Source organism: Dipodomys ordii, unplaced genomic scaffold, assembly GCF_000151885.1.
Source record: "Dipodomys ordii isolate 6190 unplaced genomic scaffold, Dord_2.0 Scaffold12, whole genome shotgun sequence".
Classification (NCBI taxonomy): Eukaryota; Metazoa; Chordata; class Mammalia; order Rodentia; family Heteromyidae; genus Dipodomys; species Dipodomys ordii.
Window position 1 is genome coordinate 10,871,508 of NW_012267228.1, and position 72,089 is coordinate 10,943,596.

Below are 72,089 nucleotides of genomic sequence, written 5' to 3' on the forward strand. Positions count from 1 at the left end.
AGGTGTCATGCCTTAGATGCTCTATTTCTCCTCTTTTCACTCCTAAAATTCCCCTTTATAAAGTTTCCTCATTTTTCCATCTTTTCCTTGTTTTTTAATCATTAGAAATATACAAAATGCCTTTTAAGTTTCAGGATAAAATATTAAAAGTACATTATGTTGGTTAACCCATGTTTTATTATTAATATTTTTAAATGATCATTTTAAAAGTTTTCACACCAGTGTAATTAGGTTTCCAGATTTCTAAATAGATACATTTGTTAATAAATATGAAAATAGAATTGTATTTAGTACATTGACATACATGGTTTAAGTTAAATTACTTTTAATTACAATACTTTTAGACCCACTCAATAAGTCAAAAAAGTTTCCTAGGATTGCTGGATTCATAGCCAACACATTTTTAACGCATTATTTTCCATCCAATTATTTCCCAGAAGTTAGTGGAGAATAGATCTATTGATGAGCTTTAAAATGAACGTATCCTACTGTATTGCTGAAATTCTGATCTATGAACAGGGAATAGATCCAGTGAATGAGAAATGAACTGCAGAACTATCCATTATTCTTGGCAAACTAAATTATAGTCTCCACTTGCTACTCAAGAATAAGTGGCTTCCTCTGGTTTCTGAAGCAATCAGTAAGAGTGACAGGAAAGAGAGAGAGAGAGAGAGAGAGAGAGAGAGAGAGAGGAAAAAAACATGAAGATATCCTGGGCTAATACCTTTGTCTCACTAATGCCAACAAGTCAGCAAGCCACAGAAAACATTGTACAAACCTCAGAATTATTTTCAGATGGGTGGCATTTTTACAAAGTCAGGGGCATCTGAACTTCGGAAGCTCTGATCTGAGGAAGTAAAGTGCATCAACTCATATACCTCACACTGACAGCTGACAGCTCTTTCCAAGTGTTATGTTTATTGAAAGTAAGTTCTTAATTTGCAGAAGAAGCTCTGCTCATATGCTCACTAATTAAATTACTAATCATGTAATAATCCCTAATGTGACATTACCTGGAAAATCAAATGACAAGGTCATACCTATCCAAAATATTCCTGATAAAGACTTGGGGAGAAAAACTAAGTAAGCTGTGGATGGCTGAAGAGGGGAGGTGTTAGCAGGATGCTCAAGTGAGCATAGTTCATTAAACCCCTTCCTGTGCTACTCAGATCATTGTGCTCAACCCTAGCCAGTTCATTTAGTACCTGGAGAGTACCGTTCACATGGTTAAACAAATGAGATTCTTACAAGCCTCGTCACCCCGTAATTCACATCTCATTTGCTCTTTCCTTTGTGCTAACATCTGCTGCATCATTCTTACTATCTGGAGAACTCTTGTAAATGGTCCTGCCGGAAACTCCGAGGCAGCGTTCAGATCCATTGATGTGATCTATGTTCTGCCATCTCTTCGAAGTAGAATGTAAGTACCTTTAAAGGGCTATGGAGCACTTAGACTTTAGGGAACATCTTTGCAATTAGAAAAAAAATAAACAAGGAGAAGCCAAATGCAGTCTTCCTGAGTCTAAAGACATGTTCCCCAAATCACAATTTATAGAAGTCAAATTCAGCAGAACATTTCCTGCTCCACTCCACCTCCCCCCCTCCCCCCCCAACACCTTCATAGGGAGGGAACATCTGATATTTCTGATAACCCTATGTTCTGACTTAAGTTGAAATGAATCCTGTGAAAATATCAAGCCTTTCCATTGCTGACACCCAAATGCAGCTGATGCTTAGCCTTTTACTGCCATCCTAGATGTACATGGATATCTCTGATAAGCTACCATATCTCACAAACTAGTAAAGCAGACAGACAGTATGGATCTGTTCTTGCAAATTGGACTTAAACACTTTCCTTTGTACAAGCAAGAGTTTTAAGACCAAGGGTCTGTTGAACTGCACTGTAAAGAAGGAGGTGAAAATTTCTTTAAAGATAGATTTATGTAGTCACAGCAATTCTCCCAAGGGCTCAAAGGTATTCAGAATTAGAAAGGCCTACAGAGAAATGATCAGAGCATCTATCTCTGAGGCCGTTTGGTTGACCATCATTGTTTGATTCAGATTACAGTATTTTGTTGAAAGCTACTTCAAGATTCATTTCAAATACCAATAACAAGTTTCAGCTAATTCTCAATAATCATGATCATCTCTATTGGACAAATAATGTATGCTTTTGTCTGAATTATTTAAGGCCTATTTTAAGGATGAGAATAAAGCAATTATTAATAAAACATTGTCATTTACTTAAGGGAGCCAATAGCCTATTTACAGTGGTAGATACATAACCGCATTTTTCTATAAGGTACTAAATTTTTGATGTTACAATGACAAGAATCCCATTGCATTATATTCTCCTCAGCATTCCCAATCCTCGTTATGATGCCCATGTGTGGATAGTAGTTGCTCTAACCATTTGCAGAAGGGAATAAGGTAGAAGGATAAATGTGAGATTGTAGAATACAAAAAAATGGGCATTGTATCCAAACTGATATTCAAAAACTGCTTCCTAGAAGGCATTCTTCCTAATAAAGTTTCAAACCTAGAATAAGACTTAATTTGGTAAAATAAAAGAGAAAGGGAATTTAGCCTTCCAATGGAAAGAAATAACATAGGCCGGGAGTCATGAAATAGAATGCTGTATCTGGAAACTAGATGCAGAAGAAAAGAAGAGTCCAGGTGTGCCTTGAAAAAGGCAGGCATAGAGCCATAGAGTGCCTGTAAAGATGGTAATTTCGTCAGTTAGTTGACTCGATGGTAGCTTTAGGGGGAATAAATCAGTAGGTAAAACGTGGAAGAAGAAAGATCTTGAAACCAATAATTATCCTGAGAGACTCAAGAACAACAACAACAAGAGTGAGAGTAGTAATTATAGGTGTGAAGGGTCAGAGAATGAATGGATATTTAGGTGGTATACACTTAACTGAGTAATACATAAAGAATGAGTACAAAGCAAAATGAAAAGGGTATATCTAATATGGATACTACTCAGAGAACAGAGAAGGGGTAGATTCCGCCGTCTTCAGTCTTTGGAATCTGTGGAATAGCCCTCTGGATACAGTCTACAGATATATTGAATATGTGATGATCTTGGAAGAGGTCCCAGAGGGAAATATTTCTTCTGCATTCCTCAGCATGTCAGTGGTAGCATAAGCAATGACAGTGGATAATACCACTCTAGCATACTGGCTAAAGTGACAACACATAAGCTGTAGGATCCTCACTGTTTAAGGGTTTATGTGAGATGATGAACTCCATAGAAAAGAGGGAGGGGGGACAGAGAGACAAGAAGAAGACCTGGAGTAAAAATCATTTCTTTTATACTTTATCTACTTCATCAGAATCATCCAGGAAATTTGTTAAGATTCCAAATCTAGACTCTGGTCCAGGAATATTCATTTAAGCCAGCTCTAAATCATGCTCGTCCATGCTAGAATTAGAAAATCAGTGATGTCAAGATCTCACAAAACGAAAAGAACAGTCTGATTACCAATTGCCCCGGAAAGTGATGGATGTAAATTTGTTCAGCTCCTTTGGGAAACATTGGCATTAACTGTGAAAAATTGTGTTCCTTTGGCTGAATTCCAATTCTCAGGGACCCATTCATAAACCTACCTGAGCCCAGAGAGAACCTAGAAATAGAACTGTCCTCTTAGTAGCAGTGGTTTTCTTCTGGCAAACAAGGAATGGGCATGTTTTTAGGTATAGAGATGCTTAAAGTATTTGTTGTTTGCATAGCATCAGTGAAAGCATGTGAGAAAATCCAGACAGAAACCGCACACTTTATATAGAGTATAGATCGTCCTTTCCAGAGGCTCACAGGGGAGGAAAAGGAATAGGGAAGAACAGGAATTAGATGAGCTTGTATGATCACCGCCGGGTTTTATTTGGCACAGGAGAAGTTGAGTATTGTGTCAACAGAGCAGAACAGGAGAAGAAAAAGGATGAAGGGAAGGTAAATGAAGAGTGATGAGCCATTCCCCCTTATCCCCATCTATATCTAACAATGGTAATAAGAATGGATATATATAGTATGGCTCCCAATGGTGTGTTTTATCATGGTGATACATGTAGGTTCTATTTTATAAATGACCTTATTCTTACATTAGACTTCACAGAGCTCCTCTGTTATTTTTGTAGTCATAGTTCAAGAAAGACTAGCAAATGGCTGGATTATCTAGGTTCTTTATTGACAACTTTAAGGTGCAAATCTGTTAATTTTTTTTAGTACAACTGTGGCAATATTTACACTGAATAATGATAAAACATGTTAACTACTGCTGAATGAATCACCCAAGAAACCCTCCATACATTAGAGGAAGAGTTTCCCTGTCCCCCTGCATGACTGTTTCCCAAACTAGCAAATCCTGAAAGTAGTCAGCCCTGTTCTTCCCCAAAGCACATTGCTAGAAAATGTTGTCTAGTTTATGAGTCATGGCTATGGATTAGATCTTATTTCCCATAAAAATAATTATATAGCAATAAATTGCTTTTCTGATCATAAACAAGTTACTATAAAAGGGAGTGTACAAAATTACATCTCTCCTGTAGTCACTCAAATATATTAATCTTTTATAGTATTATAAAATCACATCTATATTATGATGAATAATATAGTAGTATAAAATCACATCTATGCCATGATGAAAATATAGAATTATACTATATGTGACTAGCCACATTTGCCTTTATTGGCCCCTTTCTCTATTAAAAAAATAATAAAAATTATATGTTAAAACATTTTTTCAACATAAAAGTTCTTTTTTTGAATTCCAAAAGAAGTTAAAATATCTTTGTGGACCCCAAAAATGTTTTGAGTGCTTGGAACCATCTTACTTTGCATGAGGAAGTCAGAACTATGTAAAATGAGCAGAAATAGAGAAATAAATGTATACAATAAAAATGCAAAAAGAACCACAGTAAACTTTGCATTGCAATTTCTAGACGATGCAATATTTGGCAATTTTTCCTTTTTCTTTCTTATTTTTTAATGAATGAATTAATAATTCACACCACTTAGTTTCTGGTACCCAAAAGATTTAACCAAGATTACTTCTTTCTCATAGAGTTGAATGAAAGTGATTCATTGAATATAATCTTTACTGTTTCTTTATTAATTCTTCTCTGCCTGCTAATCTCTTGACATCAAGGGTATTTTTAGAAAGAAAATATATCATAAAGAAAATGCAGATTAAACCAGATAAAAATGATAGATATGATTGCATAATCTATAAATGTGGCAAAATTTTAAAGTTGTGTACTATGTCATATTACTGAGAGGATAAGAGAGAAGAGTCTGCATTTAGTGAAATCTATTTGGCAGTGCTGGCTAGATCTAATCACATATTTAAATTTCATTAGGAACACAAGTTGTCTGTTTCCCTGACCCACAGCTGACCTATGCTATGGTGCTCAGTGCTTCACCTTATGCATGCAGAGAGATCAAGATGACTTCAAAGCCATTATTAGAGTTAGAGAGAGAGAAATATGTGCATCGCATAGCAGGCTCTTCAGCAGTCATAACTAATGAATTTCACACCTGATTGTAAGAACCTGGAAAACAATTCTGCATAAAAACATCACAATGAAGATTGTGATATACATGCTATTATTCATACATTTAATGTACAGAGTAATACACATTGTCAAAAACTTGCATGTCTAAATATATGTTTCTAAGGATCCATATAGCAAAATGAATCTCTCTAATTATAGTTTGGAAGGCCATTTTAAAATATATTATTAGAAGGGATGTCTGTGGTGCTAGAGTGCTTGCCTTGCATGCATGAGGCCCTGGGTTCCATTCCTCAGCAGAAGCAGAAGCCAGAAGTGGCTCTGTGGCTCAAGTGGTAAATCACTAGCCTTGAGCTGAAGAGTGGAGAGACAGTGCCTAGGTCCGGAGTTCAGGCCCCACGACCGACAAAAAGAAAAAGAAAAAGAAAGAAAAAGAAAGAAAGGATGCGTGTGGCTGTGATTACTGGAGAAACCTATATACGCAATGATGAACGTTGTCATGGATTAATGAACAAAACCACCTCTATTCTGAACACCCAAAAGCCAAAGAGTTTACTTTGAAAATATTTTAGCACAGAGCCATTTTTAATCTGTGTAAAAAGTAAGATTTACTTCCTTCAGGTTCTAGTTCATTGGGCTAGAACTTATGATCCCATTAAGAAATGTTAAGCCTCTATTGTCTGAACTTCTAATTTTTCAAGAGAAAATGCTATACTTGATTTTAGGTGTTATCTTCCAACATTAACTATCGATTAATATGAAAGTATATTTTTTTTGCCAGTCCTAGAGCTTGAACTCAGGGCTTGGGCACTGTCTCTGAGTTTCTTTTGCTCGAGGCTAGCACTCTACCACTTGAGCCACAGAACTGCTTTTGGCTTTTTCTACTTATTACTGAGGAATGGAACCCAAGGCTTCATGCATGCTAGGCAAGCACTGTACCACAAAGCCATATCATGAGCTCCAAAGTATCATTTTTTAAAAGAGAATATAAGCATGTATTCTATACAAATCTGAAATGAATATTTGCCATCTATTCTTCTAAACTCAATTATTGAGGAACTGTAAAATGGAGGTTACAAGAAGTTAGCTCTCTTCGGAGATTCCCAAAGAGCAAATGTGTATATAATCAATGAGGATTACTGAGATGCATTTCCCTACTACCTGTAAATTTACCCAGTATCTCTAGGACAGTCATAATCAAGCTATATCTCCAGTGGATAATTTGCATTTCTATGGAGCAGTATCATTTGCATTGTTATCAGTATTCTACAGCTTACAGAGTTCTGGGATTGTTTAGACAATGAAATTCTCTGAGATCCCATAGAAAGAGATAAGTCAATCAAAGTCTAGTTTTCCATGAGGGGAAGAAACAACAACAATAACAACAACATAACGGTTTTTTGGTGAATTTCTAACTGCTTCATTTTTCCCCCTCTACAATGAAGTCAATGGAAAAGGCAGAGCAGCTACTGTGCTGTATCACAACTGAATTCTATCAGATATTCCTTGACCAAACCTCTAATATATTTCTCCTAGCCCATGAAGAAAGAACGAGTAACACATGATTTTAGCCAGGAGGAGAACTTTGTTTAACCTCTGTTTCTCTCCTCCTTAAGCTCCCTCTTTTCCCTCCTTTGCCATTGTCCTGTACTTCTGGCACTTGCTTTGTTGCAGTAGCAACTGTGAGATAAATGGGAAACAAAAATACAAGTGTTCTTCACACTGTGTTAAAGAAGGGAAATGTGATGCCTAGGAACACATGAATTCATGCATCTTAAAGTATCCAATTCCATTAAACAAACAAAACCTCGCTGATAAAATTCAAGGCAGGGGCATAGCTTGTAAGGGACAAGAGAAGGTCGAGATAGATAACTGGGACAAGAGAAATTGAGTAGAAGAAGGGCTAAGGTGAGGAAACCAGAATTCTGCTTCTTGTTGAGGGAGTAGTTTGAAACATTTGCCAGTCATTACATTCTGATTTCCCATTTCTTATGTTCACCGCAGGGAGAATCTATAAGTTGAACTACATTGGGTGAGGGTACAAGCAGAGGGCTTCTTTGTCTTCTCAGAATACCTAGCCTCCTATAGCGGGGTTAAAATGCAGTCTACAATGGGAGCTCAGCCTCTTCCAGAAACCTGTGTTGATATAAATCCTGAAACATTAACTTGAACTAAGTTAATTGCAGTGTTGAATTTAAAATACCTACTTCATAAGCTTTCTCTCTATAGGGCAGTAATTCCTGAAGGCTCCAAACCATTTTGCCAACGACTTAGGTAAGATAGGTAGATATATGATCCAAGTACCTATTTCCACAAAATCTTTTTCCTTGCTGTTGAAATTATTTAATACTTGCATATCTGTGTTAATTCAAATGGCCTGACCTGTGGCAGCAGACATATATAATCACCAATACAGAATTTGCTATGGAAGGAAATAAATTCGTTCTGACTTAATGTTTGTCGTGAACTATGTGCCATCAATTTCCCTTAGTGTTTTTGTTTAAGTCAGATCTGTCTCTGTTCTGGAGGAGGCATCGTGTGCAGATAACATAGTGGCCTTTTTCAGTAATATTTTTATTTGATTCCTATTCAAGGACCCTTTCTGCTCTGACTTTGCACATTCTGTCTCTTATATATGATGTCTTCAAGGCTACTTGAGGTCCTCCCTGGGGTCATTGTGAGAAATTCTTCCCTGATCTTGGGTTTAGCCTAGGATTGCCAATGCTCCTGACTTTGTCTGGGATAGCTATTAAAAAAGACTATGGAACAAATGCCTTTAGTGAAAAAACAGGCTTTCCTGGCAGATTGCTTGATGCCTCCTGGGATTGAGGACTCCAATTTAAAAGAGACATGTGTTCTAAACAGCAAAGTGGAGAGTTTTACCGTGATCTCACAGGCTCCCTAGCATGGGTGTTTATTTCTCTTAGAACAAAAATTCATGCTGCTGAAGAACTGAAGTTCCTTGTTAACTAACTACACTAGCTTTGGTGACCAATGAAACAGCTGTAATTGTAGCTATTAAGGATTGCGATTCTAAGTTAACCCAGACGGACAAATCCAAAAGGTACTTTAAAAATATTTTATTTATTGTTCTTTAAGTAGTTGTACAAAGGGGTTTTAATTCAACATGTCAGTTTGTGAGTAAAATATATTTTTATCAGTGTCACCCCTTTTAGCATTCTCTGCCAAAAGATTCTTATCTCCAATTAACGGGCACAAAGCTAGAAATGAAGGCATGGTTCAAGAAGTAGAACCACAGCTGTTGACCAAAAAGCGAAGTGAGAAAGTAAGGTGAGTTCAAGCCCCACTACAGCTCGCACAGGCGCGCACAAGCGCGCGCGCGCGCGCACACACACACACACACACACACACACACACACAATATTTAGTTACTTAATCATTTAGATTTAGTGTTGGGTAAATGTTTTTAAAAGATCTGTGTGTCTATTTACAATATAATTGTAATCACAAAATATATTTGGGGAATTGAATTACTCTCTTCTTAACAACAGACTAAAGTCAGATGGGTTAACAACTTTAATTTCTGTTTTCTTTTTTCTTTGTTATTGGTCAAGGGGCTTGAGGGCCTGGGTGCTGCTCCAGAGTTTCTTTTGCTCAAAGCTAGTGTTCTACCACTTTGAGCCACAGAACCACTCCTGGTTTTCTGGTGGTTAAGTAGATTTAAGAGTCTAATAGACTTTCCTTCATGGGCTGGCTTCAAACTGTGATCCTCAGTTCTCAGCCTCCTGATAGCTATGATGATAAATGTGAGTGGCTACATCTTTAATTTCTTTAAATTTGAGCAGTGTCTAGTGGTGCACAGAAGCAGATGAATCATTGTAACAGCACTAGTGAGAATATATTCATTTATTTCTTTTTGAAAGATCAGGATTTATTTGGAGTAAGCATAAAGCTCATAACCCAAAGGATGGGATTTTACATCTCAAGACATCTCTCAGATAGCAAATGTAGAGATTACAAATCATTTTCATAGAAGATCTTTTTGTACACATTTTACATGTTTTAAAATATGAGACAGAAGTCAACCCCAGCTTTTACAGGAAACAAAGTAGGAATGTGGGGAAAAACCAGCTCTTTGGTTTTGGATAAAACTATTTGGAGAATAGACATGAACTGGGAAATTTATGCATTGTCTACAACCTTTTTTAAATGAATGCACACACACACACACATATACACACAGACACATCCAACTATGGCTATCCTGTAACAGCCCACTTTCTAGCTACTTGACAATCCTGATAATTTATTAAGGTTACTTTATTTAGTGTACCGTTTTTCTACTGAAGAACTGATTTTCCAAGCCTACTGATGAAGAACACATACACCAAACCTCCTGCATGGCTGGACAGGATCTAATAGGACTTACAAACAATAGACAAGTTTTCTTTGGTGTATGGGTACCAGTACTGCCCTCATGACCTCTACAAAGGTACATGTCAAGCTAGACAGACCAATTAAGTTACTGTATGGAAAAAGAAACCAGAACCAGCTGGCTGCTAATGGTTCATGCCACCATATCTGAAGATTAGGCTCAAAGCCAACCTGGGCAAGAAAAGCCGTGAGACTCTTATCTCCAATTAACCACTAGATAAACAGCAGTGGAACTCTGGCTCAAAGTAGTAGACTATTAGTCTTGAGCAAAAAAAAAAAAAAAACAGGTTTAAGACAGTACTCAGCTCCTGGGTTCAAGACCCATGACTGACAAAAAGAAAAGAAAATAAACCAGAGCCTTGTTCAAAAATGCTTCCCACTATCATTTCGAGAATATCTTCTGTTTTTGTTCTTTTTTATTGTGAAAATACTGTACAGAGGGGTTACAATTACATGGGCAAGATAAAGAGTACATTTCTTATCAAGCATTGTAGCCTCCTCCTTTGTTTCCCCTTTCCATCCCTTCCCATCCTCCCCCCACCTCCCCACCCAGTCCCCCCCCACCAAAGTTGTAAAGTTCATTTTCAACATAATAACTTGTACATCTCTTTGTTGCAATGGGTCCACCTGTATCCCTATTTAAACAATAACATCAATTTTATACAAAACACCAAGTCCTGACATCTGTCATGCAAGGATGCTTCAGATGGTTTCAAGCCACTCTCAGCTTATTCTCATTGTGGGATGTGTGTGTGTGTGTGTGTGTGTGTGTGTGTGTGTGTGTGTGTGTGTGTATAGGTTCTTTTCTGATTGTATAATTTGATTTTATTCTCAGCACAAATTTTCTAAGTCTATTCCATGGTTGAGAGAAATCCTTTGAGAACAATAACTAACTGATTTTGTCTGTGTCTCTCTTCTTTTTCCCCTCCATTACAAAATTGAATAGAATCCTTTATGAAAAGGACACAGTTGTGAATTCTGTGTCAAATAACGGAGCTGGGCTATGTGTATGAAATAATACAGCCCCTTATTAGATTTGCCAATTAGTCTAAATTCTTCCTTATTATAGAAGATTTCAAGGGTATAAACATTTTCCCCCAGTTAAAACCCAAAAAAATGTCAAGCTGAGCCTTCACCATGCCTTTTTGCAAATAATGCAGCCACAGTGGCAACTTGAACAGCTTTTATGTGGCTCACCACCTCAGAATACAGAATATGTTTGTTTAAATATGGTATGTAACTTCAACTTTACATCTGTACCAAGGAAGAAGCCATAGACTTAAAGATGATTAAAAATATGAGTCTGATTTATGCCGTGTCTGGTGGTAGGTGGTTCCTGGTCCATAGAGGACCTTGAGTTAATGGTACTTTTATCTTTCTCAATTAAATCCAATTTGTTAAGAAAAGTAAAGATGGTAAATTATAATAGTAACATTCAGAACCTTAACCTTTGTAGGATTCTAAGCTTCTCTGAAGCCAGACTCAAAGCACCCTCAATTTCCTTTGCTATTTAAAAGAGAGAAAGAACGACTCTTTGTAGTCACCAACACCTCACACAGGAAGTGATATCTGTGTTCTCTTTTTCCCACTGAAGCCTCAAGTTTGAAAACCACAGTCTCCTGATTCCAGGCCAAAAGAAAGGTCTGATGAATTTGAAAGGACTTTCAAAAAAGGAATATTGTGATAGTTAATGGGGAAATGCAATTCTGTTTCAGGCTGCTCTAACCTTCTCAATCAGTGGTCTTTTCTAACCTAATTATACAATTCTAAGAAAAATCTAATGAGGTGCTGTCAGATTTGTATTGGAATTACTTTAAATGTTATCACAGTAGCTATGGTGATTTTATATAAATGGATAAAATGCCAAGGATCTAGAGAAACACCAGAGTGACATCTACAGTTGCTCTTATTTCTTAAGGCATTAAGTCAGTCCGTGTGTTTTAAGCTTTTGGGGTCCTTAAGAAAATGAAATTCTTAAGTTGGAGATAAAGAAGCAAAATGAGATGGAAACAGTTTAAGTCATGCTATAAAAATGAGCTGTATGTATATTTTTAAGTGTATACTCTAACAGTATTAATTGAACATTACATCACTGCATCATTAAGAGGTGGAGCCTGGTGGAAAGAACTTAGGTTGTTGGGGTCTACCCTCGAAGGAGACATTAGGACCTTAGCCTTCTCCCTCTCTCTTTCTCTCTCTCTGTTTCTTTCTCTCTCTCCCCCTCTCTCTCTGTCTTTTGTCCTGCGGTGAGATGAGCAGTTTTGCCTACCCTGTGTTTCTGTGCCCAAAGCAACAGAATTGGGGGACCAGGGACTGAAACCTCAGCAATTGAACCAAAAGATACTTATCTTTGCTTTCAATGTATCACCTTACATAATCGTTCACAGTAATGGAAGCCAGCTACCATGGGGGTCATTCGATAGGCTGGTTGGTACCATCTGCTCATGTGGCAAAGGAGGTGGATGAATTCTGGGAACCTCATTTATAATGATGCTAATACCATACGTGAGACTTGCAGCTCCATGGCGTAATTACCTCCCTTCCAACTGCACCTTCCAACACCCTCCCCAGAGGTCATGTGGTTTCAACACGTGAATTGCTGCAAGCACATGAGCATTCTCACCAGAGCAATTTCTACCACCGATAAAACTGTGGCAGATATTGCTTGTGTATTTATTTTTATCATATTTATGCACTCATCTATTGTTTCAATGTCACCTTCCACAAAACCTCTAACTCTGCAACAGTCAAGGTGTCAAAAAAAAAAAAAAGCAGAGACTCTACCCCAAGTGCATAGAATGATCCATATGTAAAAATAGGGTTGCCATTTTAAAACACACTTAACTAAAATTAAATCTTTATTTTCTAAGTGATTTTAGAATCACTGCGTTGCACCCCTCCCCCATCTTGCGTTATGTCCATTGTATTCTCTGGAGTCCTGCAATAAATCATCTCTCTGCTCTTTTATTAATATAGTTCTGCCTGGATTAAATTATAAGGGGAGCCCCTGGGGACTTTAATCCACATCCACTTACCTCATTTTAGACACAATTTTGTTGAGTTACCAATTTAGCTAAATTTAGTTCATAAATGGTAAAGCTAATAGTATTGCAAAGACAAATTGGTAACAGACTCATATCCAAGGAAGTGTTAGAAAACTACTTTCAATGGACTCCAGACTCCGACCTATTTAGTACAAGTTACCAAGTATTCCCTGAATTTAAATTATGAAGATTTGATAACAAGTCCATGTTCATGGTGATTTATTAAGACAATGTGGATTACGTGTGTTCTGTTTAAAGATGCAATATAATCTTTTCAGGTTTTCATCTAAACGACATCTATCATCTATCTATCATCTATCTATTTCTCTGTCTTCCCAATTTTGTTTTACCCATCGAGCACTTTGAATCGTAACTGGTCTCCTCTAGTTCTCCGCATGTATAGATGCTCCGACGGCTTCAGTTGTCCTTGCTCTCCTACTACCGACAAAGATCGTGTAGAAGAACCAGGCTCAACGAGAACACCAGCTCTCCACATTCAAAATGAGAACCTGGGTGAAGCACTCTGAGGTTGAGCAATCTTGATTCATGGGGGCAGGTTCCCCCTCTTACAAATAAAGTACGTGATTTGAGGCACATTATTTAATATCCTTGCTTCTCAGTTTTCCTGGGTGTAAAAAGATGGAATAAAAATGTGTCGGAATTGCTGTGACAATTAAAAATACAGCACCAGCATAGTGCCAGAGTCCACACAACCAAGTGTAAGAAATATTACCTGTGCTCTATTTGTGATTATTATTGTTGCCTCCGGTAAAAAGAATTAAAGTTAGCCTTTGAACCAGTAACCCTATGAAGAGAGGGGCTGTGTCTTCCTTATTCAGCCTGGTGCAGTCAGCTCTCTGTATTTTCAGGTTCTACATCTGTGAAATCCACTAACCATAGATAGAAAATAATTGAAGAAAAGAGTTACTGCTTCTGTACTGAACACATACAGATGTTCTTCTTGTCGTTATTCCCCAAACAATACAACATAACAACTATTTACATAACATTTGCATTGCATTTGATACTATAAGTAAAGTAGATATAATTTTGAATGTGCGAGAGGATGTCTGTAGGTTATATGCAAATACTGTGCCATTTTATGTTAAGGGACTTGAACATCCACAATTCTGGCATCAGTAGGGAGTCCTGAAACCAGTACTCCGTAGATAACAGGGGATGACTGCATTCATATTTATGAATAAATAAATATAAAGAAGAATGACAAAGGAAAGTCATGAATAATAATCAGACTTAAAGAAGTACCTAGGATGAATTTATCAACTTGTGAATTTCTGTATTGGCCCAGATTCAACTCCAAGCCTTAAAAGTACTTTATGCTGACTCTTTAATCATACATAGCAGTTATCCAAGCATATTGTATAATAGTATTTACTTAAAGGTTGTTAGTTTCCCGGGGAAGAAATGCAAGGAGAAGGAATGGGTCATACAGTCCTTAGAAAGGCTATTTACTGGCTAAAATAAGGCATAAATGGTTGCACTGAAAATTGTTTATTAACTTCATCCACAGAAGTTGGAATTATGCCATTTAAATCTGAGCCTTCCTAAATTTGCTTTCTCTAGCCTCTGAGAGCTATCCATAGTGGTTTGAAAAGCAGCACAAGAAGGCAGAAGGCACAGTGTCAGTGGCACTGCATGATTTCCTGTTCTCTGGGTGAAGGTTCTGCAGGTATGCATGTCCGCAGAGGGGAGGATCAGCCTGTGTGCTGGGAATTAAACAAGGTCATCTGGACAAGGATACCGTAAAATGAGTTCAGGTAATTACACTGAGCTAAGAGTCTGATTACTCGATCTGATCCGTTTACCTTTCCTGTAATTCACAGACATGCCTGAGAGGGCAAGACTGACATCAACTTGAGCAATAAGTGATAAACATGATGTGTGACATGGACCCGTAATAAACCTGCTGGGAATAGAATGTGAAACCCATTTCGTAAGAGTGTCACAGGGGCCCTTCTTTTATTTGTCTCGGTGCCTTTTTCCTTCATTGGACTGATGGCTGATAAGGATTTACAAACTAGAGCAAACGTGTCTGTCACCAAAAAGTCACAGCTGCTTGGCAATGATATCCAAATCAATATCTTAACAGATTTTTTTATCTTGTTCAAAAGAGAGGAAAGTTATGAGAAAGGTATCCTGAGTGTAGTCATAAAGTTAGAGAATGAAAACGAAGTATGTGTGTGTGTTTGCATGTGTGTGAGAGAAATAGAGAGAACATGGATGATGAGGATGGAGATCAGAGTTGAAGAGCAAAAGAAAAATGCAATCAACAGCTTCATGTGTCACTGGAAAGGTTATGAACAGCAAAGTGAAAGCTGTAGTACAATATAGCTAACTAGAAGCAAGTAACTAATAGAATGGTCTTACCACTAGTAATTTTTAGACTTGACAAGAAATTACTTGATTTGTTTTCTGCCTCTCCTACCATAAATTCACCTGTTCCCACCTGCTGCAGTCTTATTTGTATGTGTGTGTGTGTGTGTGTGAGAGAGAGAGAGAGAGACAGAGACAGAGACAGAGACAGAGACAGAGCACTGCAGAGCTCTAAATCAGAATTGCTTCCTCAAAATGACACAACCTGGAGTGGTTTTCCAAAAATCACTACTTTTCATAAATGCCCTGTGAATGTTCCTGAAATTCTGATACAGTTGAATCTTAGGGTTTTGGTGTGTTTGAAAGAGCTACAAAGGGGAAGTGCCCAGATGGTCTTCAGGTTCCTTTCAAGGATTGCAACCCAACAGCAAGAACTATCTGCTGCCATTGGCTTGGTCTAGCTGGGAGAGTGACTCTTCCAAATTTCTCCTACAGAATGCAGTGACTTACATAGACACAAGTTAACAGGCAATCCTCGGGCTCCTTGAAGTATTGCGGTGACTGTCTTAATCCTCATGCCTCTCCCATGAGAGGATCAAATTCTCTCTAATTTAGATTACACATGATTACAGCACAATGAATTTTGACGGTTTGGAGGAATCAAGTATAAAGTTCAGTCCATTCTTCATCTCAAATGCTGATGAATGAATGAATAGTAAATGATGTAATCACAATAATGGGTAGAATGGTGATTGTACTGAACATACAGAACTGAGCTGGACTCCTGGGCTCATGTCTGCAATCCTAGCTGCTTCAGAGGCTGAGATCTGAGCATTGTGGTTCAAAGCCAGCCCAGGCAGCAAAGTCCATAAAATGCTTACTTCCAATTAACTACTAGAAAACTGGAAGTGGTGCTGTGGCTCAAAGTGGTACAGTGCTAACCTTGAGTGAAAAAGCTCAGAGACAGTGCTCAGACCTTGAGTTCAAGTGGCTTAGTGGTAGAGTGCTTGCCCATTATGCATGAAGCCCTGGGTTCGATACCTTAGCTTGCCCATCATGCATGAAGCCCTGGGTTCGATACCTTAGTACCACATACACAGAAAAAGCTGGAAGTGGCACTGTGGCTGAAGTGGTAGAGTGCTAGCCTTGAGCAAAAGAAGCTCAAGGGCAGTACCCTGGCCCAGAGTTCAAGCCCCAGAACTGGCAGAAAACAAAAAAAAAGGAAGAAAGAAAAAATATTGAAATGAATTAGAAAAGAAGTTTGAAAATCAACATTAGAGATTTATGTTTACAAAGAACTCATTGATTGTCTCCAACAGAGCACTTTCCACAACCTTCAGCACACATCAATACTCTCTTTATCTTACTTTTTTTCCTCCCTTAAGCTTATCTTCTCCCTTCCCTTCTCCTTCTCAGGAGCACAGTTTTGTTTTCTCCATTCAGAAAGTGTGATGCGACAGTCTCTATGTATGCCTTGGCTTACGGGAAAGCAAAATGTGTACTTACATACATTGGAATATTATTCTGTCTTAGCAAGAAATGAAATTCTGATGTACATAGCAACATGGCTGAATCATAAAAAGTAGTTTTTTAAAAAAATTTTACTGTAAAGGTGATATACAGAGAAGTACAGTTATAGGATTCAGGTAATGAGAATATTTCCTTTTGAACAGTGTTACCCCCCTCCCTCATTCTCTCCCAGATTTTCCCCTCCGACTTCCCTGTCCCCAAACTTGTACAGCTCATTTCCAGCCTAGTGTCTAGCGAGTGTCACTGCTGAATTGGTTCACCCTTTGTCCCACTGTTTTGTGCCTCCCCTTCCCCTCCCCAAATTAGATAAACTTATATACACGTCAAAGGGTACAGAAATAAAAAATAAGGACAGAAGGGAATAAACCAAAGAAAAAAAAGGAAAGAAGAAAGAAAAAATGCAGCTTAATGAGAAAAAAAACCTCTTCCATTTTGTGGAGTTCGTTTTGATAAGCGTAATTTTATATGATTTTATGCACACACTATTGATTCTTTGCGATCCTCTCCTAAGAATATCCTCCTTTGTTTTCACTGTGGGAATGTTTAGATTGCAGTTTAATTAATCATGTCCAGGTAAAATATTATGGTGGTAAAATAAACCAGATATGAAGCCACAATTGGTATGTTATTTCACTTATTCGAAGAACCTAGAGTAGGCAATTTCTTATGGACAGAAAATAATACTGAGATTACTTGTGGCTGGGAGGGAAAGTCAATGGGCAATTACTGTTTCATAGATATAGAGCTATTTGGGGGATGAAGAAAAATTCTGGAAATGGCTGTAGTCTTGCTTATACTTAATGCTAGTGGGTTTAAAATGGTCATTTTTATGTTTTATTTTACTAGAACAACATAATTATGAATCCGTATACTATAAAAAGGTTATACTCAACTATTCAGCAAAGAAATTGAAATCATTCTGACATGTTGAATTAAAACACCTTTGTACAACTACTTAAGGCAATAAAAATGCATTTTAAAAAGGAAAAAACATAAATTATTCAATTGATGATAGACAAAGACTTTTAAAAGTTGTAATGCTTAATACTAATGAAGGCAAATAGACACAAATTGTGGAAGGATTACACGCACACACACACAGTGCATACTGTCATGAGAATTAAAAAACTTGTTTTTGATTCAACAGTTTCTCATATGAAAAAATCAAAGTGAAGCAAAGATTAATGTATAACTTATTCACCAAAGATTGTCATTGTTGCGTGCTGTTGTGAATGTTTCTCATAAAGTGGCAGGGTGTCCTGTGTCAACATTTTGAAGGATTGGTTTTCAGTTCTCTAAAACTTCCTGCTAAAAGGCAGGGAAATATAGTCAGTAAGACTCTATTTGCCTCATATTGGATATGTTTGTATTTCTTTATGTTTTCTTTTTTTTTCTTTTTCTGTTTTTGATCATGGGGCTTGAATGTGGGACCTGAGCTCTTTTGCTCAAGGCTAGTGCTCTACCACTTTGAGCCATAGAACCACACCAGTGATACACAGACTATGTACCTGTAGTTCTTCAACAGAAATCTTATAACTGTATTACTTAGCACACCAGGTAAAAATGATGAAATGACACTTTGCAGAAATGACACTTTGCAGTAACGTACACGCACACACACGTACACATACGCGTGCACACACACACACACACACACACACACACACACACACACACACAAGCTCTCATGGGCCATTCCAGGTCTTCACTGTTCATATTAACAATTTCCTCAAAACTTTTAATCATTTCACAGCCATCAGTTTAAAATCTGACCCTTTACTTCAAACTCTGACCCTCTCCATGGGTGGAACTAAAAAACTGAAGTCACAGAGATCACACGCACAGAGAAAATAACCTTTTCTTTCCTGTTTAATAACCTTGCTTGGTAGGTTGTTTTTGAAGATTTGAAGCTTAGAGTTGAGAAATTTGAAGTCAGAGTATAAAATTAACTACACTGGCTTACATCAACCTTTAAATATGCTTATATACTACTTTAGCACCTTCCTTAGGCTTTCTAGGATGTTGTACTATGCAGAATTGTGTCCCTGAGTTTCACACTTATCACCCCAAGCTACTGGTTGTGATTTGGGTTCTGATAGCATCAAGTTTCATGCTATAAAACAATAAATATTTTATAAATTCAGTTGCAATTTTCATTTCTTTAGTAAGTTCACAGTGATTCCATTCATTAGGCTCTTGAGAGCTTAGGCCTAACAGTATTTCAAAACTCATCAAGTTTCTTTAGGAGAAGAAAAACCTTATCTGTGTTTGAGTCTCCTGGAATTGAAGTGATAGAAAAATTAATATGAAATAAAATCTCATCTCTGATATTTCTGTTAATGGAAAAGTTTAAGATGGTATTCTTTTACACAAACCAAATATTTAATGCAAATCACATAAACAATCTAATAAGTACTCTGAAATAAGTCATCTGAAGTAAATAGGTGAATGACTTAGTTTCTTATTATTCTGTAAGAATTAGAATAAATATTTTGTATAATGTACCTTTCACACATTCTACATTGCATTACTGCATGTTAAAACATTCTACATCCTCAACAGTGAACCAACCCAAACTCAATTTTTCCATAGCAGGATTTATCCTACCAGTAAAGAAAAGCAAGAATAAATGATCAGGTAAATGGATATGCTTGGAAAAATGTAAAACAAGGTAAACAAATGACTTAAGGGGAGGCTGATATTTTATTTATTTAATTATTTTATCTTTAGTTGTACAAAAGGGTGGCCATTTAACAAAGTGGCTTATAAACATACTGTATCATGATCAGTGTAACCCCTTTCAAAGTTTGATATTTTACATGAGATGGCATGAAAATATTCCCTTCATTATTGATATTTATTGTCACTAATACATTTTCTGCCTCTCTGAGTTATCCGATCTTAGAAATCAAATTTTCCTTAAGTTTGATACATTCCAATAATACATATTGTTACCAACAGAGGAAACTGGAAGGTTTAGACTGCTATCATCCAAATCTCACTCACTCATGCATTTGGGCCCTGAGGTCCAGAAGCTAAAGTATCAGCTATGACTCCTCAGGCATCTCTCTACCTTCTTGCATTTCTCCACACAGCTATTTCACTATGAAAATTTGAGGTTAGCTCATTATCTTACATGTCAGCCAGAAAGAAGTTGTGACTTAATGGTGGAAATCACATAGCATCAGTTCTGCCATACTGTATGGGTCGGACAGTCACAGGCACGCTCAGGTTCCAGAGGAAGCAAAATAAACAACCCAGAAGGTTCCTCTACCAAGAGGAAAAATAGTACTATTTGGGGTCATGGTTGTGTTCATTGCTTGATGCAATTATTTCAAATAGTATTGCATCTATCATACACACATATATGAATAAGTATACATACATATATAATTTGTCAATGCTTGAAAATCTTTTTTTGTGAGGGCTTACAATTACATGAGCATGGTAATGAGTACATTTCTTATCAAGCATTGTTGCCTCTAAGGAAATGACAAATGTGCAGATTAATGCATGCCATCTCCAGAAATTCAGATCCAGGAAGATTCAGCTGAGATTTAAGGATTTTAATTTCTAACTGGGCATTGGTGGTTCAGTCCTGTAATTCTAGCTGCTCAGTAGACTGAGACCTGAAGATAAGGATTTGAATCCGGCCTAAGCAGAAAAGTTTGAAAGATTACATCTTCAATTAACCAGAAAAATGCTGGACAGGGAGTGTAGTATCAGTGGAAGAGCATAAGTTGAGGGTAAGAAAGAATAATGAAAGCAAAGCCCTGAGTTCACGCCCTGGTGCTGACAAAATTGTTAACAGTTATTTATAGAAAATTTCTAAATAATGCGGATGTTGCTGGAAAATCATTGCTATAAGGAACTTTCATTCAACTCTTTCTTAAAAATTATTTTTATGTGAAAATGCTAAAAAACAGGGGTTACAGTTACATAAGTCGGGCAAAGAGGACATTTCCTTTTGGACAATTTCACCCTTTATTAACTCTGTAGCAGAACTTTGGTCCCATCAGCACAATGACACTGAATGAGAGAGGTGAAAAACATGATAGTTTATTATTATTATTAAGCAGTAGTGGGGATTGAACTCAGGGCTTTAAAGTTGCTAGGCAAGAGCTCTACCCTTTAGCCTCTTCTTGCATTGATTATTTTTGAGGTAGTATCAAATTCTATCCCCTGTGCTGGTCTGTGCTGTAATCCCCCTACTTTTGCCTCCCTTTTGCCCTGAGGATAATAGACCTGCACCTTAAGCCCAAACATTGTACTTTCCCCATAGCTAGAATAGCTACTACCACGTCCAGCCATTGTTTGAGATGGAACTTGAAGAACTTTTGGCCTTGACTAGCAGCCTCTAACCTCCATACCTGAGCTTCCCCCTCGGAAGAAGCTAGTAGGACTGGCCTGAGCCACCACACCAATTCGCCTTTCATCATTGTATCAATGTGCTTTTTCCTCAACCACACCCAAAACAAAATAGCACCTTCCTTTTCTGAATTGTTAATGAGAATCTGGTCAACTGATATTTTGAAACAGATAAATAATTCTCACCATCATATAATCTTCTGGGCACCTATGACATTGCAGGAGATCATAAGACACAATTGAATAAGCAGCATTTTTTTTCCTACTGTGGATTTCAGACTTTGATTCTGATTTCTGCTTCAAGAAACGTTGTTCATGACTTTGACATGGGCCATTATATCTTCACTCTGTCAACTTGCTCTTCATCTGGGCAAAACGCCCTGATGAAGCCAGGGAACAGACTTGATTGCTGTCAAGAAAGCCTCACCCTCCTTGTTCCAGTAATCAGGGTGGAAGCAGTAGCTGGAAACGTCTTCCTTCTCACAGAGGCAGAATAGTCAATGTTGCATCTGAAGCATGATTCATTTGAAACCAATGGGTATCCAGCCATAGTCACTAGCAGTGTATCTGAATCTCAGTAATATTTGTCCAGCATTGCCCTCTAGTGCTTGTGGGTTTGTTTCTGATGGTGCCTCACATCCAATTAGGGCATTTCAAATTAGATTAGTTAGTAAATGATGTCTTCCCGGACCTCAGCTTCACAGCAGCGACAGAAAAACCCACCTAATATAATAAGAGAATCTTTTGTGAATGTTTCTTACTTGGGTGAAATGCATGTATTTATTCACAGTTGTTCACTCATATTCTCCATTGTGACAGAAAAGGTCTGTCTGCCTTTGACCTTCCTGAGAAGAAACACAATCCAGGATGCATGATTATTTCAATAACTTTTTAAAGCAATGCTCCCTCTTCCCCCCGCCCCTTTGTGCTACAAATCCCTTTGACTCTGTAGACTTGCTCTGCCATGGGTGGTCTACATGTAGAATAAGGCAAGAGGCAACTTTGGGAGACACTGAATATTTTCCAAGGTTAGCTATACATTTCTGGGTGGTTATTCCGGTTGGGGTTGGAGAGATTGTTCCTAATTTTAGAAATTTCAGGAGCTGCACACTGAAGCTTTTCCTTTCTGCTTTGACAAACAAAGCAACAGGAAGATAAAGAAACTGCAATCATAAAGAAGAGGAAAGGCAACAACCTTTGTGTTTCATGTTGGACCTCTTTCTTCCTAGACTACCCAGGAAGCTTGTGTGCATAGTGGTCACTAAAGGTCTCAGACAAGGGGCTGCCAATCTGGTCCCTGTGTGACAGGAAAAGTATCCTCTACATTATGGCCTGAAAAACTAAAATGCAAGTGTCTGACCTCTCTGATCGCCTGAGTTGTTGTTGTTTTTTTCCCCCAGCAGATAGCCTTAGTGTTTGTAATTGGGGAGAATTACAGCTGTGGCTTGGCTTTTCTGTGGATCCTTTGACCAGTAATGGATTCCACCTGTCAAACACATCCTTGGGTACTAGTATGAGGTGCTATAAGGGATGTTTGGTTCTGTAAATAGAATTCCCAGGAGTTAAATCCTAACAAGTGGATGCTTGAAATGAATGTACTTCAAGTGAGAAAATAAATTTATTTGCAATCTACCCTAAATTAAAATTTTAAATCAATAGGAAATAATAAAGTTGTGAAAGAAACAGCCATATGCATTTTTAACTGGCAGAATTATCAGTCATTAGTTGTCTCCCTTGTGTTTTACTTCATAATCTAAATTCCATACCCAAAGCACCTTGAATGGTTTTATTGAAGTATAAATCAGATGCCGCAACATTCATTTATGTTATGAAGACAATGGAATTTTTTTAGTAAGTCAACAAAATGATGCTATCACCCCCATAATTCAATTTAGAAAATTTCTGTCATCAACGAAAATGAGTCTTATGCATGTTTGTAGTGACTACAGCTCCAACACCTGGGAACCAGTAACCTATTTCTCTTTCTGTCTTTTTTGTGAGGGCGGTAGTTCAGACAAATATAATCATACAGCATTAGGACTTACGTGTCTACTTTCTTTCAAATCCATGTTTAAATTTCCAGGTATTTGCCATAATGTATTGTATAACACTTCTTTCTTTTGTGGCGAGATCATATTTTAGGAATAGACCACACTTTGTATATTGGCTCATCCGATGATGGACATTTTGGTTGTTTCCATTCTGGTTGTTGTAAATAATATTCTATGAACATATCCCAGCATCTTTCTGGAGCAGGTGATTAGAAGTCAAATTGCTAGGTCGTAGCTTTACATTTAGGCTTACGCTTGTAATTAATGATTCATTTTTCCATTCTTACCAATAATGTATGAGCTACGTGGTTTCTACCTCCTGTCATATCCTGGCTTTCTCAATGGAAGAATATTCCACTCTTTCTAGAAAGGTCCCTTCCTCTCCTTTCTCCCTTTCCAGCTCCTTTTCTCACATGTGTTTCTTGAGATATTCATTAGCATTTTCTGTATCAAAGTAAAAGTTTCTTATCTATCCTCTGGGAGATTCTGTATAGGAGGAGTGGGGAGAGCAGGGAATAGGAAGGTTCCATTTTCTAATTATTTGTTATTTTCATTGCAAATTATTACCAGTAACTAATGGAAATATTGAAGTGAAACCCACTTAGAAAGACATTGAACGTCAGAAACAGTTTCAGCTAGTTCCAACTTTCCTACCCAGAGTCTGTAGTACTGCACCAAATCAATATGTAATAAACTAGAACATTTCAAATGTACCGTGATGAAAGGAACTTTCCGTCAGTATATGCAAAAATGTTGTCCAAAAATAAGGATGAGGGAGGTGGCCATCCACTCTAAGACAGAGCAGGATGCAGATTCTTCTCAATATTAAGCACACTAGAATATTTAAATGTTCAATAATAAAGTCTCACTCAATTTTTTTTAGGAAAAAATGATTCTCTAGAATGAAAATTACCTGAACTAGGAATGCTTTATTTTAAACATTCAGTATGTAATGTATTGTGCTGATGTTGAAACTAACTCAAGCAGCTTCAGACTTTCTGATGTGTGTGTGTGTGTGTGTGTGTGTGTGTGTGTGTGTGTGTGTTCCAATACTGGTATTTAAACTCAGGGACTTGATTGTTGTGTGTGTGTGTGTGTTCCAATACTGGTATTTAAACTCAGGGACTTGATTCTTGATTCTACTTCTAGTTAATTGAAGATAAAAGTCTCCTAGAGTAGAATTATCTATGGATCATTCCTGTAATCCTACCTACAAAGGAGGCTGAAGTCTGAAGATCATGGTTCAAAGCCAGCCCAGACAGGAAATTCCACGAGGCTCTCATCTCTAATTCACCACTAAATAGCCAGAACCGGAGCTGTGGCTCATGTAGTAGAGCTCTAGATTTGAGCAAAATGCTCTGGGACATCATAAAGGTCCTGTGTTCATGCCCCAAGACTAGAAAAACAAAAAGAAAACTCTCCTAGGTTGTTCTACCTGGCTGACTTTGAACCCTGATTTTCAGATCTCAGCCTCCTGAGTAGCTAGGCTAAGAGACGTGAGCCACTGGCACATAACTAGCCTTTCCAACTTGCTAGAATGAAATCATTACCACTGAGTTCTTATCCTATGATGGTCAGTGGACTCATTGTGAGAGGAAGGACCACTGAGGGTGCTAATTTGTTGATGGTCAGCTATGTACAATGGAAAACCACAAGCTTGAAATCCCCATTTAAACACTAGAAGATTGATGGACAGATTGGAGAGGCAAAAGGGAGAGAACATGGTGGGGAAACAGAGGTAAGGGTCCATAGGGGCAAGGCTAAGCAGTCCAACAGTGGTGGAATGCAATTGAAAGTAGCTTGGGCATGCAGTGAGTAGAAATCATATCCAATGCTTGATAATGATTGACCCTCCCAGAACCCCTTTCTTATTAATTTCTAAAATATCTCCATAAATTCTTCTCCATTTCTAAAATGAGAATGGCATTACTTTGGGGGGATAATAAGACAGCTATGATACTATGCAATGGAAAAGACCAGAAACTTAAGCACAGATGATTGATTGGCATCTACTTCTGTCCTTTAGACGACTAATAGCCCAACTTGGATGGTCATTCAAATCACATGTTAAAAGGCCTGGACATGGAAGAACAATTCAGTGGTAGAATGTACTTTATGCAGCACTTAGTTCGATCCTCAGCACTGGGTTAAATAAAATAAAATTTCTAAGCTTCGAAAGTTTAATTGGATGTGGTGTAGCCTTTAATGGTATCTAACTATAGTCATAGCTTCTGGGGAGGTTGAAATAAGTTACTGGCTTGATTCTTAGTATTCAAGTCCAACCTGGGCAATATGACAAGATATTGCCTATAAAATAGATGAATGAACCAGCAAATAAACAAATAAGTAAATGCCTGAGCCCTACTCACGTGTATTTTTCTTCATTGGGCCTACGATGGAAGGTAAGGATCTTCATGAACGCAAGAAGGTTACTTTTTTTATTTTTAATCCAGAGCTTGATTGGTTGATTCCCTCTGCTTTCTATTTTCCTACTTGCTTCTAGTGTTTCTATAGTGTTGATAGTCATGTTTTATAGACCTTAATTCTCTCAAATCTTTGCTGACTTTGGTGTGTTCGTCATTGGCTCTCAGAATTGAGTTAGTGTCTTCTAATATGATGTGTTTTTTTATCCTTCCTTTTCTTCCAGTGTATGTTTATTTCTTTTTGTTGTTTCAGTCTGAAAAATCATAATGAGTAGTTATATGGATGCTCTCCATGGAAACAACATAGGTGGTAAAAATCATTAACAATCATTTCCAAAGTCATTTAAATTTTAGGAAATTGTTTCAAAGTCATGCAGCAAATAAAGAAAGAAAAACCTAGACAATCTACTAAATCTTTGTAAACAAAAAAAATGAAATCAGAGGTATTCAAAATAGAGCAGGGCTTGCATAATGACAGAGCAATATGATAAAATGGAAGGTACAGAAATTAAGTCTTCACATTTTCCTTGTAAAATGACTTCCAGAAGATGTAAAGGTATTTGAGTAAAGGAAAGACAGATCACTTAACCAATGGGGTTAGGACAACTAGCTATCCATATGCCAAAAAAGTTAGATTATTTCCTCACACCCTAAGAATATTAATTAAAAGTAAATAATAGGCCTAAGTACAAAATCCAAAATCATAAAACTCTTACAAGAAAATGTAGGATGAAATAGGTGGTTCTTGTACTGAGCTTCTGACTTGTGAGATCAAAAACTGGAGCCTTTCTTTTTTGTGCCAAAATTAAAACCTTTTGTGTTTCAAAGGGCACTATCAAAAAGTCTAAAATAACTCAGCAAGTGAGAGAAAATATTTGCAAAGGTCATTTGCTCAGTCTTGTTGACTGCTTTGAAGTAAAATTGCAAACTTTCTGAAAGGTCTTTGATAAGTCTTAAAAATGGCCCCTGATATGTTGCCAGATTCTCTAGCCAGATTCCCTTGACTTGTTGTATATTGGAATTCGTAGAAGAATGGAACACACCCCTGGCTGGAACTTTGGTTTACTTCATGGTGCTCTTTCAAGTAAGTCATCATAGACCAGGTTTTTCCATGGCTGCCTTGTGTCTGTGCACCTCGGTTTCTGTGTGTTGTATTGAGTCCTTTCTAGTCCAACACATTTACCTCTTCATTGAGAATCCAAGAAAACCTCATAATTGAAAAAGGAAGTCTTTCATGTTTCAAGAAAGATGAGATATGGTGAGAAAAAGCAAATCCTATGGGGAAGAGACAGAAAGAAAGGAATAAAGGATGAAGCAATTCGTAGGACATGTTCAAAGTGCCAGATAAACTTATAGACTGATTGTTATTTTTTAATGTCTTTCTAGCTTGTACCAGATAACCATACCATACAAAGTAATCAACCTAAACAAGGGACTCTGACTTCCAGATGGAGGTGGATTCCATGTCCTTTACTCATTCCATTCAGACAAATGGGGACTCTAGAAGTAATTTTACTTTTCTTTGTGCAAATTTCCACTCATGAAGTTAAAGAAGAGTTAGGTCATGCGAAGGAACAGATTTTGTGTTCCTGTGTGTGTGTGTGTGTGTGTGTGTGTGTTTATTTATGTATGTGCATGTGTTTGTGTTTTTATGTGTATGAGAGATCAAAACTTCCTTTCAAAGACCAGTTCCTGCAAAACCTAAATGTTCCCCCATCCCATTTCTGCCCCAAAGACAATAACCAACAATCTCAAACAGAAAGAATTTAGCCACAAGCTTACTGAGCACCACAGGGAACACTACACTGCTACTACCTTAAAACCACAATTATTAAGAAAAAGCAGGAGCTTCGAAACTCACTTCTAGCCAAGAAAGCATTCCAGTGCCACAATGGTCATTCATGTTTGAATCCCTGGTACTGCTCTCATTCATATGAAGAGTTCTTTCCGAGAGGTTTTTCAAAATAATAACTCAAGGCTAATGGACAAAAATGCTGAAGTTCAGATGATAGAAGGTAGTGCTCTTTAAAAAATAAATAAAAACCTTCTCTCTGTGGATGTGAACCCAGTTGCTCTCCAGAGTAAACAAGGATTAATTAGCATTAGAGCATGACCATTTTGCTCCAAGGGCCAGAAGAGTTGGAGTTTTATCCCGGCTCACAAATGTTCACTTACATCTCTTGGCACTCCCTGGATCTTGTGCTAAAAGAAGATCACATCCTAGGCTTGATTTTATTTTATTTTTCCAGTAATGCCTCATTAAATTTAATATCAGCCCATGGCTCCTTTCTGAAAATGGCAGGAAATAGCTTTTTTTAAAAGAGAAATAAACCATCCCTCCTTCTTTTGTCTTTTTCTTTTCTCCTTCCATGATCCTCTTTTGTCCCTTGCCCACCTATTCTTTTTCTCCTTTTCTCCTCTCTTGTATATATAGATGACATTTTGTAGATAACATCTATTGAGCTGAGTGACAAATATAAGCACTTTAAAAAGATTTTCTACCAGGTGATGTTAGTTTGTGCCTGTAACCTTACCTGCTTGCGAGACTAAGATTTGGAGGATTGTGGTTCAAGGTCAGCCTAGACACAGTGTGTGAGCTTCCATCTAATAGAAAAGGCTGGATGTGATAGCAGCTAATGTGGATCTAGCTAGAATGGGAAGGGAGAAACTGGATGATTGTGGACTGGGCACATTCCAGGCAGGAAGTAAGAGTCTATTCCCAAATGACCAGTACAAAAAGGGCTGGAGAGATGGCTCAGTGGTACAGCACCTGTCTAATAAGCATAAAGCTCTGAGTTCAAACCCCAGTAGAAAGAGAAAAAGAGAGGATGAAAAAGAAAAAGAAAGCAGGCAAAGGCAAAGAATTTAGGTACTTTATCAACCACTTCTTTCATGGGCTGAAGTCTACACATATCTAACCTCAATTTGTCCTATATTTACTCCACTTCCAAACTGAGTTATGACTCGACTTAGCTATATGATATCTGAAATGAACAAACAATGGATTAGGCTATTGTTTATGTAATCCTGTCTCTGCCTGTTTTTTTTTGTATCTGTAACTGAATACTACAAACTAATCAGTTATACAGGATAAAGGTTTATTCCCACTTCTCAGAGTCTGTTTTGGGGTACTAGAAAGTTCTTGGTTGGGACACCACATCTTGTGGGGTACTTTTGTTAGTGGAAACTCTTTTTGGGGGGGGAGGGAGGGTGGGTTGTGGGGCTTGAACTCTGAGCCTCGGCCCCGTCCCTGTGCTTTTCAGCTCAAGGCTATCGCTCTACCACTTGAGCCACAGCACCACTTCCAGTTTTTTGGTAGTTTATTGGAGATAAGAGGCTCACAGACTTTCCTGCCCATGCTGGCTTTGAACCAGGATCCTAAGATCTCAGCCTCCTGAGTAGCTAGGATTGTTGGCATGAGCTTCTGGTGAAAACTCTTTAGAGCACCAAGGCATCACAGGACATCACAGGGATAGATGGAGCATACAAGACACAAGACCAAAGTAGCATTTTTGCCAGACCTGCCACTGAGGTGATCCATTAACCCACCATTAACCAGTGAAAGGTCACTGGTGAGGAGGTTTCTGTTTCATTATTCCTCAAATGACATGAAGGGGCATAGACAGTTCATAATGTAGAAAGAGAAGAAACGGGAGGAAAAGAACTAGAGGTGGGAAAAGACAAAGTGTTTCAAGTTGTACTTTTGTACTTTAAGCCTCTATTACCTACAATGGAACTAAACCTTCATTTTGTGTCTTTTTGATAAGTAGCTCACACTTTGTTGCTTACTAGGTCCTTAGCACGTTTCACCAGGACTAGTTTCTGAAAATTATATTAGATTTTTCTCCCTCCACTTATTTCCATTTGTTGAATATGATTGTTTATTTTTGCTTTAATTGGATTGTATGTATTAAATAAGCAGAGAAGACACAGAATGTTCTACATTGTTTTATTTAAGTTGGTTCCTACTTGGCCCCAGCGTTATATTTAAAACACTTAGTAAAGTGCATTGCCTAGATTAGATTTAAAAAACAATTCCTGAATAAATTAATTAAGATTAATTTTTTTAAACTTCAGTGTAGCAAAGCCTTACATTTGAACTGAGGCAAATGCTCTAAGTTTGTAAACTGAATCATTTTGCTTTTTAATACCTACTTATGAGTACTTAAAAAGTAAGAATGCACCAAAATATTTTCTCTTTATAAAATGTGGAAAATTAAAATTATCATCATGAGAGTGCTGTTATATGCTTTCTGAAATATAGCTCCATTTGGATATTTACTTTGTACACACTTTATAAACATGGATTTTATGGGCTAGTGCTTGACAATCAGAAGTTTTTATCTAATCTCCAAATTTATGATGCCATATACAGTGTAATTTACATGTACAGCTCTAGGGCTTTGATGAACTTATTTTTCCCCCAGAATTAGAGCATTTCACTCATTCTGAAAACTCACACACTAGAATCTGTATTTGCAAAACTCAACATGAATGAACAAGTAAAAATGAAGAACCTTACAAATGGCCATAGAATTAAGATTATAAATAAATTGGTCAAGATGCTTTCCACAGTGTTGAGATGGGTCTTGGCAAAGGTCTCATGTTTATACTTGTAAGATCTTCCTTACCAGGCTTAACCATTCCCAGAGAAGTCACCAAAATCCCCATAAAGAATGAAGGGGGTCCCTAAAAATGACCATGGACCTCCAGCCATGATATTTAGACATGTGCACATGAAAAGATGATTTCCTGAAGACTTACATAAAAATCTTCTTCAGAAATCTCCCGTGCAAGCTTTTCTGTTATCTGGGGCTAATCAGCCAGGAACCAAAGATTTCAAAAGCCATCAGATTCTAGGTCAGATACACGAGGAAAATTGGCAAAATGAGCAAGGAGCTGTGCTGCTGTTGCCAAGCAGTTCTGAGAATTTCATGCCGGGTGGGTTCATTTCTGTCACTGTGAAGATGGTAAAAGGCAGATTCTCATTTGCAAACTAAGAGGCTTCTGTGAAGACCCATAATAATTGATTTTCTTTTTCATTAAAATTCTTAATACCTAGCATTCCAGAAAAGTTGCAAAGGTCTTTTGCAAAGCTTTTCTTGGCAGATAATGTGTGGCCAAAGTGAGCGGGAGTGGGGAGGAAATAATGCAAATTTCACACACATATTTATGATCTCCATTCACTAGATCTTGGCCTTCCAAATGTAGATAAAAGCACTCTGTGTAGCAGCAAAACAGGTGATAGGAGGGAAGATATTACAATTAGCATCTTTTTTTTTTTTTAGCAGCCATTCAATCTACATAGAAGGCAAAAACCAGGCAAGCTAGTAACCCAGCACCATTTAGAATGACACCATAAATCAACCTCTGAGACTCCAAAATACATCTCAAAATTTATTTGACAGTCGGGAGCTGTAACTCAAAACCTGCCATCCTTCTTCAAGCTTGTTTGAATTCAAATTCTGATGAGAGACCTTCCCGAGCCCGCTACAGTGAAGGGCACAGTGGAGCAGAACTGTTTGCCCACCAGCAGAACTTGACTATTAGTATGATTGATCTGTTGTTATGATTGCAAAAGGATAAAAAAAATCAAAACCAAGTTTAACCACTGGGAATCTAAAATATGAGCCAAGGATAATTAAGACAATGGGTAGAATTTTCTCGATTTTGAGGATTCATTTTTCTTTCCACGATGAATTCTAAAATCCTCTGCAGCTGACTGTGAATTAATTGCAAGGAGGAATATTGACAACAGCTGACATTGATGGCTGTCACATGGAGGGCTTTGGGGAAGGTGTTTGCTTTTCATGGTGAGATGTTTAAGATTTGGGTTTTATTGCATGAATATTGAATTAAATTGAACCAAATCAGATTATCCAAGTTTGTGCTCACTGCCTTTGTGATATCATTAGCATTGTGATATTTCCTTATGTGCTAGCAAGAACTTTTCAACCTCCAGGTGGCTCTATGCTTGAACAAGTTCAGGAACTACTGAACTATAAAACACCATTTCTTCACAGTTAGACATTCAGCCCAATTAAAAAGCAAACATGACTGGGAATGATTATTATTCCCATTGCCAGTCCTTTTACAACTGAATGGATCTGTGAATTGCTTTAATGTTATTCTCCAGCACCCTGTTTATTTTATAATAACTTGTGCACAAGCTGAATTAGTCATTCAATATTTCCTTCTGTTTCTATATTTCTGTCTCTCTGTCTGTCTCCCTCTGTCTACCTCTCTTCTGTCTGTCTGTCTCTGTCTGTCCCTCCCCCTAACCCTAGTAGTTCTCAACTTTATGTTTAGGCCCGGTAAAGTTACAATATGAGATCTCAGGAAACTGTTGTTTGATTGACTGTATTTGATAGAAAATTGTGAGGTATCAACTAGTCTACTCTTGGTTGTTTTTTTTTTTTTGTGGTTGTTGTGTTGGCTTTTCCCAATGAGTTGATCCATTTCTTGGCAGTCTGAGTGCCTTCAAGATGAAATAAAACAGTGTGGGTAGTGTGCATGAGTGGAAATGGGTTTCAGAATTTCAGAACCACAAGTTACAAAAGATGCTGCTGCATACATGAGACACACCCCAAAACTAAAACACATGCACTTCAAATCGCATCTATTGAAAGCCTCACAGTCATTCAGGTGCCAGAGAACGAAGACTGTGAACCGAGGTGGGGTAGGGATGAGTCACCCATCAGAGCTCATGATAATTGCTGACTCTGCTTTAGAAGAAATTCTGTACTATAAAGGCAGCCTGTAAAAGATCATTTTTATTTTCTTTTTAATTGCTTTGCAGTGATATTAATATTTTCCACCATATAAAGCTAATGTAAGCCTTCTCATTTATATAAACTAGAATTATTTCATTTCACCCCATTAGATTCCATTCCCGTTTGCCTATTCAGAGCCTCATTTCCCTGTCTTTCTTCAAATGAGCCCACGTATCACAGAAAGCTCTGTGATGCAGCTCTGTTCTGTCAGGATGGCTTCCCCCAGGCCAATCCCCTGATAGGATGGTGTCTGTGTCCCTTAGATTGTCCATTGTGGCTGATTCTCCTATCCCAAGCCTGTCTTCCTGTCTCCCATTTGACATCAAGTATAAATTCCTCAGGGGGTTGTGACAAGATCCTGTGAACATTCATAGGGTGTTTTTTTTTCCAGTTTGAATCTAAATGGCTGCCATAGGCAGACGTCTCCAAGCACCGGGGATAACCAGTTCTCCAAGCCAGTGCCTTGAATTCCTTTGGTGGATTAGCTGTACTCAAGGAAATTGGGTTTCCCAGGTACCACTCTACCTGTCAACTTTGAAAATAGAAAATACAAATGGATTTCCACGAACCAGGAGATAAAGCTACCCTCCCCCCACAGTGGCATTCAATGTTTGCTAATGGAAACCCTACTCAGCAATAGATTGGCTGCCACACACAGTGTGACATGGGGACATTTGGGCTTCTTCATTTAGGTGTGGTCCTTCCTTCTGCTGTCTTAGACAACTTGTCTTAAACGTTTTCATTTTTCTACATGTTCAGCTTCTAAACAGATTTCCATCTGAGGCTATTTGCAGCAACACCAGATCCTTTGACTTTTGTGGTGTGTGTGTGTGTGTGTGTGTGTGTGTGTGTGTGTGTGTGTGTGTGTGTGTGTTTCCCTTCCTTCTCAGACCATTTCGGATCTTGTCAGCTGGTGTCATAACTCATTACCAGAGAGTACCTTTCCTGCTCCCTTTCACAATTTCTGCCTCCCATGTCTTCCTTCATTCAGAGAAATCCTAGAGCATCTTCTCTTTGCATCTTGCCGGGGCATGGGGAAGTACTGTGGAAATCTTCATTGCAGAGAGCATTTCTCTCTCTCTGTCATCTAGCCCCAGCCCCACCCCCAGAAGGCCACTGCACCCTTAGTCAGAGCATTAAGCATTTGTAGAAGTCCATGGCTTCCATGTGTTTCCAATTGTAGGGAAAGAACAAGAGGCCCCTTGGCAATGTTTGTATACGATGAAGCTCTATGCTGTAGATCTTCCTACCATGGTCACTTCAAGCCAGAGACTTCACTGAGTATAGGAAGAAGAAGAGTAGGTGTGAAGCAGCATACCACCTTAAATTTCCACCAGACAAAAATGCTCCATAAAATAACCTCAGGAGTTTCTATTAGGGTTCGGTAAACTATTATCTCTGAAGGGCCAGGAAGCAAACATCGCAAGCTTGCAGACGATGGGATCTCAGTCACATCAACTCAACTCTGTTACTGTAGTAGTAAAACAATGATATGGGGCTGGGAATGTGGTAGATTGCTTGCATGAAGCCCTGGGTTCGATTCCTCAGTACCCTATATACAAAAAAAGCTGGAAGTAGCACTATGGCTCAAGTCATAGAGTGCTAGCCCAGGCCCTCAGTTCAAACCCCAGGACTGGAAAAATAAATTTAAAAAAAACAATGACAGACTATACATAAATGGCATTGTAAAATTTTAGTGACAAAAAGTAGGAAGCAGGTTGGATTTAGTTGCAAGTCTGTACTTTCCGATTGTTGGAATCAACAATTAAAAAATAATAAAACCAGATGCAATAAGCTTTGAGTATTATCTACAATATAAATGTTAGTCATATTTGAATAGCCAAGTTGAAAAAGAGTCTTGATAATATAATGGTTAGCTCTTGTGAGATGGTATAAACCATTACTAGATCACCATTAAATCTACCTATGCTCCAAGCCTGGCCACTTACTGACAGGTGCCCATCAATGTATCTCATATCCTTGGAAGTTTATATTAGTTCAAGTGTTAGGGAAGTGTCTCAATACTGGGGAAGGGATTGAAATACATGTTTACATGGAGAGGTGCTTCTAGAATCAATTTATATTCTGCAAGAGCAATTCTGGTTAATATGGGAATGTGAATATCAATGTCTGAAATAAAGTCAGCCATTTGTTATCCTACAAGAAATACCTATATGTATATGCAAGAATAACTACTGGGTGAAGTTGAAGGGTTGAACTACCTCAATGGAGGAAAGAAGAGAAACTGAAAAAATATGCATCTTGAGTAACATCACTCAAGGGACTATATCAAGTCTTGCATGAAAGGCATGACTACATTTCAGTATCAAATTAACAAGGCCAAGATACATTGTTATGCTATCTACATTGTTTATGGACATGTTTATCTTTGGTTAATGGCACTTGTAACCCCAAAGTTTGTCAATAGGCATCTGTCCATTCTCTATTCTGCAATTTTCTTTCTAAATGATTCCAGATTGCAAGCAAATAATACTATCACTAAGGGACAACTCTCAATGCAGTTCAAACTTAACTACCTTATTAATTTCCAAACTATTGGTCATTTCTCATAAGCTCTTGGTTTAGAGAGCATATTATTTCTCTCTTGGATGATGTCCAAGGATGCATGGTGTGATTGTCTAGTCAGAGATCAGTAGCTGATAAGCAAAGTCTTTCATCCACATCATCTAAATGTGATTTAAAATGAAGACATTGAGACCTACTCCCTGGAATTATTTTTTCTAAATTATTTTTCACAGGTCTCATGAGTCTGTGACCATCTATTCATATGGACACTTTTTCTCTTGTCTGTTTTCTCCATTAGATGATGAGCCCATTGAGGGCAGAGATATCAATTGTCTTTGTCCTCTACTTTCAATGTCCAAAAATTACCCATTGCCATTTTCCTGGCAGACAGTAGACACTTCATGATACCTTCAGAAAGAATGACTTCAGAGAAGCAGGTATACATTGACCTCAGCCAGTTTTTGCTCCAGAGGTGATTGACCTTAGACAGAGCCCACCCAAGCCATGTTTTCCAGTGAGTTGTTTTTCACTTATGTATTTTGGGTCTTCTAAAAGAAGTGACAAAGCAACAAAGTACCTGCAAAGGGTTCTGTACAAAAGGGACATGGAATTGAGGACCTAAGGTTTATATCAACCTGCTTGCAAGGAAACCAGTACAGATCCACAGAAACAAGAACTATTCCAAGAAGAAAAAAAAAGAAAAATATATAGATATATCTTCCTAAAATTCCTGTCTCTCAATAGGGCTACATTGGCAGTGAGGTTTCTAGCACATAACTGTCTCGAGGAAGAACACATACAGAGCTCAGCAGTGCTACCACCATAAGCCCAGTTGTCCACACACACTCTTCTGCCCTGGGTAAGGCTGCCTGGCTGTAGCCATCTGAGGGAGGCCATAGACAAATGAGCAAGGCATATCCTGGCTCTGGGTACCCTGCCCAGATCCACTGTGATTCCATTGTGACTGCCAATGGAAAGGAGTCAAATATCACTCTTCGCTGTCCTTCATCCTCTGGATGCCAAACGTGTCTTGCATCACACAGACACATCACAAATTTGTCTATTACAGTTTCTGACCCAAAATATTACCCTATTCCTATTACCACCACCTTCTGCCTTCCCTAGGAGACTTTGTACCAATATTAAAAAAAATCAAAATCCAGTAAAAGAAAACAAAATTAAAAATGGGTTGCTTTGTCTGCTTACTCTAAAATACTTAACAAAAATGAGAAAACGTATGCTCAGGCTGTATGGATTACACACTGCTGTTGAATACTAGGCATAGATGAAGTGCAGTCTGCGGGCAGCTGCAGAAGCAGAGCTGACCCAGTTAGGAGAGAGAGTGGGGGACAGTTGTGACGGTGGCAACAGGCATGGCGTCCTTATCTTTTAGATGTTTCACAGCTAGAATAATACTTCTGTGCTGCTGTAATATGCCGGTGCCATCAAGCACACAAAACCAGCTATCTAACTTAGAGCATGTCCAAATATTCAATTAGATGTCCTCTCAAATGCCAATGAAATTTAAGTTGCCTGTTTTTCTGATCCTAGGAACTGCACATATAAAGAAATTATTTTATTTTTTTATTGTCAAGGGGATGGACAGAGGTTTACAGTTACAAGTACATGTCTTGTTAAACTTGTTACCCCTTCCCTCATATTTTTCTTACTTTCCTGCTCCCCCCCACCCTCCCTATCCCTTTTGTCACTGTATTTGATTCTGATGTCCTGGTATTATATATGTGTTTATCTGAATTAGGGAAGGGAAGGGGAACAACAGAATGGTGAAACAAAGGACGGGGGTGGTGGGTGTGGGGAAACCAAGGCAGCAGAGAGGCTCACAAGACAATATGTTGGAAATGATCTGTACAATTGTTTATTTTAAATCATCAACTTGATAAATAACCCTAAAGCCTAAATAAGCCAAAGATCAATAGCATTTTCTATGAAACAGCAATATGCCTTCCCACCTCCTTTCTTTTGTATTTAGAAGACACTATTTGCACTGAAGTTGAATTAACAGGAAGAAGCCATTACTTCCCTCATAATAAAATATTTGTTTTAATTCCTTTACTTTGGCCAAGAGACAAATAAGGGTGGTCTAATTCCCAAGCATTTCAGCAGCGATTGACCGAAAATAAATAAGGACAGAATAAGAGCAATGGAGATTCTTCCTCTTCATATATATATATTTTCCATCCTCGACAACACACTATTTGCAGGGCTGTTTTGTGAGAAGACTGGGGAAATGATAGAAAAATACCTTATCTTCCCAAACAAAGAAACAAGAGAGAATAAATAAAGCACTGAATTTCCAAAACAGCCAAGTGAGCTCTCTGGGTATTATTTATTTGGCATCTCTGTACCAATCCTTTGTCTGACTATAAATCTTTATATTAGGTTAGAGCTTTTTTGTGTCTGGGGTATGTGTCCTGTCGCCTGAAGACATGAGAAATAAACAACCTTCCACCTAAGAGCAGTGAGTACAATTGTGCCATGGATGGGAAGAAAGGACTGTGATAGGGCACAAGACAATACAAAGGGGTGTTACCTAAAAATAAATAAACGAATGGTCTTACAGTGACTCTTCTGGAATTCTGGGAGAAGGAAGACAACAAAACCTCCTCTTCTGTGGTCTACAGGGTCTTTAGATTAGAAAGACTCTTTTCTGCTCTTGCATGGATAATAGGGTTTCTTACAAGAGTCGACTTGAGTAGAATCTGGAGTTGCGTGGAAGCAGGAAGCCAGAGAGCCCTGTCTTTTGCTAATAATCTAGCTCATGCTTATTAGAGGTGAGAGGGCGTGCCTGAGCTGCAGAAAACTGAACAAGTCAACATCATAGGCTCAATTCTCAACAAAGGTCGGTGTTGATTTACCAGTCTGTGCATACCGATTGCTTCTGAGTATCCTCAGTTCAGACTTCCCATACCTGTTTGCTCATGGTTTCTCAGCTTACATCCTTCAGCTTTGGTCCACTATTAACGTCCCCATTCTCTTGGTACTTACTAGACTTGGGTGTTAGGAGAGGTAAATATTATTTCATGTATCTTATAAACTAGATGAAATGGGTCTGAAGGCCAGAAGTCTCCGGTGGGGTTCAAGGTCTGGTGTCTTCTGAGAGCTGAAGAAGGTCTTTCAGGTCAAATTTAGGTATCTCTCTGTGGTTTGCTGATGTCCACTTTCTAGGTCTTCTCATGATCTTCCCTTTTTTCTTCCATAGTCCTGTGTCTGTCTCTAAATTTCCTGTAAGCAAGGGAAATGGATTTGGGCCTACCCATACAAAATTTAGGGGAGACACAATTTAAACCATAACCATCCCCATATCAAATTTTTCTGGCCAACAAGCATTCCCTTCCATGTCATCCATTTTCTACCTTGTCACTGGGAAACAGTCTTATCTTTTCCAAGGACATTTAGAGAAAATTACTCCATACTTTCAGAATATGTGTTGCTTGACTTTCAGGATTTGATCATAATCCTACCTCTCCCTATATACAGTACGCTTCTTCTGAACTCATTACCTGAATGACTTATTTACCCTGACATAAGCACACTCTCCTAAGTCCAACCAAGCTTTCAAAAAGGTTTCATGTTTCTAGGATGAGTGGAGAAATAATCCTGACTGTGGACTGCCAGGATCCATGTACACATTTATGCGTGTGTATCACACAGCAGTCAAAGCATTAACCATAACTTACCTTGGCTACCAAGTCGGCCTCTAAACTGAGGCTCAGCAAATATCCTAGCACATGAATAGTTTCCGCAGTGCTGACTGCCAAGGCAAAGGCATTAGAGAGAAGAAAATATGTAGTGACTGGTATGGTTTCTACTGTCCCACCCACATTCTCACACATCACCCAAGCTGTAGAGAAGATGAAACGAAATTATGCAAATCAAAGAAGAAAGAAGATCTGCCTCATCCTCAGCCTGGATTATTTAACTCTTAATATACTGAAAGCTGATATGTATACATGTATATATGTATATATATATACACACACACACATATATATATACACACACATACATACATATAGATAGATGATAGATAGACAGATAGATATCTCCACACACGCATATGTGTGCATGTTTGATAGCTAGATTGATTATTTTGGTGTAGAAAGATGACCAGGTAATTTTTTATTTTTATCCTCAGGTATTCACTCTTAAGAGCCTATTTCCATTCTGCCCAGCTATCAATAAAATGATCATTAAAATATATATAGTGAGCCTAATTGTTAAGGCTGTTTATAAACATTGGCTAATTAGTTAATCAATAATACTTAAGGGACTGTTCGTTCCTCACCAAACCATCTCCTATGACTTTATTTTGTATGTTTTTATTGCAGGATTTCGACTGCCTGTTCCATTACCACATTAAGTCTATTAATGGGAGTCGTAAGTCAGAGCAGGCAAAAGGATTAATTCTGATCCCCAGGAGTCTTTAATACAGTCCTTAAGTTTTTGGCCTACCGCATGTACTGGAAATGACATCTCCCAAAAATGGCCTTATAGATATATGTCAGAATTTAGATCCATTTTGAGGCTTAATATTTTTCTTTCACTGGGACTGGAAGATGCTCTTCAATCCAGCATTTCCATATGCAAGAGAAACCACAACTATTGTGCTATGTTTTCTTAAACTCAAGAGTTCACTATTTCATTTAAACAGGGATTTCCAAACAGGCTATTTTGCTTATTTGAAACTCAGTTACTATTTTAACTAAAGATTATGCAAACATCTCTCTGTGTATCTCTGTGTCTGTCTCTCCGTATCTGTCTCTGTCCCTGTCTGTCTGTCTGTCTCAATAGAGATAGTTTTGCAAAATGGCTAAAAGATCTTCCTCTATGATCAGCAAGACTACAGTTTAATGTAGACTCATCAGTTCTTAAGAGTTGGGCAAATTACTAATGCCTACTATGCTCACTTCTCTCATCTGATTGAGAAGGATAATCTTGACTACCTCATAGAATTGTACTGTGAGAATTACACATCACAACTTGGACTTGGAATACTGGAATGATAAATACATATTTAGTGTCATTCCCAGCACAAGGAAATAACCATTAAATGTTAGCCATTACTGTTTCCAGAAGATAGTTTTCATATCAGCTTATTCATCAACTTACTCTTAAACATTCAATACAAATGGGAAACTAGGGACAAAAAAAAAGAAATAAAAGCTCAGGTTGAAGGCAAAATGATTATTATGGTCCCTGATAGATCCCTAAATCTTCCTTAGGACACTTTGGGCTCGCCAGTTCAATTAGTTGTTCACAATTACCCTGCGCTATTGCCTGTCCTTTGTGCATTTTATTAAGTTGAAATTTATAATATGCATGCAATGAGATAAAAGGGAAAAGGAGCTGGTTTGCCTTAGGTTTTATATCTTGCGAAAAGATAGACCAAGTTAAGAACTTGGCATTTACAATGGCTGCCTTCTGTTTTCTTAGGAATGATGGGAATGATGAGACAGTGCTGACAGCTCACACCTATAGATACTCAGGAGGTTGAGATCTGAGGATAGTGGTTAAATCCAGCCAGGTCAGGAAAGTCCAGGATGGTCTTATCTCCAATTAACTACCAGAAAACCAGAAGTGGCAGAGAGCTAGCCTGGAGCAAAAGAACTCAGGGACAGCACCCAGTCCCTGAGTTCAAGCCCTTCCACAAACAGAAAGGATGGAAGAAAGGAAGAAAGGAAAGAAGAAAGGGAAGAAAAAGAAAGAAAGAAAGAAAGAAAGAAAGAAAGAAAGAAAGAAAGAAAGAAAGAAAGAAAGAAAGAAAGAAAAACATTGTGCCTGGATGTGATCTAACAGGATGGATGCAAGTGATCCTGTATGCCCTTTTATAAAGGCAAATGAAAACCTCTTAGTTACTGTAATGGGTAGAGACCTTGGGAAGAAGCTATAAGGATTGAAGAGGTCTCAAGGAAGGTGTCAAGAGTTCATAGCACCTGCTACTCACTCTTCACTAGAGAAGCATTTTCATATCTCACCCCTGATAATAGCCATCCTATGATGTACCAGTGAAGTCCTGCATCATTTCCCATGGATGCTTATGATCTCAATGCTTTAGTTCCCCAGAGCCTCTTCTTACTCAGCACACATTCAAATGATGAATAAGGCCTGCTATGTTTAAAGCCCCACAGAGAAACAATGTGAGACTATGATTCACAATGAAGAGTTCTGGAATTGGGGTGATGTGAGCATGTATCCTGACTGTCACATGATAAGCATTTGTCCTTTATTGAGTGACCTATACTCCCAAACTCAGTCACTTACATACTCATACATGCTGGTATTCAACAGACATTTTCTGGGAATAGAGACCAGTGAACAATACTGAAGTACCTGAACTGAAAATTTTAGGAGGACTGGTAGTATCTTAGAATATGTTACATAACAAAGTAATAGCACGCAGTGACACATGCTATTGAGAAAAAAATAAGTCAATGAAAGAACTAGATGGGAGATGTCATTTAGAAAGATGGTTAGGAGAGGACTCCTATGCATCACAGTGCAGATGGGACTTGAAGAAGACCCCAGTTATAAAGACATGGCGAAGGGGGCATTATAGGCAAAATAAACATCAGGTACAATCTCGAAGCAGGGGTATACCCAGAGAGCTCAAGAAATAGAATTAGAGGGCCGATACACAAGGAAGAACCTGCTAAGACATGCAGGATATGGCCCACCCTTGAGGTTTGGACCTTCATTGGATACCCACTGGGGAATCCATTGATACGTATTGCTGTATCTCAGATTTCTCACCTAAAATATAGGGTGATGATGTCGGCGGTGGAAGTTTAAAACGAAGTCAGGCATGCAAATACTCAGCAGAGTTTCTGGAACACTTGAAGCACTCTATCACTAGTATATGTTTTTTAAAAGTCTTGACTTCAGTCGTTCAATCAGTGGAGAATTAGTCAATTAGTCTCCAAATGTAAGAGGAAAGAGAGCAACAGGTTCATGGTAGAGTACAACCAAGTATTTAGACTTGGTCTCACACAGAGAATGTAGTTGAGTAACTATTGACCATTTCTCAAGGTAACTAACATTTTTTCATTTCATGGAGCTGGGGCATGCTGGGACCAACTTTTTTATGAGCTTGATGAATCAGATGAAAGGTTTTCCCCACTGTTGTCTGATACTAATTATGCTTTAATGAAGTCTTCTTGATTGGCATAAAAAATACCCTGAAGTCTGTTTTCTAGGCAACAAGCCAATGCCACCCCGGCTAAGGCTGCTGGTTAAGTCTGCATTGTTGAAGATTCTTGCTTACCTTTCTTGAAACTTGGGGTTACCAGCTTCATGTCCTTATTTCTTTATGTCTTTTAATAAACACTTCTTAAATGGGAAAAACTCTATTGAGGATTAAGGAGGGGAAAAAATGAAATCATCCTCTCCTTTCCTGACCAGAGGCCTTCTGACAATATCTGTTTTTCAGTTGTATTTACACTCCTTTTCCAATACGCTGTGTTTTGAAAAAGGCAATCTCTTAGCCTGGAATTACAATTACTTATTATTTCTTCAAGAGGCAAAATGTTCCCGCAGCCTGTCCACAGCTTTTTCAATGCCCCCATAGATATAACAAAGCATTCCCTTTCTCATGGCGTAATAAAAGAGCTGACTTCAACCCAACTGAATATATCTCCCAAAACTCTTAGTTGCCTCCACATTATTTTCAGATGTATTCAAGCTGTCAAAACCCCTCTGCTACAAGACCCAAGCCTCCCATTGTCTGACCAGAAGACATGGCCCTTGTGTGAATGGACATGAAAGGAACAGACATCTGCACAGACCAATGAGAAGAATTCCACATAGGGTGCTGGCGAGATGGGTCTGGCTGAGAAGACTTGAACTGCTATAATGTCAAGAGACAAAAAAAAAATAGATGTCCTGGTAGCTGCCAGAGTAAACACTGATGTAGCTCTCTTCTCGTTGCTATGACCACAAACTCTAGAAAGTAATTTTCTGTTAACTTTTCCAACTCAGTCCCTGAAGTGTCGTTGAGATCTCTGAAAAGCAGTAAAGGCTGATGAGAGTTTGTGTCTGCTATGGGTCCTCAGTGAGTGATGGAGCGGAGGAGTGGATGGCTGGGCCGGCCTTCTTCTTTGAAGGCTCAGAGACAAGCTCTTGTCAGTGATCACAAGTGAGCACACTAATGGCAGTGCAGGAGAAAGAGGTAGAAAATAGGATGCTAATTTTAGTGAGCAATGGAAGATATAATTCTCAAATAAAACTGGAGCCTCGGTATTTATGTGATCGCAGAGTACCCCTCCTGGGATACAGGATACAAAATTGTAATCAGGATGGAAAAACTGTTGGATCACTGCAGAAATAAGATCTATTAAAAACTGCAAATTACCTCTGGACAGATTACATCATTGCAATTACTTTGGCCTAAGCAGCTCTAACCAGCATGTTTTAAAAACTAGAGTTAGTGAAATTATATGGGGATTGTCAGATGAACTGGACTTTAGATAGTCTATACCTAACGGAGTCATGTATGGCACTCAGGTTTTGTCTTCAAATCTTCTGTTGGTTGGACTGACACTATGAATCAATACCACATCTCTTCTTTTTATTGGTCTCCATGTAAGATTTGGTTTCCCAACAGAGAAAGATTACTTTAGCTTGAATCAAATGTCTACATTTTGGTCATAAAGGGTCCAAGATCCAAGAATCTTGAAAGTCCCACAGACGTATCATGTGCTTAGCAGTGACAACTGGATTTCAGATTGACCAAAGAACCCCTGCACTGCGGTGCTCATCTAAAGAATCAACATCAATGTTTTTCCAAAGCTAACTCGAATTGTTTTTTATAGATAACTGATACTCTCATGGTTACATCTTCTAAGAACTCTAAGATTAAGTTTGACAGTGAACTATTTGAGCTTCCTCTTATGACTTGGCAACTTGACCCTATCATCAGAAAGTGCCCAGCTATACATAACCGTCTCACCCTATACTGAGTCAAGACATGCACTGATACCAAAATCTACAGAATCTCAATTCTGTGATATAAACTATTATAGGATTTGCATAGAAACAACATGTATCCTCTCATATACTTTAAGTCATCTCTAGATTATTTACAGTACTTAATGCAACACAAACACCGCATACACGCTTATATGCTATCATTTGGGAGAATAATAACAAGAAGAACATCTGTACACATTCAGTATGCAGAGAATTTTTTAAAAATTATATTCCAGAGTTGGTGGGCTCTGGACTCAGAACCCACAAGAGGGCTGATGGTCACTCCTAGGATTTGAACATATTCTCTCTGCTTCCTCCCTTCATTATCGACAACCACCTTCCAATCCAAAAGCAAAAGCCATTCCTCAGCTCCTTGAGGAAAGGGAATTTCCCACAAAGTAGAGAAATAATTTGAGAAGAAAAATAATGAGCCTGCATCTCAAATGTCACAGTGAATAACACAAACAGAAACTTTAAATATCCTGGTGACCTTTTCGAATCTCTGAGCTACCTGTAGATACAGACATTTGATGAAGGGAACACAGCAGCAGGAAGGTCAGTGGTCAGGTTTCACCAGAAAGAGTTAAAGCAATTTCCAAGGATCCCCAGCTGGGCTGGGTCCCAAGGAATTATCCCGGCTCTAGTAGCCCTGGCTGCCTCCTGGTTCTTTCCCTAATACTTTTAAAAAGACAAAAGCTGACTGTGGGTATGCAGAGGCTGGCTGCCTTTTAGGGATTCTTTTACTTTAAAAATGTCCCTGCTAACCAGTTTAGGGAGGAGGATGGCGGATGGTGCCAAATGAAAAATAGCATACGGGGCTCCAGGGGATCTGTATGCTGTGAAGTTGGAGGATTTTAAGTTCCTCTGGAGGACGATTCTAAATCAGAGGAAATAGTTAATTAAAACAAAAAGGACCTTGGATTTTGTGAAGGAGCTTCATGGTTGGGGATGGGGGTAGAGATTTTTAGCACCCCTCCCTCCCTTCCTCCTTCCCTCCCTCCCTCCTTCTCTCTTTCCCTCCCTCCTCCTCTCTCTCTTTCTCTCTCTCTCTCTTTCTCTGTATGTTTTCCCTATGAGAGCTACCCTGCATATATTCTGATTGTGTGTGTGTGCATGTGTGTGTACATGCGCGTGTGTATATGTGATAGGAAAGGATAGATAAGCAAAAATGAGTCACAAAAATGACCTGAGCCTAGCCTCTTATGGAGACACAAAACTCTGTATCTACTGAGTAACAGCATGGCTGGTCCTCTGAGTCCCTGCTACCACTGAGACACTGAAAGGAAAGAGAAAGAGGTTCGCACCCTCAGTCAAAGGTTATTTATTGCTCCAGGCATTTTCCATTTTCTGCTCATTGTTGTGCGTTGCTGCAGAGTTCTTCTGCAGCTCAAATTGTTAGGTGAAAGCTTTCTGAACACTTCAGGTGAGCGAGAAGGAAGGTCTCACTTCTGCCTCTCGACACTGACAAGATGTGATGCACCAGCAGGCATCAGAATTAATAGGACCACTTCCCAGAGGTCATCTGGAGGTCTGACTTAGAATTTTCCTGGAGCTGTTAGACTTTTGGCAAATTGCCACATCGTTGAAAGTTCTATTTGGCTATTCAGCCTTTTTTTTTCCCCAAAAGTCTGGAATCATCCCTCAATCAGGTTCGACATGAAATTAATGTCTGTGATGACAGAAGAGCTTCATTTTTAAGAGGAAGTGTTTAAAATGTGGGCAGGGAGAGAAACATAACAAACAGCTTTGGGAAAGACATCCAGTGATTCATTTCTTTATTCTAAGCATAAGTACCACAAGAGGTCCTAGGAATGCTTGAGTAAAAGATTGTTTTAAAGAGTTTTGTCTAGCATTTTATGATAAAGAGGAGCTACACTAATTATATATCAGTAGCTGTGGTGAGTCCAGAGCTTAGAACCTAAGCTGGGAACCAGAAATATGGGTATGTTGAGGGCAAAATGACCAAAGACTGAAACAAAACTTGCAGAGATTGGGGTGCATGCTCTCAGAAAATTCCAGCTAGCTCACTGCTGTCATGTGTCTTCTCATCGTCAGTTACGCCCCACAAGAACACTATACAGAGAGTTGTCCTTCCTTGTCTTGATTATAAGTAAGTGAAATCTAAAGAGGGTTAGGGATTTTCCTTCATTCATTATAATATGTATTGGACATGTACCCCACTGCAGTGGTTTTCTTTGTTCTAAGGGCATAGCTGTGAACGGGAGAGACCAGATCTTCATCTCCTGAAGCCTTCATTCTAAAAGTGGATTGGGGGAATCAGAGAATAAATGTGTAGAAAATTCTACAAACGAAAGCTAACTGTGTTCATGCAGCACTGCCAGCTAAAGAAGTCATTTCATTCCAAATTCCCATGGCTGATGGCTATCCTTCAGAAACTTCTCATCTCTCAAAGCCAGAATCCTTCTAGAACATCAGTGAGTTTACCAAAGGGATTTAGAAGAGTTGGTTGCTTTGTTAGTACCTTGGGTTTTTACTTATCTCAGGTGGCCTGTGTTGAATACACAGTATAGAGCTCAGAAAGTTAGATCTTGAAAGTCAGGTGTGACTTTCCCTAAGTGATGCTAGATATTGATTTCTGAAACTCTAAACTTTTATGACTTTCATGACACTGAAATCTTTAGCTTAGTTTATCTCTAATTTTGTCCCACATGATTTTCTTAATTCTTCACACACTTGGAAATGCATGTATACTTTATAATTCAAGGATAAGGGCTTGAAGAGAATCTCATACTCTTTCCCCAGTAGCAGGTTCAATGAAAATAGAAATTGTATGCTAGTAATAAAAAGAAGACTCTTAGGAATGATCATTTACACTGGTGCATGAGGTAGAAAGGCAATCCATAATCTAACCCTAATGTTATTCTAGTTAGAATGTTCAAGTATAATTTTATAGGTCTGTTTTGGGTTATCATCACTTAAAAGTTGTTACAGAAGAAGTTTTAAATGGAGGTTATTACAGGCTGAATATATTCTTTCTGCTTCAAGTTCATATGTTGAAGTCCTAACACAGTATCTCAGAATGTGACTATATTTAGTGATGGGTTATTTAAAATGTCTTTTAAGGTAAAATAAGTTCATATAGGTGGTTCTTCAGTAAGTATAACTGCTGTCCTTATAAGAGAGGCAATTAAGACACAAACGTAAATGTGGGGGAGGGAGAAATGAGGAAAAGACAGCCATCTATAAGCCAAAGAAGATACCTCACAGGACAACTATACTGCCCACATCTTGCTCTCAAAATTCTAGTTTTGAGAATTTGAGAAAATAACATTCTTGTTATTTTTGCCATCTTGTCTCAGTTACTTTATTTGGCAGCTATCACAAATTGATGCAAGTATAGAATGATGACTCTCACTGAAACTGAAAATGAACATATTAGAGGCATTTCTATGGAAAACCCAAAGGACAGACTTAATTCTAGGCCATCAGCGATGCTAAAGCCAGTTTACAAATAGACAATGTCCACAGGGCAAGAGTCAGCTCATCTGCCTGGTTACAATTTACATTTCCACCTGTAAGAATTGTTTGCCTTGGCTTATTTGTGTGTTCCAATTCATAGAATGATAAAATAACTGCAACAATGAAAAGCAGGATAAACCCAGAAAGATTTGCTGAAGAGGATACCTGACAGTCTTTTACTGCCCATTCAAAGTCTTTCCCAATTTTCCCTCAGAAACAAAACTGGGGATGCAACCAAATACTGGGGTCTTGTTTTCCCCTTAAAGTGGTGAAGAGGACCCAGCATGCGTTGAGCTATCCCAGTCCATAGTTATTTGATTCTTCGGGATTGGTTGACTATAGACTGGAGGAAATGTTAAAGAGAGAGGAGGGACCTGTTCTTAGGGGCTGTACACAAAATATGAGCTCAAATATACTGCTTCCCTGTCTGGGCTTTGGGGTAGGAGGGAGTATGGAAAAGGTTTCAGTTCCTTTCCACTCACAGTCACCATAGGGGACTACTTCAGGGCCAAACCTTGGAAACACCAATTTCCTAAGCTTTTGAAGCTCAAAAGTCATAAAGTGTGGTTTTTATTTTTTTCCTGTTCCTCCTCCCACCCCAACTGTCATACAGCTCCTGGATGTACTGAAAACAAAGTACATCCAGGTAAGAGAAAGAATTAGGGAAGGAAGTGTCACTGGTGTTGAATTCCTGGCTGCCATTTACCAAGCCTCATTTTCCCTATTCTATCCTGCTTCAGAACAACAGCATTGCCAGTAGTCTGCACAAATGCTCATCCTTGAGAACTTTACAGATGCTAGGCAACTTCACCTACTCCATATTTAGTCTTCATAACTGCCCCTGTGTTGGGGAATGCTATGTGTTGTGTCTTAGGAAGGAGACTGATAGTGTTATGCCCACCTTTGGTCCTCAGCTCCATCCAGACCTGAGCTCCTCCCTGCCCTGGAGTTCCTGCCCTACAGCCGGCCACTCCCTCTGTCTGCCCAGACCCACCTGAGCACCTGCCTCACTTCCTGCCCCCAGATCTGCCTGCTACCTGGATAGGAAGGGATGCCATGTACTCCTTCTCCTGGGAAATATGGCCCCTCTAATAAACCTTATAATAAACTTCCTCCCGTGCCTGCTTGTCTCTGCGTGACCCCCTGGGATAGATGTGAAGGATTGTTAACGGAGATATTTAAGTGATGGAACCAGGCAAGGATGCTGGTTTGTTGTAGCTGCTAAATTCAATATTGGAACCCTGAGTTCTACTGCGTACTTCTTTCCAGGTGAGAGAAGAGCCTGGAATCTAATGAGCCCCAGTCTTTCTTCCCAGGCCATGTTCTGGTATTCTCATTGTTTCAGATGAACATTCCTGACATATAATTCTAACACATTCCCTTGTCTCCAATGGATCTTTCCTGGATTTGATTACAAGAAAAATACTTTGTGAGACATTACTTTGGATTATTTTTACCCCTATGAGTCAACCTCTTCTAAGAACCAAAGCTTTATCATTTTTCAAAATTTTACAGGTGGGTAGTTAACCTATTCACTGGTCTTTTGAAATCACTTATGAGGTTGTTGATGAAATCATGTTTGTAGACCCTCGTCTGAAATCTAGGTGTTCCACATGTCTGGTCCAGCCACTTGCCACTATATGCCACATAAGGAGAGGTGATGAAGGGTAGAGGCAGATGTATTACATGGCAGCTGGAAAAAGACAACACTTCAATACATCTTTCAGTCTTCTTCATCAGTTCAGAGATTGCCCTTCACTTTAAAGAGGGAACCGGAGGTAGAGGGTGAGAAAGGCCTCCAGAGATCACAATCAAAAGTCACAGGTGGACCTTGCTCTCAGTCTTTGTCTCTACAGGAGTTCTTGAGACATTGCTATCACTTTATCACTTAAGGGGGAGCAGGAATAAGTCCGTCTCTGTTACCTGGAAGGTGGCTTGTCCTGAGCTTTTAGTTATTTAGACAGTGGTGCCTTCTGTCACAAAATGATAAGGAGACATTGCTTGTCTGGGGGTCAATTTGGCTTTTGTTACAAGGTGTACTAAAACTTGTCTTTCCTAGAAGTGATTGTGAAGCAATGGAAGGTGAGACTGGCTTAGATCAAAGGGTCGATGCAAAGAAGAGAGGTGCAGGATGCCCAACTTTGATTATTCATAGGCTTAGCAGAAGCAGCTTTGAAGTTTCTTTCTCAGTGAGGATGAAGGACCCATGAAAGCCTGTCCCATAGGTGTAGGGCCTAAGAGTTGTTTTTGAAATGTGGCCCTTGATTTCTACCCTGTATTTCTGCCATTTCTCCACTGGTACCTCATTCTTCAGAGCTTCCCTATGTGATGGAGATCTAAGAGAGCATCAGAGGAACCTTCTGGGCCTGTCTGGGAGCAGCATTTTCGTAGTGTCCTCAGAGCTGCTCATGCAGCCAATGCAAAGCCAAGCGGAGAACAAACTGACTTCAGCTATTGCTGGAAAGAATTTCTGGAGGTCATATTTGCACTGCCAAAGTAAAAGCACTTCTTTTTACAAGCCAGCCTTGCTGACTCTGCCTGGATAAATCATTCTGAAAAGTCAATTTCACTAAGTTATTTCTCTGATTAAAAAAAAATCTTAATGGTTGCTCACTACAATCACCCTGCATACTCTGGCATCCTCTGACATTGAAGGGCTTTTGTGATGTGTCCCTAACTCATAACTCCTACAGACTTTAACATCTTGCATCTTCCTTCTGTTGGAAATGTCTTGGGACATTAAGGTGCCATGTATAAATGAGGGCACCAACTAGATAGAGACTTGGCAACACAAAATTTTACTTCTCCAGAACAGAAAACTGCTGACAAGAAAGCAAGTAAGCAAGCATGCTGGGCCAGCTGTCTGCCTGGATTTTATCTGTAAAACTGTTGTGATCCTCATTCCAATTGGTTGGAATGTAGGTTTACAATCTTCCAAGATTTGCTTATTTGAAAGGGATTAAAAGTTTATCTGAGTCATCTCCCGAGTCCAGGACTCTTGTCTAAAGCGGGAACTTAGCTTAACTCAAATAGTTCCTTTTAAAACAGGAGCTGTTTGTACAATGGCACTGCTATGTCAAGCAACCACTTTGACAGAAAAGATTCTAACTCCTACACTGCTGCTTAATTGTGTTTCTCCTTCTCCTTAGCTACCTCAGCTTGTTCCTGAGTCTAGAGAAAACATTTAGGATCATTTTTCAAATATAAAGCCAGGGTACCTGTCATCATCTCTTCAGTCACTGAAACTTTACAAAACTAAATTATTCCAGTGGATAAGTCAAACCAATTACTTAGGGCTACTCAAGCAAATATACCTTTGTTTAACTTTACTTCTCTTTCCTTTATTTAAGTTGACTACTGTGTCGGTATAGTCAATATATGATGCTTCTATGGGAGCTTTGAATATTTTAAAATGTGGTTTATACTAGAGGCAAATAGATAATCAGCAGGCAAATGCACACGGTTGTACCAGAACATCTTCACGCAGCTTTTTCTTTTTAAGTGTAAAAGTCAGTATAAATATTTATTCATGTGTCAGGTCATTTCAGTCAAAGTTATGAAGTGTAGCAGACAAAGACATTTATCACATTTAAAGTGGTGTTTTTCAACATTTTGATTTGCATAATGAATTTCCTTAGAATTGACTATTCATGGACGCAGCACCCAGAAAGCTATTTAATGATCATAGTTTTTCATTTAATAAATAAGTCAGATTTGTCAAAAATGATGTATGTTAAACAGTATCCGTAAGGACATTCGTTTTTTAAAAAAGGATGGAAACTACAATATTTCATTCTTCTTATTCTTGTCTATACAGCCTTAGTATTTTTAGCAAGTTTTCCCAAAACAGTCATAGAACTTCCAGAAAGGACACTTGAAATTGGGCCATTTTTCTTATAAATTGTAGGTGTTATCATTCATCATCTGTTTGGGATATTGAATATAGTATCATATATCTGCCTCATTGCTCCCACCTAGCAGTTACCAAACACTAGTGACAAAGATGACAAAAAGGGCTTACACCTCTAACTGATTATCCAGGCTAAAGTTGACCTACCTTACCTCTGGTAGGCTCTGCCCCTAAAGCAGAGCTCGAGAATGAAACAACTCCTAATCTATGTTCAGCTTTCTCAGAAAAGTGAAACTCTGTGAATCTTGGCATAACATAAGAAATTTCCCTCATTTCTCCCTGGAAAAAGAATCCATATCAAACAATGGGAAGAGCTCACTAGTTTAATTCATTTGTGATGAGTGAACACTAAGACTCCCAAAACACTGATCTAAGATGTTGTAAGAGCTGAAAGACGTGAATGGTGAATAGTTATATTTACACACACTTTACAAAATTAAAACCATATTAGACCCATTCTTAGATTTGATTAAAACCATAATAGCCCCAGATTGAGTTTTTGTATACTTTCTGGGTCACACACTACCTTGAAATTCCAAGATGCATGAAAATACATGGTTAAAATATTAAGAGGTTATAGGTTTACAAACTGCTTGGAGAGTTCTTTATCTTGAAATGAAGAACTTCATTCATTTCAGAAAGAAGCACTATTAGAATTAAACCCTGACTGACATAATAGTCCTTCCTTTCATGGCAAATTTTGCATCCATGTCTCTACTTCAGAGTCCTAGGATTTCTTATGATTCTTCCAGCATCCAAATTCATTTGTCTTTGTTCCTCTTCCACACTAAAATACTCTTTCCTCAGATGCTTCACGACTAATTTATTATTCAGGTCTTAGCTGTGATACCAGCCACATCAAGTCCTAATTCTAATGTGACACTCTCAAAAGCATGACATTCATGTACTGCACTTTACTGTGACCCCTAATTCACATTATTGCACATCTACATTCATGCTTATCTTTTCACACACACCTACACACTCATACACCCAGGCAGGTGGTTTATAGTATTACCCTGTGTTAATGTTGCCATAACTTTGTCATTCTGCTAGTTCTCTTTCTTATCCCTAGTTCTGCTAGTTCTCTTTCTTTTTATTTTTTATTTTTATTTTTATTGTGAAAATACTGTACAGAGGGGTTACAATTACATGGGCAAGATAATGAGTACATTTCTTATCAAGCATTGTAGCCTCTTCCTTTGTTTCCCCTTCCCATCCCTTCCTGTCCTCCTCCTGCCCCCCCCACCCAAACCTCCTCTCCCCCCCAAAGTTGTAAAGTTTGTTTTCGACGTAACAACTTGTACATCTCATTGTTGCAATGGGTCCTGCTGCCTCAAATGTACTGAATATATATTTAGACTATAAACAGGTGGATCAAAGAATTAATGACTAGATGAAGAAACAAGGACACCTTCCAGAACAAACTGTCTTTTCCATTAAAGTAATAGAGGCCAACTTATATTACTACACATGGTATGGTATACATAGAAATGTCTGTCTAGTGAATGTTCACATGCAATATTAATATCCAATCTTCCCTGTGGCAAACTAAAGTTAAAATATGACATGAGAAAGAAAATCTCAAACAGGTGTAATGAACAAAGAGGTGAGATGATGAACCAAACTCCCCTTTGTTCTTATCTCTTGAAATAATTCACATGTCTTGGCAGTGATCAAAGGCACTGTGTGCAGAAGGACATTTCTTAAGAGGGAAGTGTTTGGACAAAGACCATAACCAAAAGACAAACAAAGTGAATATTTAATGGGTTACTTGGATGTTAGGCTGGGAAAGACACATTCTGTTGGAAAAAGTGTTTCACGGTGCTGAAATGAATCATTAGAGACTTCCAGCAAGCAAGGCATATAAATCACAAGATTTATCACTTCATACCTGCTGTTCTCCACTTGTCCATTCTTGGCACTGGAGTTGACATCTGGGAATTGTATGTGCTGGATGCAAAATAAATGATTAACATTCCATTATTAAAATTCAATGCCCTAGGCTTGGCTGTTGTTTTACCAAATTGTTGTCTGAGGAGGCTGATTTCTTATATGCTTTCTGGGAGTCTTTATTCTGATAAGAACTATCCTCAAATCTTACATCATAGCCCTGATCACCAGCAGCTGATTTTTCTCTCCAGAGATGAACACTTTGTAAGAGTAACATATGCCAGGCAGAATAGACAGACATTTCCAGGCACGGTGCTTACATTTTTTTTTCAATTTAACCAGCAATTTTTGAAGGGTCTATTGACTTAGTGCCTAACAGAATGTTTTGCAGCTAATATATGGTGAATAGGATAGGTTGCTTCAATTATTTGAAGCATTGTAGTGATAAAACCACATTTATTTAGGTGACTACTCTCCGCTAGGCTAATTCATGTTGCTTTCTTCTATCCATAAATTGATATCCTTTACTCAATAAGTCCTTTCAAAACTGAATTTACTTAGTAGGAACAACAATAGATTTCTTTTCAAACCCCCAGAATTGCAAGAGCTGATCCTGTAACAAACCTCCTAGTCCATGTCCATCCCAGAAGCTGTGCTTGTCTGTGTAAATTGTGACAAACCCAAGATCTCTTTGCTTTTCCTATTGTTAATATCGCCAGGAACTTGCTGAGCGTGCACTGGGTATAAATCACTGGCGCCAACAAGACTTTACAGCAAGACCTCACTCAATCTTTATAACTATGCCATAAGGCCCAGATACCATTACTATATCCAATTTAGAGATAAGAAAATGAAAGCTGAGCAAGGTTCGTTGATGACCAAGATCATGCAGTGAATTAGAAGCTGCTGTGCTTTGTGTCCTCTACATCTCCACTGAAAGTGGAAGATTGGCCAGCAGGTGTCAGTACTGAAAGATATCACAGGATCTTAACAATGGAGAGCCCAGTAGAAGGAAAGGGTCTTTTTCGACATAACCTTGTACTTCTCATTGTTGCAACAGGTCCACCTGTATCCTTAAATGACTTGTTTTTCCCCATCTCCTCCACAATTTATACTGACATCAAATATAGTGAAAGAGGGGTTATACTGTGGGGGAGGGGGGAGGATTGGGTAGTGGGGAGGTAGGGGGGAGGTAGGGAAGGATGTGAAGGGTAAACAAAGGAGGAGGCTGCAATGCTTGGTAAGAAATGTATGCATTATCCTGCCCATGTAATTGTAACCCCTCTGTACAGTATGTTCACAAAAAAAACAAAATTAAATTTAAAAAAAGAAGGAAAGGGTCTTTTAAAGGAGTGAACTGAGGAAAGGCAGTGCGACAACAGTATGAAATGTTCAGCCAGATGCTTGGCGTTGAAGCCAGCCTCTGGAAGATGACTTGGGATGCTTACTTGGTCCCTCTCTTCTTTGATGTCTCCATAGGTAAAATGAGGGTAAGTTTATTTGGGAGCTGAATGAGTTCAGTTATCCTAAGTGCTTAGAAGAATGCATGATAAATGCAATTGTTACGTTTTTCTCCCTCTCATCCCCTCTTCAGCTTTCTGCACCTTAAAACCTAGAATAGGCCAGTTGTACCACTGCTGGACTCCATTTATTATGAATTGTATGATCTTTTAGCTCCCCCAAACTATCTGATTTCCTGACTCACTTCCTTGGCTCCTTGTCATCTGCTAACTGCCTGAAGGTGCAAAATCTCATACATGAATCCACCTTTGTTAACATCACCTAGTTAAGATAGGAATCAACAATACCTAAAGTTTTAACCAGATTACAAGGCAAATGGTTACAAACCAAGAAGTCTGTGTGGCAAAACAATGTCAGTGGTGAGATTTTTATACAGAGGTTCCAGTAGAGGTAGATATTTTCTTGTGTATGTATATAGGTGAGCATTTGCCATCTATCAGTCTGTCTGTCCTTCATTACAACTGACTCATGAAGAGTAGCTAAGTAGCACAATCCTTTAAAGTTCCCTTCTTGCTTCTCAGTTCTGCCCAAGTTCTCAGGTCTTATATGATGCGTTCCTCCTTGAATTTATTGTAAAGCCTCACACATAACAGCAGCCCCTGCCTTTCTTGATCTTTGTTTTTCAGTCAGTGTACCTTCCTTCATTTCTTTTGTTGTATTATATTTTATGAGTTCTTTTATTCCTGTCCTTTTCATATCAATTTTTATTTTGAATTATACTGCTTATTATTTTGTGAGAGCTATTAATCATGAGCCAATGGACAAAGTGCATTTCTTTTCATAAAGTACCCCAAAGATCAATAGTCATTATTCTTAGATCATAGACATAAGAAATCTAGATCAAATTTCTAGATTTTTAACTCAAAATTAGCATTGACATAAATCAGTGTAAATGCACAGACATATGTAGATTATATGTGTGTATACTTTTATTTTGCACACAAATGATATTTGTCTAATAATTGCTTGTCAGAGCTCGACCTTATGCTATCATTCTAAAAGACTCATAAAACTGAAGGGCAATTTACTGTTCATGTGGGAAATATGAAATTGCATTTAAAGTAGAGAAAATTAGAGAGCAAAGGTAATTGTTTCCCTGTCTTTCAAGTACAAGGGTGTCAAATGAGAATTTGAATTATACTTCTGTTTATGAATATGCAGATTCTGTGCTTTCCCTTGACCCTCCTGAGAAGAAATACTTCAATATTCTGTGATGATTGGTACATCACTTTCTCTTTTCCAAAGTCTATTGTTTTCCAAATCCAATGCAAAAGCATTCAAGAAGAAAAGGGAAAATGTATTTTCATGTTCATTGACAACAGGTGTGTTTCAAGGTCCTCACTTATTGGAATTTTGGCTTCTAAAGAATCATGCCAAATGACTTCAAGGATAATGTTGAACAATAGACAACAGAGGTGAACATGGAATATATTTTTTTGCATGAGTGACCACAATTTCAGAGAAGGCAGCTAAATGCATTGCTATGTCTGCTGAATAATACATTTCTTTTTGTAGGATCATTGATGAAATTGTCTAGAAGCAGTATAAGACAAAGTGGCCCAATGCACCTTCTGGAATTCGGGATTCATGTTTGTTACCACCCACTTTAAGATGCTTTTCATGTCTGGAGTGTGCAAACACACTCGTTGCCAGTGTCATAGTGTCCCCTACATTTTGCACAGGGCAGTGGGTGCACCTGTCCTGTGGTTGTTCTTTTCAATCACAGCCTAGAGTCTTCTCTGAGACAAATAATGAGTCTCCTCTGTATCCAAGAACCAAGCATGTTGTTGAGCACATGGTCAGGACACAATGTTGATATTGACTTGATGCTTCAAAATATGAATGTTCACCTTGCTTTTGTAGTATGCATGAATATATTTATGAATTTAATAACATGCTTCTAAAATCCAGACCAAGTTTTCATTTTATTTCACTTCCATTATCATTCTGTTATTGCTGCACAGTGCAAGTAGTAACTTTAAGCTGGGTGCTTAAACCGGGAGACTCACACCTGTAACCCTAGCTACTCAGGAGGCTGAGATCTGAGGATCGAGGTTCAAAGCCAGCCCAGGCAGGAAAGACTGTGAGACTCTAATCTCCAGTAAACTACCAGAAAACCGGAAGTGGCGCTATAGCTCAAGTGGTAGAGTATTAGCCTTGAGCTGAAGAGCTGAAGGGACAGCACCCAGGCCCAGAGTTCAAGCCCCACGACCACCACCACCAACAGCAACAAAAAAGAAGTAGTAATTTGAAATCCTTTCCACTAATCTCAGTTCTCTCAGCTCACTTAGTGCTAGACTGGAAATTTTGCTGATTCTCTGGTGAGGCCCAAATCAAGGTGCTGTCTACATTGTATTTCCATATAAAAATACAGAAAGAATCTACTACTAAGCAATTTGGGGTTATTGCAGAATCCAGTATCTGAAGTGATTATCTTATCAGATTCTCAGGGGCTACCTTATTAAATGGGAAATTATATAATGACAAAGCTCATTGGAGGCAGGCTTAGAAACTTAGATACCATAACTCTCTTTGGGATCAAACAACTGCTAGGAACTTGATAAAGGCTGAGGAGTAAATTAGTGAAATAAATGGCAGGAGAGCCCCTTATCTCCAATAAAATTAGATGAGACTAGGGTTGAAGAAAAGAGGGGACTCTAACCCTTGAGGTTTTACTTCCTGTTTCCTCCTACCCACAAATGAGCTGCTGCTTCTGTATCAAAGACTCGAAACATTGATGCTCTTCACTACAGAATGTTTACAAAGAACAGGAATTCTTTTATTCTAGAAAATGACTTTTTCTTTTGTGTATTAGTGAATAGAATGCTACCTGGATTTTTAAAGTATGTATACATATATGGATATACATATATGCATATATATATATATATATACACTTAGAGAAAAGGAGAGAGGGAGAGAGGGAGAGGGGAGACAAACAGACAGAGAGATGGGAGAGAGAGAGAGAGAGAGAGAATATATTTAACACTCCATTCTGGCCAATATCACGTACTCCTCAGAATGTGGCATTAAAAAAACTGCAATCCAATAGGACTCTGGATCTTTTGGACAGTGGGCATTTTAAGCACATAAAAAGCCACTTTTAGACTTGAAACTTTCCCATTTTTGAAGATACTTAAAATTAGATTTGAGTAAGAGAATTGAAATCAGGGTAATAGCAGTACCAATTGAGTCAGAAACTGGTTCTATTGAAGCTGCAGCCTGGAATCAACAATTGAGTCAAGATTCTTCCCAAGGATTATTCAAGCAGGAGCACGGTACTCTCAGAGCAGCAGCTGTGATTCCTCATAGACCATATGCTCATGGATGAGATGGGGACTCATCTGCTGTGTGTGGCCAGCCACAGGAAAGGCAATAACTACCATTGTCTCCTGGCAACACTTAGGGCCAATAGAACTACTCCAGCCCCAGTGGCCACACAACTGCTTAGCTCACCTAATACGGAAATATTCGACCCTCTCATGACTTACCACTCAGTTGCACGCTTAGTTTCATCACTTTTGCCCTTTTTACCTACTTCCTCCCTTTGTTTGACACATCAAGTAGAGAGCTTGAGAAGCTGAACCTACAAAGAGAAAGTAATTGTATTTGAAGCATAATGTTAAGTGGTGTGGCCTTCAGAGATCAAAAGAAATCAGATAAGTGGACATAGAGGAACTCACAAATAAATGTAAGAGTCTGTTAGTCCTTTTTTAGCCCTAATATAATAGAAATATCTAGTCATGTTACTAAAAATGAATAGGGTCTCCCTCTGCCCTTTACTGCACATGGTGCTGGGGTTTTAATTAGGAATTAAGAAGAGATCATACCCCAAGGAATTTACACTCAAACATATTAAATTTAAAAATGGTGTATAGTTTATCACAGCATGGTAGAGGAGTGCTTTGAAGGAGAGGCATGAGATGCTATGGAAACATAGAATGGGTATTCTAACGTACTGTCAATGACTTGAGATGTTTTCCTAGATAGGTAGTGGTTAAATTAGTGAGTCCAGCAAGAAAATTTGAGGCAGAGGAAACTTCGATCCTCAGGACTAAACATAGGTAAAATGTGCAATTTAGAGAGAGGACAGAAAATGATCAGAGAATAGACCTAGAAAAGAGTTAAAAATGGAAATGATACAAATAAGAGCTGGACAAAGGTGTTCTATCACCCAGGCATAGTAGGATTTGGACTTTTTTTTTTCAGAACAGGATAAAGGAGTGAAATAGAATAGGCTTTATAATTGTGCACTAATTATCCTTCAGATCTCCCTGGAGGGCTTCACATAGTTGGTCAGGGACTCTGAAAGTGGAGGATTTACAGGGTTTTCATTGTTTCAGCCAGAGTAACATGGGCCACTTTCATTCAGGTCCCTGCCAGAACTGAGAAAATGGTCGTGACTATTTACAAAAGACCCCAAAATGTCAGGGAAGAGATAGAATATTTGGTGGGCAGTTCTGTCTCTGCTACAGCAAGCATTGACTCATGGAAAATATGAAAGGGATCTCTCCTGATTCTATTAATGGTGGCTAGGTAAACAACAAGCCTGATTGACAGCAAAGTGTTATTTTCCATTCGGACCAAGTTAATCAATACCTGACTAATACTCATGAAAAACTATTTCTGGTATACATCTAGAGTAGAGCAAGGAATTTTGTTTTTAATTCCTCAAAAGTACACCCATGGTTGGAAAAGCTATACAAACTACATCGTGTTAGTTCTGTGACTTAAAATTAATCAAACCCTCTTGACAAACGGATCTTGTTAAATCTTGGGAGCTACATGAGGGTACACCACAAGGATGCATCTTTAGTCCTGCGATACTCAATATTTTAAATCAATAATTTCAATAAACTAACCATGTCACTGAAATTTTTAAATCAATCTAATGTAGCAGTCATATCAAAATATGATGAGTTGGTGAAAGATGTACTCAAACTGAGGCACAGTTGAAGGGAAGAATATCAGAGGCCTTGGTTTAGATTCATGAGATCTGCTTCTTGCACAAAAGCAAATTCTGGCACAAGCAACTTAGTAACAGTATGTGTGGAATGAGTTATAGGCAATATGGTAATCTTCAGGGCAATATTAATCCCAGAACCCACTAAGTATTTACCTGGTATTATGTCAAGAGCAAGAGAGAAGACACCTAATCATTTTCCCCAACCCTCATTTTAATCAAAACAGAGCCAAAGGATTTACAGTAAACAATACAAAATAAAAAAATAAAAACAAAATCACTGAAGCCAAGCGATGATAGGAATTAAGAGTGCAGGATAGAATGCATAGGTTCTACGACTAGACATGTAGAAATAATAGTGTGATCATTAATTATATTGGGAAGTGGGCAAGGAGAGAGAATTTGGGAAGACAAGTAAAGGCAGTGTTGGATGGATGAAAGGAAATTTGGATCAAGGTCAAAGAGAAAAGTCAGTATAGTGAGTGGGGGGGAAGAAAAATAGAATGAAATGAGGCGTGGCCAACTGAACAGAGAGACTTCGAGGTAGAGAACAGTGATTACCTATGACCATTGAACGCCTTTCAGGTAGGAGATGGATGAGATCTGTGTGACCTTAAGATGAAAAACCAGGGCTAGTAATGCAAATTACAGGGAGGTTCACTTGGGCTCAATATTATACCAGTCAGACCTGCCTGAAGGAGCCCTGAGCTGCCTCTGGAGAAAATAAATTACCCATTGCTGGAAGAGTTTGAGCAGAGAACAGAAAGAACAGGTAACAATAATAATCATATATAACATAATAAAGAATGCTTGCAAACATTGTGCTAAGTTCAAACTCTCATTATACCATCCAACAGTCTCCCAAGCCCTGTAAATCAGGCTCTATTAGGCTGTCAATTCCATTTCGAAGGAAAATGAAATTCACAGAGGTTCACTAATCAAGCTCAGGCAAAGAGTGTTCTGCTTACTCTCCAAAGGAAAGTCATTTCTAAAAAAGGAAAACTCTAAGAAGTATGACAAGTCACATGGTTTCCTCCATTCTGAGACTTCAAATAAACAGGCAAGAATTGGCACCTAGAAGTGTGGAGAGACCAGATTAATTTGGGCGAATAAAACATATTCTATTTAACAAAATCCTATAGTATCTTATTTGCCAAAATTAAGTGTTTGGGGGGAATTTATTCATAACCTGTGAAAGAGATCACCGGTAAAGCACACCTCTGAATGTATCTATTAAGGCACATTTCTGGAAAATATTTAGCTTAGGGAAAGAAGACACACCTAGAATTTGAGGAGTATCATCCAGTAGGCTGGGAACCCAGATGAAATAAAAGAAGTGAGCTTGTGTAGGGATTCTTGCTAGCTGCTTCCAGGCTGTCATGAGGTGAGCAGCCTTCCTCTGCCATGCTTTTAGCCATGATGTTCCCACTTTGCCTCAGGCTTAAAAATATTGGGATGTTAAAAGGGGTAACATTGATCAAGATTATATTGCATTCATAAACTGCTTTGTTAAATGGTAGTCCCTTCCCACATCTACTTAAAGAAAATAAAAAAGCCTCTGAAATCATGAGTCCAAAGAAATCTTTCCTCCTTAAAGTTAATTCTCTGAGGAAGTTGTCACAGTGATGGAGAAGTGTGACTAACATAATCATGTTGGGGAATTACACAAACAGAACTTTGGCTACCTTTATTTGTTTCCCTCCCTGTTAGTGATCTATGGTAGATCACACATTTTAAGAAAGCTGTATAGGAAAACTATTTATGCTTAATGGGTATATGTTCTGTGCATTTACTCAGTACTACCATTATAACATGAAAAGTTACATTATATATGCCAATGGGAATGAGCTTGTTCCAATACAGCTTTATTTATATAAATGAGCATTGGGCTGTATGCAACTCACATGCTGTTTTTGTTTGTTTGTTTTTGCCAAACCCCTCTCAATAGTCTCCAAAATTGAAAGCTAATTTGGTGTAAATGTGACTGTCACTTCAAATTCATTAAGCCAACAAATGTTTAAGTCCTCTTACATACCACAGACTTTCTTGTCTCTGAGAAAGAAGCCATGAACCAAACTGAGCATGCTCATCCTATAATCCAAGCAGGGGAGAAAAGCAGGTGCATAATTCATTCCAAAGGTACTCTTCTATACTGTCATAGATTATCTGACAAAGCGATTCACGTAGAGGTTTAAAGGCAGGGTCCCTCCCTTGGAACTTGTGGAAGACAGACTGTTAACAAGGCTTACACACCAAAGCAAGGAATAATAATGCTGAGCTAGCTGAAATTGTTGACAAAGGAGAACCAAAGTACTCGCAGATGGTCCTCCCAGAAGTTCTAGTTGTGGGTGGTGCACAACTCCTGATAATCAGCCCTGAGTGACATGATGTTAATTCGTGTTCCTTTCTGGGGTTTGTTTTGTCTTCTGTAAGTGGGCGCAGTTAGGCCAGAGACAGTCTGAGAGCCAGAAACATTGACATAGCTCCAAGCCCTTCTGCACCTATGACCAAAATAGTTGGGATGATTCAATGCTCCTGTTGCTGTCAGGGCCACACGGAGCCTCGGGGTTTCAGGTGAGAGGGTAGAATGAATCACTTGAGCTGGCACACGGAGCCTCGGGGTTTCAGGTGAGAGGGTAGAATGAATCACTTGAGCTGGCACTCCTCGACATGAAACATAGTCGAAGCTCACGGATAAGGCAATCTCTCCAGACTCATTTTTATTTCTAAAACTAAGTATCTCTAAATATGTTAGTTAGACTCTCCAAGAAAGGGCAATCAGCAACCACTGAGAAATTCTCTATACCAGATGAACAGAGAAATTGAACTAACATATTGCAGAAGACAGTTTCTGTTGTTTGTAATCTATCTGACCTAGGGCAGGCTAGCCCACGAGTTACCTATTAGAATTGTATCAGCACATCGGGTCTGGGTGGAATGGAGTTCAAAAATCAGAATGCTTCCTCACATGGTGCTAAAAGTAAGAATTGGTAAGTGAACAGGAATAAAGAAGCCTGTTTATAAAATGATGGATATACAAATAAAATGCAGCATCTGACATTTTCCTTATTGTCCATTCAAAGTAGGCCCTTGGGCTCCCTATATTTCTTTCTGGCCAGTATGAATGCTCAGTCCCAAGGCACCTTTTTGACCAGCTACATAGTTCTCACCAAGAAAGCAGGCTGTTTACCAGGCTATTATACTTCCAGTGAAAGTTAATAGCTCAAGTTTAAGGGCTGCCTCCAGTGCTGATGGCCTTTTGAAGTAATCAAAACAAGAGAGGGGGAAAATAAAATCCCTTCATTTTACAGTTCTGCCATGACCCAGGACTGCTCTCTTTCTCCAGTGCTCCCCAAACCCTGCCAAATCACACCTCTTCTCCATTGACCTCTTCTCCAGCACTCCTGGCATTGTCAGGCATTTTTGCAAATGTAAGTACTTCCCCCCATGGGAGCTCCTAATATTAAGTAGTAGACAAAACAGTGAACCCCAGTTAAGAAGAGTTTGAAGTTTAGCAACATGGTCCTGTGTTCCTTGGAGGTTATACAGTAAAATGTGAGAAAATTGAACTGTTCCTCCTCCTCTCTCTCAAAACTATTGTGTTGTTTCCAATAATCACCTTTGGGTATGGGCAAGAGTACTTACCTATCCTGTAATTTATGAAATGCTAAGTCTTCTGTGGCTTGTAAGGAATTAAGTGGTTAATTAAATATTCATTTCAGGAGGAAGGAAATGGTTCATGCTCCCTAATAAGCTGAGAAATTGCTCTGTATCCATTATCAGTGGGATCACTGCACTGTGGAATCACTTGTCACCCTGCTTTCTTACAGATGCTCGATATAAGGTACTATTTCCTTACAGTTCTTTGAATGGCCAGTCCAGTGTAGGTCGCATCAATGGATAAAAGCAAGATGTTAGCATGCACTTCATTGCTCTCTGCAGGCTGGAGGTAAAATGAGTTCCTTGTTCACTAAGGTTGCAGCAGAATTTATTTCTCTGTGGTTCTGAGATTCAGATCCCTGCTTCCTTGTCTCTCCGCTGAGGTCTGTTCTAAATCTCTAGAAGCCATTCTGACATTTTAGCTCACGGGCTCCTTGCATCTCCAAAGCCAGATTGTTTCTTACACTTTAAATCATTCCAGCTTCTTCTGCCATCATCTCTTCCCATGGATTCACCCTTCAGCCTTACCTTTGTCCACTTTTAGGGACCCATGCATAATCCTGGGTCATCTCTTAGTTTCAAAGTCAGCTGACTGGCCATCTTAACTCAGTATGCAAACCTAAATTTCTTTTTTCTCTGTAAATAACCTATTCCCAGCTTCTGAGATTTGGGTTCAGACAATTGACAGCTGTTGGGCATAGGGGACATCATAATTCAGTGTATCATACTTCCAAGGCCTACATTATCAAAGGAAAATGTGTTTGAAAGTTTACTTGAGCCAGGAGTACCCACTGATGCTAGTTGGAAGAGCTCACAGGAATGAAAGATGGAATTGCCAACAAGGGAACCTAGGACATTTGATACAGGGTCAGAAATTATTCCTTCTGGCATAGGAATAATACAACAGCAAGGAATAATGTACAACAGCAAGTGCTGGATGCTTGTTCTAGACAAAGTTTATACAATCACTTAGAAGTCCACCAATAAACTGGGCACCAGTGGCTCATGCCTATAATCCTAGCTACTTAGAGCGCTGATATCTGAGGATTGTGGTTCAAAGCCAGCCCAGGCGGAAAAGTCCCCATGAAAATTATTGTCTGGAGACAAGAATTAACCACTCAAAAACCGGAAGTGGCACTATGGTTCAAGTGGTACAGTGCCAGCCTTGAGCACAAATTGGCTCAGGGACAGCACCCAGACCTTGAGTTCAAGTCCCACAACCAACCAAAGGAATCCAACAATAATTAGAGAACTCAACTGTGTGATTGCCAAATAAAAACCTCCAATTGGGAGTGACTACTTATGGATCACCGGAGACAGACTCATCAAGCATGGGAATTTTAGAGTTTAAACAACTTTGAGAGAGAAATTAAAATGCTATAAAACTACTTGAGATGACTTAAGTTGGTCTAGTGTTGACAGAGGTACTGGTGGAAAAGATGAGAAAAGAAGGTACATTGAACTTATTGTATACAATGTGATAATCTGAAAGTAATAATTCACACAAAAATGGTATTATAAAAGTGACTGAAGCATACATTTAAATTTAATATACTGTCAATCTTAAAATTGTAAGTAGGCAAATAATTTATGCCTATAACTTAAAAGTTAGAAGAAGACAAAATATGTACATATGGAATAAAATATGAATTGACTTTATGCTACAGATGCCCTATAAGTATAATAGATTTAATTGATTTTCTAAATTTTCTTTCTAAATTGCTTTCTAATTTACCTTTGGCTGAAAAAAGTGACCATCAAAGCTTTGTTAGGTAGTGGCTCACACCTGTAATCCTAGCTACTCAGGAAGCTAAGATCTGAGGATCTCAGTTTAGAGCCACCCTAGGTAGGAAAATTTATGAGACTCTTATCTCCAACTAACCAGCAAAAAGTTGGAAGTGGAACTGTTGCTCAAGTAGAATGCTAAAAAAAACAATTTGGCTTAGCTTCCTCAGATTCAAGAATCAGTAGTGGCAAAAGTGAATTTCTATTAGAATTTCCAGACATAATTTGATATTGTAAGAAAATTATTATAAAGAAATCAGCTCAAATCAGATTTTTTTGTCCGTATCACAACAAAAATATTGTCAAAATGTATCCAAGTATTGATATCAAAAGTAAATGGAAGATATACTGGCTACTAGCATCTCTAATAAAAATATGTGCAGTGCTCTAAGCTTCAAAAATTAGTATTTTAAAATTCATTGAACCCAAGCCATTTCCCCCCATAATATATCCTTGTTATAATTTCTTTTGCACATCAAAATTAAAAAGAAATGAGCTTCTAAAAACTTAGGTGATATTATCTTACTGGAATAGCTTTCAGGGCTTAATTCTGTGTGGTTCGAGGAAAAAGTATTTATAATGGAGACCTACAAGGGCTTGCTCAGGTCATAAGACCATTGTCCAATTCATAAGATAGTGCATTTTGTTTACAAGATACTGTACTTTGTGGAGCTTCAGAGCTTGTTATTTACATGAAGGTTGGATGGCCTAGAGGAAAATAAAAGGGAGGGGAAACTCATTAGGATTTTGAAGACATTCAGATTCTTGGGAATTCAGACAACTGCATTCTTAAAAAGTGAGATCTGTAAATGGGAGTCGCTCTTTTGTGTTCTCTGGTCATCTGTAGTAAAGATCCCGCACTCTTCATAGGTTGAATGTGAGGAATTTCTTGAGAATACTATATGAGGGAACAACATCTGATACTGTGGAGAAGGTAGCCACACACAGATGAGGAGACAACAAATTCATTCAGAATTAATTATTATTAGCAATAATAATAAATAAATAATTTCTGGCTTTTGTATGAGCAGATGACACCTCTTGATTTTTTTTGGGGGGGGTCCGGTTGTGGGGCCTGAACTCTGGGCCTGGGTGCTGTCCCTCAGCTCTTCAGCTCAAGGCAAGCGCTCTACCACTTGAGCCACAGCGCCACTTCCGGCTTTTTTTCTTTTTGCTTATGTGGTGCTGAGGAATCGAACCCAGGGCCTCAGGCATGCAAGGCAAGCACTCTACCACTGAGCCACCTTCCCAGCCCCCTCTTGATTTTTTTTATAGCTTCTTGGCACTTCCTTTAAAATTCTGATTATTTCCTAAGGCTAAGAAGGTATATAGGGATGGTTTGTTTTCATTCACCAGATTGAAATCCATTCCCAACAAATCTCCCTATCTCTGAAACTTAATTTCAGGTCCCTCATTTTAAAATATTTTGTCTAAACCTTTCCTAAAGGTGGAAGACTCAGATGTCAAACACCATGCTGTTACTTTCTTGCTAAAAATGGCAAGGCTGCTGCAGGACTGATAATAGTCCTGAGTCGTTATATTTTATTATGCCTGATGCAAAAACCATTAAATAGACCAATTGAAAAATGAAGCTGTTGCAACCTGAGCTCTATGGAATTACTAAAATGCAGGAGGGAAAAATATCAAAAGCAGCAAATTAAATTCATGATAATCAGCCTGGTGACTTGTCCTCAGTGGATTCTCTAATCTAGCTCTGCCTAATTACATTCGTTGTAGGGCATATTATGTTTGTTTCCCCAGTGGCATTTTTTAAGATTTTTTTTAAGTTTGGGGAATACATAATACAATCACTATCTCTTTATGTTATAAACTGTCACGATTTCGAATAGGAAAATTCATGGACTAAGTAATGTCAATCATCTCTCTTTATGAGAGTGTTTGTCATTCATTTTGTTTAAAATAGGCTTGGGGAAAAATATCTTTTTATTCAGAGAAGAGTTGGTTTTTAAGCCATATATCTACTGAATTTGCATAGGAGTATAGTTAATGATATCCATAACTATGGTACATTTGGGAATGCAATGGTCCTCTTTCCAAATGTGACTGTTTTATATTCCAATTATATTTTTTTCCAAGTAGCTGAACAGGATTATATAAGAACCACTGTCCATCTTCACACTCTTATTCTTAAGAATAAGAATATTCTTATGCTTATTCTAAACTTCAGGCATCTTCACATTCTGATGGTTGTAGATAAGATTTGCATGGTCTCTCTACTTTTCTCGTTCTTTTGAAGTCCATGTAATGCAATAATTAACACTCCCTGGATGCTGCCTTCATGCCATGTAACTATTTTATAATCCATGAATGACCCCGCCTGGTATCTCTGATGATCTCATCTGAAATATGATAGAAGAAAAAAAAATTAAAAACAAAAAAAAACAGAAGTGGCTGAAAGGAATACATTTTTCTAGAATTCAAACCACAGACTATTTATTCAGCTTTCCTATAGATAAGACTGTTGAGCTAGTTTTGCATAGCAATTAACTCTAAGGTGACAGTATAACAAAAATAGAGCTCCGTGAAATAGTGCTGGAGCCATTCTGTATTTACCTTATATTGAGAATCCATTCTAACAAACTTAAGGCATCTTGAAACTTCCTGTTTCCTTCTGATTTATTACAGAAGAAACACCATATTCTTGGTCAAAGTTTTATATTTAGAAATATAAATGTATTACAATTCTGGGGGAGAAGACTCCTTGTAGATACTTGGACACGCATACACACACATACATGCTTAAAATACTAAATATTGCACTGATGATGTTGTAATATAAGAAATGTTAAACCAAATTTCTTGGAGTAAAGACCCAGGCCTAATGCTTTAATAATTACCTCCATGGTTTAAAATAACTATAACTCACCTTTGCTTGGATATGCACACTTTCAGAATGGAGATAATAGTTGTGTTTCCTTCCTGAAGGTGTTCAAAGCCTTATAACCCCTGATTCTACCTTATACTAGCCTTATAACCCCACATGCTACCTACATTGTCTCAGTTTATAGCACACACCAGATGTTGAGCTCAAAACTTTATGTATGACATCACTTGCATCAAAGACCTGTGAGGTAACCTATCATTCACTTGATTTTTTTAATATGGGTGCTAATGATGGTTTAGATTCAAGTTTCATGATTGTCTCAACCCTGAACCTGAAATGCAAACCTCAATTACTGTACCCTAATGAGGCAGTACATGTGAATGTGCTCAGAAAATGACAAAGTGTGAATAATACTAAGAAGTTCTTCTTTTTCTATAAACTGGAAAGGATTTTTGTCTCCTAGGAAATGACCAGGCTAGCCTTGCAACATTGAAAATGTACACAAAAGTCTATCTATTGACTTAGCATGAACATTTAACTGCAAGATCCAATTACTAAAGCAGAAGATAAAGATAGAAAGAGTATGGGGTAGAGAAAATCTAGGTGGAAAGAGGCCAGCTCAAGAAATTAATGATGCACACTTCAAATAAGCAAGAACTAGTCGTGGTACTGCTAGAGCTAAAATGGATTGGATCCGAGTTTTATTAAACAGTTCCATAATATTGAACTTCTTTGTGCATGGTGTCATCTGGGGCTCAGCATTAATTAAAATGTGTTAAATTTAGCAAATCTGATTTAGCAGGAAAATGAAATACAGAAGTGATGTCAGCATTTATTGCAAGCACTTGAAACCTTTCCCCTCAACACTCAACCAAGATGTAATGTATTTTTAAAGGTTTGGAAACTAAGTCATTGATTTGTATATGAGTCCACAGAAATGGCCAGGTCAACACATATACATGATCCCTTCTGCTAATTCACACAGCTAAGGGCCGATTTCTACTTTCAACTACTCCTAAGATTCTAACAACCAAGTCAAATACTTGAATAAGGCTTATTTAACAGAAGAACCTGGAAAGGTTTGTCAGAGTCACAATGATATAGATAGATAGATAGATAGATAGATAGATAGATAGATAGATAGATAGATAGATAGATAGATAGATAGATAGATAGATGAGAATATATGAAATGAGGAATTTGGGGAAGTGAGTTCTTTGATGGCATGTAATTATCACTGATATTTGTCAGTCCTGAAGCTTGAACTCAAAGTCTGGCCATTGCCTTTGAGTTCTTTTGCTCAAGACTAGCACTCTATCACCCTGAGCTACATTCTGGTTTTCTGGTAGTTAATTGGACACAAGAGATTCATGGACTTTTCTGTCTAGGCTGGCTTCAAACAGTGATCCTCAGATCTCAGCCTCCTGAGTAGCTAGGATTACTGGTGTGAGCCACAGGCTCCTGGCTGTATCACTGCTTTTTGAAGGTTCATAATGCATATTAACATGGCAGGTGTACTATATCTAGAATTGTGATTATACTTAGCCATGTTGGATCACAAGGTCCTTCAACAGGTGAGTAGATTAAAATCATATACAACAAAGGTTCCAAAACATACTGCATGGTAATTGTTATTAGAAAGCAGTAATTAATCAAAAAAAAAGTGAAGGAAATGCCTTTTCTCCCAATGAGAAAAAAAAAAAACAGTGACCAATCTAACAGCATTTCAAGTTTCTAAAACATTTATAGCATATGCTGATTTGTATCTCTACTGAGGTGAGAACAAGCAGAAGCAGGTTTTTGAGCACAGCAGAATGAAGAGTGTGTAGAAAAAGAAAAGTGATCATCAGAGTGGAACATTGGAAGGGTTAATGTGCTAAGCGCAGCTCAGATGTGCAGGGACGGCCCGAGGTGGTGTATGTGTGATCATATGGCAGAGAATTATTCAAGAGATGTTCAAAAGATTCCATTTACTCCAGTAATTGCTTGCTTATCTGTACTAAGTATTCTTTCTATTCCAATTCAAGCAGCCCTTCCAGTCTTCTTATGGAGCAAAAATAAAGTTACAACATACTCAGCATGTTCCCTAAGAAAAACAACAGTGATTATTATTCTCAAATGTTTTCAACATGACTTTTGTGGAAATAAGCAAAGGCCATCCAGGTGAGCACAAAAGCCATTTCATCCCTGTTGGCAAAGCAAACCAATCAGCTGCTATTGTTTGGGGTTTGGCAGAGACTCCAAGACCAACAGAAGAAAGACAGAAGGGGAAAGCTATATGGTGGGGGAAAGGAAGAGCTTCTGGTATACATGAATGGAGGATATTGATTGAAAAACTTGTATGCAGGCTAAAATGTTATCCATGTCTGTTATGAAAGTACAGTAGACTACAGAATGGTATAGATGAAGCTGAGAGACCCCCACTGCCGGACCCCAGCAGCAGCTGAGGAGTGAGTTATATTTAGAATCTGAATATACTTTGAAAGCAGAGCCTAGGATTTTCTGACATGTTGGAATTGGGTCTTTTTTCCCTATTAGTTCAACTGATATTTATTGAACCCCACTAATTACTGTGGATATGCCAGCAAACAAAAATAATTCTACATCTAAGGAATTTACCATCCAGTAAAGAGAAGTAGATAACAGACAACACATATCAAAAATAATTAGTAATACACTGTGTTAATGGAGCAACATACGATGTTAATGCTATGGAATTGGATTGTTTTAATTTTATCTTTAAGTAGTTGTACAAAGGAGTAGCCATTCTCCCAAGTAGTATATGAATACAATATGTCTTGATTACTGCTACCCCTTTCATCGTTTTCCCTTCCAGCCCAAACTAATTTTCTTAGTTTTGTAGAATATGCATTGAATCTTATAAGGGCATTGGGTTTTGATCAAAAGTGTGAAATCAAGGATGGCTACAAGGTGTTTGGTCTGGAAATTAGAGAGTTGGAGCTAGCTTTGATGGCAATGGGAAACACAGTGGCTGGGGCAATAGGTGGAGATGAGAATGAAGACCTCAGTTTTGCATATCTGTAAGTTTGAAAAGTTAAAGATCCCATGTCAAGAAGCTAATTGTGTACAGAAATGTCAAGACCAGGAGGGAAGTCAGAGAGATGGTTAGTGACAGGGCTGCTGAAGTCTGAGAGAACACCACCTACAAATCAACTCTTGTAGAAACCATTGCCTATAAATCACCTCTCTCCTCCCATAAATCAGATGCCAGAATCTAGAGATACCCTGTTCTTCTATAATGTCATCTGTATTGCTTAATTTAACAATACTAAAGGTGATTTGAGGATGAAGACATTGAAGACATTGAGGTCCTCAACTCTCAAGGTCATGTTCACAGAGTGTCCAAGGTTACACAACTGCAAGTGTCTGAGTTCAGAGTGGTCTTTTCTGCAGCTCTTGCACAAACACCAAAGGGTGGGTAGCTGTAAAACAGTCATTTATTTTTTTCACAGTTCTGAGATTGAAAGTCAAAGACATGGTGGTCCACAGGGTTGGTGACCCTCACACCCCACCCCCATCTCCTTTCACTGTGTCTCCTTCTCGATGTATATGTACGGTCTTTTCTCTGAGTATCCCTTCCTACCTCTCCTTCTCCTTATTCACCCACCAGGAAGATTGGTTCAGAGCTCTACCCTAACAGCTTCATTTCACTTAATTATCTCTTTAAAGGCCCATCTCCAAATATAGCCACATCCTGAAATATTGGAGTGTAAGGCTTCAACAGATGAATTTGAGGGAGGGATAATTCAGTCTGGCAGAGTTGAATCCATATTTTCCAGTTCCAAGTTCATTACTATTTCCATTGTACACAGAAATAACAAATCTTATTTGCCCACAATATCTCCTGAGTCAGGCCTCCCTGTCCACCTTATTTAACCTCACAAATTTCAGACATCCTTAGGGATCTTACTGCTCTATTTCCCTACCATATTTTTTCATTACTGTCATTCTTAATATGTATATTTCCATTTATTTTGCATGTTTTCTTTCTTTCTCTACCAATAGGTAGGACATAAAATTGGGAATATTTCTGTTTTATTTACTGTCATATCTCTGGTGCACAGAAATTCA